Consider the following 72,089-nt stretch of genomic DNA (forward strand, 5'->3'; position numbering starts at 1 on the left):
TCAACCAATCAATCGACCAATGAGATTTGATTTGCTGATTAGGTCTTTGCTTGCTCTATTTAAGTCCAATCTAGAGTCTACTTCGTATTTTCTGCCTCCAAACTCTTTGGAACGAACCAGAGCCCTCTGCAAGTCATCTCCCTTGCATCCTTGGTGATTTTCTTGATGGATCTTCGTCAAATCTCGTTCATTTACACAAAAAGGTATGTGATCATCCTCTTCTATGTTTCATCTTTGATTCTCCATTACTTTTCTTTCCTTATCTGATTGAGGACAGTAGAGATGATGTTGTATCTCTGTTGCAACTATCTCTTTACTCATTCCCTCTCTTTTCCTAAGGATCTAAAGCTTGGTGGATGGTCTTCATCAAGATCATCACTCGCTTTTGAAGGAAAACATGCATTCATTCTCTTTCCTTATTTAGATTGATGTTCTTCAGTCTTAGATCTATTTTTCTTGAGGATCTATGCATGCTTTTCATGATTTCTTTATCGGATTAGTGATCCATCATCCTATTGTTTCTTGTCCATGATTTTGATATGAATTCTTCAAGAACCATGATTGATCTAATTATGGTAACTTTTTGTTTCCTAATTTGTAACTTGAAGACCTGATATGATTAGTGTTTTGAAGTCCTCTATAAACTAGCATAATATCCTTGTAGTTTCCCCCTTGTTTGGTACCCTTTTGAACCACCAAATTCAGTTTTATATTCTAAAATCTCTGATTTTGAAGGCCATTGTCTTTGTTGGTTGGCTCATTGGTCGACTGAGGCAGTAGACCAATCAATCGACCAATGAGGTCAGCAACCTCATATTTGGCTGTTTTGGATGAATTGATATCCTTCCTTCTAGGTATCTTTCCTAATATGTTATATATATATATATATATACCAAAATAAGGGGGTGGTAATCCAGAAAGTTTTAAGTTCGCTGGATCGAATTATGCAATTCTATATGCAAATATGACCTATACTCTAAGAGTATTTTAACCAGTGTATCTGAAATAAACAGACGCAGAACACAAGGCCTACAGGGCTCCTGCATACTTACATCATACCAACCGAGACTTATGGCCAAGCCCGCTCTAGAAGTTGCATTGCGAAGCAGGGATGCTTTCTGCATTTCCTTTTGGGCCAAGGAATGCATTTCTGTTTACTCTCAACTGGATTTCAACTCTTTTTGAGTTCTAAATGCTTGGATGCAAACTAGAATGGTATGCAAGGTCAAGTGAAAATTTCAAATTTTCAAGGAGTAACCCAACCAAATTAATGGTCTTTGTCTCTTTAGGCCAAGAGAGGCTTACATCAACAGACTCATCTGGCACCTCTGCAGCCTTACCGGCACAACGGGACTTACACTCACTGCCCTTCACGGCTCTGCTGAGGCCTTTACCCAGTCCTTGACTGTCACAGCCTGTTCCTCTGGCTTTATCAGATAGGGTCCTTTAACTCTACTCATTCTTTAAGATTTAAACAGACTTTCAGACCGTCAGGCACCTCACCGACTATTTCACGGGGTTATAAACAGTCATCTGAACTTCTGAATAATTCTTAGGATTATTTAACATCAGTTTTTGTAACAGTTTTCACCAATTCTAGACAGCGCTGGAGTTGGGTCTCTTTCAACCTGTACTCATCGAGCATACATCTAGTTTCGGTTATCCACTGAAACTACTCATCTGGGATTATTGATGCAGATGATCCTACATGAATGCAGTGGTGGTCGTCACCAAGAACAGAGGCACTACTGTAGGCATGTTCCACGGTTATCCACCTCGAATATGCATGCAAATGACATGAAATACATAATTACTCAACTACTACAAGCCCATATCTTAAAAGAAATAAAGAAAAGAACTTATAGAAGAACACGCAGTCTTCCTACGCTTGGATCTTCTTAAGACGAGTGCAATGTTGGAATAATGTATTTCATAAACATTCACTATCTATTATAAGCTTACAACAGTACTATTAAACATACTTCTCTCAAACTTCTCCTTCTACATTACTTCAACATTGAAGTATCTTTATATAGACATCGGAGTTCAAAGTTTATAAAACATAACTTAATAAAAGATAGAACGGAATTCAAAAACTATTAAACATAGTTTGACAAAAGATAAAAAGAATCTTCTTTTACTGTTTACATAGTGCTTGATGACGTCAGCATTGCGTCAGTAGCATCTTTGCATAGTAACAGCATCTTTTGTGGCGTCAGCATGACGTCAGCAGCTGTGTAGGCAGTATTTTCAGACAATTACTATTCCTACTTCGAAATCTTCATTTGTGAGGCTAATGACTTCAGCAATAGTCTCATTGTATCTAAGGGGTTCTTCGTCCATCATCTCCATGATTTTGGACCTGCATCTTCTTTTAGCCTTTGTAGTAACTTTCTCATCATGCTTCTTTTCATATCTTTTCAGAAAACAAACAGCTTTCTTTTTCTTAAATCTTTGTCCAAGTATCTGTCCATATCTGTTTACCCATCTTGGAATCGGACGATCTCCAAATTCGGCAATGATTATTCTTCTGTATCTTCTATTGTGTTCACTTCTTCTGGAAGGCCTTCTAAGAGCCATCTGATCTTGTGGAGCTGGATGAACTGGGTCCACCATCTTCCGCTGATAGTAGCCTTTTAACCTGCACCAGTATTTCATCAATGGATTTGACATATTGCTGGATGGGAGGCTCTAGAGCTTCTACAATCTGTTTATCTGTAGTGAGATTATCTTTGGGAACTTCATTTGTCTTTTTCTTGTGTTTATTGACAAATGAGGTCCTAATCTCTGACTCATTCATGCCTAAGAGGTCTTAGGCACGAAGTAAATGAGCTATTAACTCTGTCTTTTCACTGTCAAACTTGCGGTTTGCAAGCCTTAAGCTGTTAACTTCTTCAACAAGACGGAGTGAGCTTGTCCTGTATATCTCACACTGTTCTGTTAAATCTTTCATTTCCATCTTTGTGATGGAACACTCATCACATGCCATGAGTGCGCCTTTAAAATCTTTTTGGTCAACTTTCTCAATCTTGGGATCTTTGTAGAAGTTGATACCAAGGGTTTTCCTGGCATCCTTCAGAGCTTCAGAAAGATCAACATAACCTTTGTAGAGAGGCTTGTCAAAATTTCTGATACAAACAGAGACATCTGACCATTGTGTGTAAATTCCGGGAAGCTTTCCCTCAAACGCAACGTAATATCTGTAGCTGGATTTTGACTTGGAGTAGGCCATATTCATCTGATAATTTAAGCAATTCATGACTGAACTGAAGTAGTCACGTTTGCTCTTATCTGCTGGTTCTTAGACACTCTGATGGTGAGAAATCCAAAGATTATCTAAAATTGTTCTATCTTCTTCTTCAACTTCAAGTAAAACCTTGAATTGAAATCTTTCATCCATGGTGCAGAGATATCTCTGCCCATACATAATCTTCTTTGGTACGTGCTTCTTTTTCAAGATAGCACTTCCCATCTGAGGAACTTTATCTTTGCTGCTCCGGGTATTAACCACAGAAGCTATAATCTCTTCGATAGAAGTATCTTTTGACTGGGAACCAGTCGTATCTTCAGAATTTTTGGGCTGGGAATCAGCCATATCTATTTCCTGCAAATTATTTTGCAAATAAGGATCTGGATAATCCATCTGCAAGGAAATTATCTTTTCCATTAATATGTTCAAAGGTTATATTAAAACCTTTGTTTATAATGGTATCTCTAAAAATCAACCATCTTCTTTGGGAAATCTTTTTCTCATTTAAATTTTTATAGAATCTGACTATGGCTTGACAGTCAGTTCTCACAAATATCTTTTTGTTTTGAAGGAAAAGTTCAAAGGCTTCTAAACCTTTGATAACAGACTCTACTTCAAAATCTATTGCTGCTAGATTTTTATTCTGGTGTAAGCCAGAAGCATATCTCAGGACTTCTTCGCTGGATTTAGGCGAATACTCATTTGGTCTTATTTTGAGTATTGCTCCCCATCCTTCTTGTGAACCATCTGTTTCAACAATATGGTAATAACTATCTTTGGGATATCTTACAGGTTCAACCTTAGAGACCAATTGTTTTATTCTTTGAACTAGCTTAATGTCTTGTTGGTTAAATCTTTTCTCAGCCTTAGGGGAAGTCTTGGCATAAAGAGGGCCTAAGATTTTCCCTAAATCTTTTATGAAATTCCTAGCTTGGTTGACCAAACCAACAAAGGATTTAATCTGTGTAGGTCCTTCAAGGATATCTGGGAATTGCAAAATTTTTCTTGAAATGTGATCTTGTAATGAGATCAAATCTTTTCCTAAGACAAGTCCTAAGAAATTAATCTGTTCTTTGGCTATTTCAAATTTCTTTTTGGAAATGACTAAACCATGCTTAGCAAATAGCTTAAAAGCAATGAGTAAATGCTCAACATGCTCTTTTTCATTTCTATTGAAAATTAGGATATCATCTATATAAACTGCAATAAAATCTCTATATTCTAGGAATATCTGGTCCATCCTGCGTTGGAACACAGAAGGGGAATTCTTTAATCCAAAGGGCATTACATTCCATTCGTAATGTCCTCTGCTTGTTGTGAAAGCAGTCCATGGAATAGAATCTTTATGGACCTTTATTTGGTGAAATCCAGACTTGAGGTCAAACTTACTAAATATCGTTGCTTTGTCAATTAGTGTGACAAGGAAATCTCTACTGGGGATGTTATATGCATCATCCTCAGTATTATCATTTAATCTTTTGTAGTTTATCACCATTCTACTTTTTCCTCTCTTCTTTTCTGATTCTTTGACTACTATAAAAGCAGCTGATATGTGGGGACTATTTGAATCCCGTATTAATCTAAGTTCTTTGAGCTCTTTAAGATGCATATCAAACTCTTCGTCATCTTTGGGATTATACTTCGGGTTTCCTGTAATAATCCTCATATCTTGGTTTTTTATCTTCAGCTCAATTATTGGCTTATCTATATGCCAAAATTCTAGGGGATTCTTATCTTGTATGATCTTTGACTTTTCTAACTTTTCCAAGACTTTCCGTATAGTGAGGTCATGGAAGTTATGTTCAAATCTTCTAAAATCTAAATAACCTGTTCTATCTCATAACAAGAACTAAACTCATATTCTTCTTCTAATAATTCTTGTTCTATTCTGAACTCAAGGTTGTCATCTTCTTCAATATCTAAAGCAATTTTGCAAGATCCTGAAATTTTGCATTTGCAATCTGGGGTGTAAGGGTAAGGGTAAGGGTGGTTATTATTCCTATCCTTATCTACCACGGTTCGCTTGCTACTCTGATGATCTGAATAAGGAAGAGTTGGGATCATAATACTCTGCCTATTAATCTGAACATAGTGCTTATTGATTTGTAAAGCACCATTAAAACTTCAGATAAAGTTAAGTCCAATGAGTAAATTATCCCATGGGGGTGGGTCTTGGATATACTTTACCCATCTGAAACCACTGACTTTGTCCACAATTAGTTTTAAAACTAATTGGAGGATTTTCAGCATCTTATCTATGGTGTGGGGTATTCCATCTATTCCTCTACTAATAGTAGGGGGTATGTCTATTAAAAACTTTGGGTTATTGAACCATTTGGGGTTCATTGTACTAATTGTACAACTTGTATCTATTATTCCAATTAAAGAAACGATCTTATCGCCAACTTTGACTTGACATTCCACTTCTATGGATTTCAAATCATCTTTTGTTTGGCAAAGGGGAATCTGGATCTCATTTGGGATCTGGGTTGAGGTGCTTGGTTGGTGTGTGGAACCAAAACCTCCTTTTCTTATGATCTCAGGGCCAATACCATAATTTGGGATAATTATGATCTGGGCAATCTTTTCTCCTTCAGAGATAACTATCTCTTTTTCATTATGATTCATCATACAAATCTTTATGGGATCTATATAATCAACATCTAATACTCCTCCAAGGATTTGTACGCCTTGTGAAGCATAACAAGATCTATCTTTGATTATCATTCCGAACTTATTACTAATGGTATAAGTAACAAGTGTATCTATGATAGTTAACTTCTGGGGTTCTAGGATACAATCATATGGGATAAATATGTCATATCCTAAGCTATATTTTGTGGATTTTCGAGGATGCAAAGCTACCTCTGAAAACCATTTAATATCTGGGTTTGGATCACTATCTATCTTAGCATTGAGAAGTGCCAGTTCATCTTGTAATAATTCTATCTTAGTAGAATCTCTTTTTTCTTGCAATTCTGGGATAGTAATTTTACTTTCCCTTTCTTCAACGAGAATTACTGATTTATCTAGACAAAATGCACATCTTTCATCAAGGCAATTTCTGCACTGGTATCTTAAATCTAATCCAGGGTATTTTCTACAACCTGAACAAGCTATATGGAATCTTCCACCTTTGTGTTTCCAAAGATGCTTATCTTTCTCGCACTGGGTTTTAACCATTCTAATATACAAATCTGTAGGGTTAACCAACTGGTTAATCAAATCTGGGTATGGTTCAGTATCTTCTTCTTGGGTATCTGGTATTTCTACTGATATAACACTATAAACTGATTCTTAGTCTGACATCTCTTGGTCAACTGCAATCAAGCATTCATTGGTGTTTTGTACCAGCATTGCCCTTTTGCTATCTGTATTGATCAACCTTGGACATTCTTTTACCAGATGACTGGTATCTCCACAATTGTAACATGCCAATCTAGTCTTATAATTCCTATTAGGATTATATCTTCTAGCATGTTTCTGAGGATCTAGGAAAGGCTTTATCCTAGTGGATCTCCTTAAAAACCAGTGTATCTGAAATAAACAGACGCAGAACACAAGGCCTACAAGGCTCTGATACCATTATAAGGGGGGGGGGTAATCCAGAAGATTTTAAGTTCGCTGGATCGAACTATGAAACCCTATATACAAATATGACCTATACTCTCAGAGTATTTTAACCAGTGTATCTGAAATAAACAGACGCAGAACACAAGGCCTACAGGGCTCCTGCATACTTACATCATACCAACCGAGACTTATGGCCAAGCCCGCACTGGAAGTTGCATTGCGAAGCAGGGATGCTTTCTGCATTTCCTTTTGGGCCAAGGAATGCATTTCTGTTTACTCTCAACTGGATTTCAACTCTTTTTGAGTTCTAAATGCTTGGATGCAAACTAGAATGGTATGCAAGGTCAAGTGAAAATTTCATATTTTCAAGGAGTAACCCAACCAAATTAATGGTCTTTGTCTCTTTAGGCCAAGAGAGGCTTACATCAACAGACTCATCTGGCACCTCTGCAAACTCGCCGGCACAACGAGACTTACACTCACTGCCCTTCACGGCTCTGATGAGGCCTTTACCCAGTCCTTGACTGTCATAGCCTGTTCCTCTGGCTTCATCAGATAGGGTCCTTTAACTCTACTCATTCTTTAAGATTTAAACAGACTTTCAGACCGTTAGGCACCACACCGACTATTTCACGGGGTTATAAACAGTCATCTGAACTTCTGAATAATTCTTAGGATTATTTAACATCAGTTTTCGTAACAGTTTTTCACCAATTCTAGACAAAGAGCACTGGAGTTGGGTCTCTTTCAACCTGTACTCATCGAGCATACATCTAGTTTCGGTTATCCACTGAAACTACTCATCTGGGATTATTGATGTAGATGATCCTACATGAATGCAGTGGTGGTCGTCACCAAGAACAAAGGCACTACTGTAGGCATGTACCACGGTTATCCACCTCGAATATGCATGCAAATGACATGAAATACATAATTACTCAACTACTACAAGCCCATATCTTAAAAGAAATAAAGAAAAGAACTTACAGAAGAACACGAAGTCATCCTACGCTTGGATCTTCTTAAGACGAGTGCAATGTTGGAATAATGTACTTCATAAACATTCACTATCTATTACAAGCTTAAAACAGTACTATTAAGCATACTTCTCTCAAACTTCTCCTTCTCCTTTACTTCAACATTGAAGTTCTTTATATAGACATCGGACTTCAAAGTTTATAAAACATAACTTAATAAAAGATAGAACGGAATTCAAAAACTATTAAACATAGTTTGACAAAAGATAAAAAGAATCTTCTTTTACTGTTTACATAGTGCTTGATGACGTCAGCATTGCGTCAGTAGCATCTTTGCATAGTAACAGCATCTTTTGTGGCGTCAGCATGACGTCAGCAGCTGTGTAGGCAGTATTTTCAGACAATTACTATTCCTACTTCGAAATCTTCATTTGTGAGGCTAATGACTTCAGCAATAGTCTCATTGTATCTAAGGGGTTCTTCGTCCATCATCTCCATGATTTTGGACCTGCATCTTCTTTTAGCCTTTGTAGTAACTTTCTCATCATGCCTATTTTCATAACTTTTCAGAAAACAAGCAGCTTTCCTTTTCTTAAATCTTCGTCCAAGTATCTGTCCATATCTGTTTACCCATCTTGGAATCGGACGATCTCCAAATTCGGCAATGATTATTCTTCTGTATCTTCTGTTGTGTGCACTTCTTCTGGAAGGCCTTCTAAGAGCCATCTGATCTTGTGGAGCTGGATGAACTGGGTCCACCATCTTCAGCTGATAGTAGCCTTTTAACCTGCACCAACATTTCATCAATCGATCGACATATTCGCTGGATGGGAGGCTCTAGAGCTTCTACAATCTGTTTATCTGTAATGAGATTATCTTTGGGAACTTCATTTGTCTTTTTCTTGTATTTATTGACAAATGAGGTCATAATCTCTGACTCATTCATCCCTAAGAGGTCTTTGGCACGAAGTAAATGAGCTATTAACTTTGTCTTTTCACTATCAAGCGTGCGGTTTGCAAGTCTTAAGCTGTTAACTTCTTCAACAAGACGGAGCGAGCCTGTCCTGTATATCTCACACTGTTCTGTTAAATCTTTCATTTCCATCTTTGTGATGGAACACTCATCACATGCCATGAGTGCGCCTTTAAAATCTTTTTGGTCAACTTTCTCAATCTTGGGATCTTTGTAGAAGTTGATACCAAGGGTTTTCCTGGCATCCTTCAGAGCTTCAGAAAGATCAACATAACCTTTGTATAGAGGCTTGTCAAAATTTCTAATACAAACAGAGACATCTGACCATTGTGTGTAAATTCCGGGAAGCTTTCCCTTAAACACAACGTAATATCTGTAGCTGGATTTTGACTTGGAGTAAGCCATATTCATCTGATAATTTAAGCAATTCATGACTGAACTAAAGTAGTCACGTTTGCTCTTATCTGCTGGTTCTTGGACACTCTAATGGTGAGAAATCCAAAGATTATTTAAAATTGTTCTATCTTCTTCTTCAACTTCAAGTAAAACCTTGAATTGAAATCTTTCATCCATGGTGTAGAGATATCTCTGCCCATACAAAATCTTCTTTGGTACATGCTTCTTTTTCAAGATAGCACTTCCCATCTGAGGAACTTTATCTTTGTTGCTCCGGGTATTAACCACAGAAGCTATAATCTCTTCGATAGAAGTATCTTTTGACTGGGAACCAGTCGTATCTTGAGAATCTTTGGGCTGGGAATCAGCCATATCTATTTCCTGCAAATTATTTTCCAAATAAGGATCTGGATAATCCATCTACAAGGAAATTATCTTTTCCATTAATATGTTCAAAGGTTATATTAAAACCTTTGTTTATTGGTATCTCTAAAAATCAACCATCTTCTTTGGGAAATCTTTTTCTCATTTAAATTTTTATAGAATCTGACTATTGCTTGACAGTCAGTTCTAACAAGTATCTTTTTGTTTTGAAGGAAAAGTTCAAAGGCTTCTAAACCTTTGATAACAGACTCTATTTCAAAATCTATTGCTGCTAGATTTTTATTCTGGTGTAAGCCAGAAGCATATCTGCAGACTTCTTCGCTGGATTTAGGCGAATACTCATTTGGTCTTATTTTGAGTATTGCTCCCCATCCTTCTTGTGAACCATCTGTTTCAACAATATGGTAATAACTATCTTTGGGATATCTTACAGTTTCAACCTTAGAGACCAATTGTTTTATTTTGAACTCAAAGTTGTCATCTTCTTCAATATCTAAAGCAATTTTGCAAGATTATAGGATACAATCATATAGTTAACTTCTGGGGTTCTAGTCAAAGGTATTACCAAGAAAAGAAAAATTGGTATTTAAGGAGATCCACTAGGAGAAAGCCTTCCCTAGATCCTCAGAAACATGCTAGAAGATATAATCCTAATAGGAATTATAAGACTAGATTGGCATGTTACAATTGTGGAGATACCAGTCATCTAGTAAAAGAATGTCCAAGGTTGATCAATACAGATAGCAAAAGGGCAATGCTGGTACAAAACACCAATGAATGCTTGATTGCAGTTGACCAAGAGATGTCAGACCAAGAATCAGTTTATAGTGTTATATCAGTAGAAATACCAGATACCCAAGAAGAAGATACTGAACCATACCCAGATTTGATTAACCAGTTGGTTAACCCTACAGATTTGTATATTAGAATGGTTAAAACCCAGTGCGAGAAAGATAAGCATCTTTGGAAACACAAAGGTGGAAGATTCCATATAGCTTGTTCAGGTTGTAGAAAATACCCTGGATTAGATTTAAGATACCGGTGCGAGAAATTGCCTTGATGAAAGATGTGCATTTTGTCTAGATAAATCAGTAATTCTCGTTGAAGAAAGGGAAAGTAAAATTACTATCCCAGAATTGCAAGAAAAAAGAGATTCTACTAAGATAGAATTATTACAAGATGAATTGGCACTTCTCAATGCTAAGATAGATAGTGATCCAAACCCAGATATTAAATGGTTTTCAGAGGTAGCTTTGCATCCTCGAAAATTCACAAAATATAGCTTAGGATATGACATATTTATCCCATATGATTGTATCCTAGAACCCCAGAAGTTAACTATCATAGATACACTTGTTACTTATACCATTAGTAATAAGTTCGGAATGATAATCAAAGATAGATCTTGTTATGCTTCACAAGGCGTACAAATCGTTGGAGGAGTATTAGATGCTGATTATACAGATCCCATAAAGATTTGTATGATGAATCATAATGAAAAAGAGATAATTATCTTTGAAGGAGAAAAGATTGCCTAGATCATAATTATCCCAAATTATGGTATTGGCCCTGAGATCATAAGAAAAGGAGGTTTTGGTTCCACAAACCAACCAAGCACCTCAACCCAGATTCCAAATGAGATCCAGATTCCCCTTTGCCAAACAAAAGATGATTTGAAATCCATAGAAGTGGAATGTCAAGTCAAAGTTGGCGATAAGATCGTTTCTTTAATTGGAATAATAGATACAGGTTGTACAATTAGTACAATGAACCCCAAATGGTTCAATAACCCAAAGTTTTTAATAGACATACCCCCTACTATTAGTAGAGGAATAGATGGAATACCCCACACCATAGATAAGATGCTGAAAAATCCTCTAATTAGTTTTAAAACTAATTGTGGACAAAGTCAGTGGTTTTAGATGGGTAAAGTATGTCCAAGACCCACCCCATGGGATAATTTACTCATTGGACTTAACTTTATCTTAAGTTTTAATGGTGCTTTACAAATCAATAAGCACTATGTTCAGATTAATAGGCAGAGTATTATGATCCCAACTCTTCCTTATTCAGATCATCAGAGTAGCAAGCGAACCGTGGTGGATAAGGATAGGAATAATAACCACCCTTACCCTTACCCTTACACCCCAGATTGCAAATGCAAAATTCCAAGATCTAGCAAAATTGCTTTAGATATTGAAGAAGATGACAACTTTGAGTTCAGAATAAAACAATTGGTCTCTAAGGTTGAACCTGTAAGATATCCCAAAGATAGTTATTACCATATTGTTGAAACAGATGGTTCACAAGAAGGATGGGGAGCAATACTCAAAATAAGACCAAATGAGTATTCGCCTAAATCCAGCGAAGAAGTCTACAGATATGCTTCTGGCTTACACCAGAATAAAAATCTAGTAGCAATAGATTTTGAAGTAGAGTCTGTTATCAAAGGTTTAGAAGCCTTTGAACTTTGCCTTCAAAACAAAAAGATACTTGTTACAACTGACTGTCAAGCCATAGTCAGGTTCTATAAAAATTTAAATGAGAAAAAGATTTTCCAAAGAAGATGGTTGATTTTTAGAGATACCATTATAAACAAAGGTTTTAATATAACCTTTGAACATATTAATGGAAAAGATAATTTCCTTGCATATGGATTATCCAGATCCTTATTTGGAAAATAATTTGCAGGAAATAGATATGGCTGATTCCCAGCCCAAAGATTCTGAAGATACGACTGGTTCCCAGTCAAAAGATACTTCTATCGAAGAGATTATAGCTTCTGTGGTTAATACCCGGAGCAGCAAAGATAAAGTTCCTCAGATGGGAAGTGCTATCTTGGAAAAGAAGCATGTACCAAAGAAGATTATCTATGGGCAAAGATATCTCTACACCATAGAAGAAAGATTTCAATTCAAGGTTTTACTTGAAGTTGAAGAAGAAGATAGAACAATTTTAGATAATCTTTGGATTTCTCACCATCAGAGTGTCCAAGAACCAGCAGATAAGAGCAAACGTGACTACTTCAGTTCAGTCATGAATTGCTTAAATTATCAGATGAATATGGCTTACTCCAAGTCAAAATCTAGCTACAGATATTACGTTGTGTTTAAGGGAAAGCTTCCCGGAATTTACACACAATGGTCAGATGTCTCTGTTTGTATCAGAAATTTTGACAAGCCTCTATACAAAGGTTATGTTGATCTTTCTGTAGCTCTGAAGGATGCCAGGAAAACCCTTGGTATCAACTTCTACAAAGATCCCAAGATTGAGAAAGTTGACCAAAAAGATTTTAAAGGCGCACTCATGGCATATGATGAGTGTTCCATCACAAAGATGGAAATGAAAGATTTAACAGAATAGTGTGAGATATACAGGACAGGCTCGGTCCGTCTTGTTGAAGAAGTTAATAGCTTAAGACTTGAAAACCGCAAGCTTGACAGTGAAAAGACAGAGTTAATAGCTCATTTACTTCGTGCCAAAGACCTCTTAGGCATGAATGAGTCAGAGATTATGACCTCATTTGTCAATAAACACAAGAAAAAGACAAATGAAGTTCCCAAAGATAATCTCACTACAGATAAACAGATTGTAGAAGCTCTAGAGCCTCCCATCCAGCAATATGTCAGATCCATTGATGAAATGCTGGTGCAGGTTAAAAGGCTACTATCATCGGAAGATGGTGGACCCAGTTCATCCAGCTCCACAAGATCAGATGGCTCTTAAAAGGCCTTCCAGAAGAAGTGAACACAACAGAAGATACAGAAGAATAATCATTGCTGAATTTGGAGATCGTCCGATTCCAAGATGGGTAAATAGGTATGGACAGATACTTGGACGAAGATTTAAAAAAAAGAAAGCTGCTTGTTTTCTAAAAAGATATGAAAAGAAGCATGATGAGAAAGTTACTACAAAGGCTAAAAGAAGATGCAGGTCCAAAATCATGGAGATGATGGACGAAGAACCCCTGAGATACAATGAGACTATTGCTGAAGTCATTAACCTCACAAATAAAGATTTCGAAGTAGGAACAGTAATTGTCTGAAAATACTGCCTACAGAGCTGCTGACGTCATGCTGACGCCACAAAAGATGCTGTTACTATGCAAAGATGCTACTGACACAATGCTGACGTCATCAAGCACTATGTAAATAGTAAAAGAAGATTCTTTTTATCTTTTGTCAAACTATGTTTAATAGTGTTTGAATTCCGTTCTATCTTTTATTAAGTTATGTTTTATAAACTTTGAAGTCCGATGTCTATATAAAGAACTTCAATGCTGAAGTAAAGAGGAGGAGAAGTTTGAGAGAAGTATGTTTAATAGTATTGTTGTAAGCTTGTAATAGATAGTGAATGTTTATGAAGTACATTATTCCAACATTGCACTCGTCTTAAGAAGATCCAAGCGTAGGAAGACTGCGTGTTCTTCTGTAAGTCTTTTCTTTATTTCTTTTAAGATATGGGCTTGTAGTAGTGGAGTAATTATGTATTTCATGTCATTTGCATGCATATTCGAGGTGGATAACCGTGGAACATGCCTACAGTAGTGCCTCTGTTCTTGGTGACGACCACCACTGCATTCATGTCGGATCATTTGCGTCAATAATCCCAGATGAGTAGTTTCAGTGGATAACCGAAACTAAATGTATGCTCGATGAGTACAGGTTGAAAGAGACCCAACTCCAGCGCTGTCTAGAATTGGTGAAAAACTGTTACGAAAACTGATGTTAAATAATCCTAAGAATTATTCAGAAGTTCAGATGACTGTTTATAACCCTGTGAAATAGTCGGTGAGGTGCCTGACGGTCTGAAAGTCTGTTTAAATCTTAAAGAATGAGTAGAGTTAAAGGACCCTATCTGATGAAGCCAGAGGAACAGGCTATGACAGTCAAGGACTGGGTAAAGGCCTCAGCAGAGCCGTGAAGGGCAGTGAGTGTAAGTCCTGTTGTGCCGGCGAGGTTGCAGAGGTGCCAGATGAGTCTGTTGATGTAAGCCTCTCTTGGCCTAAAGAGACAAAGACCATTAATTTGGTTGGGTTACTCCTCGAAAATTTGAAATTTTCACTTGACCTTGCATACCATTCTAGTTTGCATCCAAGCATTTAGAACTCAAAAAGAGTTGAAATCCGGTTGAGAGTAAACAGAAATGCATTCCTTGGCCCAAAAGGAAATGCAGAAAGCATCCCTGCTGCGCAGTGCAACTTCCAGAGCGAGCTTGGCCATAAGTCTCGGTTGGTATGATGTAAGTATGCAGGAGCCCAGTAGGCCTTGTGTTCTGCGTCTGTTTATTTCAGATACACTGGTTAAAATACTCTGAGAGTATAGGTCATATTTGCATATAGGGTTGCATAGTTCGATCCAGCGAACTTAAAATCTTCTGGATTACCCCCCCCCCTTATAATGGTAGATATATATATGTATATATATATATATTTGTTTAGGACTTTCTTTCCAAGTTTAGACAAGCTCTTACTTGATTTCCCAAGATCCTCTGCGAGTTATATAAGGTAAGGATGGTTATTTCCTTAATTACATAGATTGCATGAATCTAGTTTCTATATTTGAATCTTTGGTTTATTTCCTTAATTAGATTCTTATACTAATATACTACTAATGCAACTACCTTGATTACAGTAGCATTACTTGTTTATGTTAATTGATTCATGTATGATTTACTTACCAATTATTTGCAAGTAGGATGTTGTTATTGATTTCTTTCCATATAAGAAGTTACCATTTATGTGATGTTATGGATTTATGTTTGTGAATGATTGAGTATGGTTTGGAAAGGAGAGGTGTCCTTTTGACACTTCTGTCCTTGGACAACTATGGGAATATTATGGGATGTTTCCAGAGATGCCCTTTGGACACCTTCCTAAACTGTTGGATGACATATTTAGTGTTTGGCTAGGATGTCCTGTTATGTCAGACCCTAATCGGAGGGGTATTGAGACCGAACGACCTATGGTAGCAATGGGGATTCATGGGAGCTCAAGATCGGTAACCAACCCGTGAGAGGATAGGAATCACATTGTGGGGGCCATTTGTTGGTAGGGTTGCATATGGATAGACTTGGGCTCACGGGCGCTCAAGACCGGTAACCAACCCGTGAGGGGACGTGAGAGCTTCCCGTTTACCATATGTGGATGACCAATAGGGTTGATGAGTCCGTAGTCAGGGACTATGAGGACTCTAGTGTGAAGGATACCGGAAAGGATCACCAGGGGCGAGGAATGGACGTATCTGGATCTGACTTGATGTAACTAAGTAGGAGACTTGCATTTGGCTAGGCTTTGACCCTGACATGCGCCAGTACTTAGACCAATGGTGATGTGAGAGAGTGATGACTTAACCCCCAGCCATGGAATGTCCAGAGGGATGCCGGACCCACTACCAAAAGGCGTTGTGTGATGAGACCTTCCTAAAGAAGTACGGTGCTATAACTTAAAGCATGTCTGCCAATAGAGACCATCATACATAGATTTATAATCACAATGCATCATGTGTTTCATATCATATAGCATCTTACGTCGCTTTGAATTCCTTCTATTTATGTTGTTATGGATTAACTACCTTACTGAGTTTCTTTGAAGCTCACTCCTTTTGTACAATATCTTTGTTAGATTACTCTACAGGTATTGATGACTATGAAGGTCAATATGAGGAAGCGCAAACTGAAGAGGCATACTTCACGCAAGGTACTGGCAACCATGAAGATTATGTTGAGGATTCCTCAAGTGGTCTTACTTGTTACCAGGATTAGCCCTAATGTGGAGTGGGAGCGTCTGAGCGTCATTGATGAAGTCTATGTTTATGAAGACATTCTTTATAAAATAGAATAGACTTTGGCTTAGTTTGTTATATCTTTCTTTCTTATCTTAGAACCAGTTGTAATATTTCTTCGACTTGTGATCTACTTTTCTGCTGGTTGTAGAGTGAGATTCCGCCTCAATTTACTTATTGATTTAGACATTTTGATTGTCTTTCGTACTCTGATGATATGTGATTTATTCCTTCCTTATTTGGATCTTTTGTTTATCTTTTGCACATTGATTATTTATGTTCATGATTATGTTATTGTCTATGTGGGAGGTTGATTACCTCGATACTTGATCTTCGGGGCTTTGGATCACACACTCGGGTATGCCAGGTAGGGTACCGACTGGGTGGATGTGATAGTAGGGAAACGATTTAGATACCTCTGGGGTAAGTAGATCACCGGTTTATATAGATTTTACCTCTAATTCTCGACCGTTGAGTGAATTCTTGATCTCTCTAGGTGACCGTCTGATCATAGGGTTTTACCCTATATATTCGGGGATGCTGGTAGTTACCGATCTTAGCACGATTCCCTCTCCGCCTTGACGATAGTTGCTTCCTTCAAGTTAGCTTTGCCTACTGCCAAATTCAGGAGGTCGTTCGTGACTGGTAACACAAGTGTGGTGCCCTCTCGATCGTTTTAGATTAGGTTAAGGTAGGTTCCGATCGTGGTCCAACCAGAACGAAAAGTGTGAACCCGGTTCGAGGGGTTCGGTGCAATTTTCCTCGTATCATTTGTCCCGCAGACCGAGCGTTCGAGCAACACCGTGGAATGCTTGGTCTTGCTTTGCATTCTTCTCGAACATGAGCGAAGACAAGAAGTCTTTTCATGTTAAGATATCCTCACATTTAATGCTTTTGACGTTTATTTTTAGCAAGGTGCCGTCAAACCGTTCTAACACCTCGCTCCCAATGTATAGTGATCCATGTGTCGATCGGGGAGGCATGAACATTACGTCTTGTCGTTCGAATCGTCATGTCTCAGGCTTTTACCATCATTGCTTAGATTATCAAATCGTCGTTGATTAAAGACCGTTGATGATCTTTCATTTGGGTCGTTTGTTCATTTTTCTTAAACCAACGCACGATCTTGCCCGTCAGTCAAATTCAATCTAGTGCGTTCATTTGAATTTTGAATCTATAAAAGGCTCTTCTTGCCAAATTTTCTCTTTTCACTTCTCTGCTCTCCTACTTCGGAAAACACTATTGCATTCAAGTTCTTCAGCTTGTGCTCTTACAAGTTTCCAGTTTCGGCCTATGCGATTCAAGCTTCGTCCTTTTAGTTTTCTCAAGATCACAAGTAAGTTTTTCTTTCCTTACTTTAGTTACATCTTTCTGTTTTCTCTATTGCATTCGTACAGTCTATTCTCCTCTACTACTTTGTCCATCCCTTTTTCTCTAAAAATGGGTAGTGGTAAGACTTTAGAGGAGGGCAATTCTATCAATCGCTTGATTGAGGGTGAGGAGTCTGCCAAACAAAGGACTCCTACGGCTTCTGTTGAACTCTCTGGTGATCGGGACTAGAAGGTGACTGAACATTGGTTGCCATATGCCCCTACTAGCCCTAGAGATCCACCTGGTAATGCCCCTATCATCAAAAAGACTTCCTCAAAGAAGAGGAAAGCTCCTAAGAAACCGACGGCGGCGAGTTCCCGACCGTCAAAAAGACCTTCCATTAGTCCCTGAGACATCATTTCGAGGTTCGTCCCAGCAGACCTCAAAAGTCTTTATTCCGATTATTCAATTCTGTGTTCTTGCGTTCTTCATGCCCCAAACTCGAATGAAAGGGTCAACTCCAATCCTCCAGGGGAGTTCTCTCTTTACCTTGATTCTTTCAAGAGTGGGGTTTGACTTCCTTTCTATTCTCCCGTAATTGCCGAAATTCTTGACCATTGGGATATTTGCCCTGGTATGCTCCTCCCGAACAACTGGAGGCATAAAATTGGTTACTTGGGGCTCTGCCATGAACTCGGGTTAACCCCCTCTTTAGGTGTTTTTTGTCATTTTTATACCCTGAGTAAGTCGAATCCTTCCGGGTGGGTATTCTTTTCCAAGCGCCTGAAGACCGACTTAAATTGGCAAGGGAGAATCCTTGCCGAGGGTACCTGCTATCACATCCACCTAGCTGGTACCCTACCTGGCATACCCAGGTATGTGATCCACAGCCCCGAAGATCAAGTATCGAGCAACCATGCCTCCCACATATGCGATAACACAATCATGAACCATAATATAATTAAAGTCATAGCATATAAACATTGAAATCACAATAAGGATAAGAAACAATATAATCAGAGTGTGGAGATAAAAGATACCAATGTGTATAATCAAAAAGGAAGAGAGTGAGCGGAAATCACTCCCTCATTAGTAGCGGAAAGTTGATCAAATCATAGTTAAGGGTTACAAATCCAAGTCTCGAAAATAAAAATAAAGAGATGAATATCTAAACAATTTTTTCCTTAGTCTTATAAAAAATGTCTTCATAAGTATAAACATAAGAGACTAAGCACGACCGCTCCCACACCAGAGTTGAACTAATCCTGGAACGAAGCGTAATCACCCTCAGGATCTTCACAGTAATCCTCGTGGTAGCCAGTACCCAGAGGGTAGTATGCCTCATCGGGGTTCGTCTCGGAGTAGGTGCCATCAAATCCTTCAGTATCTGTGGAATAATCTAACAAAACATTTGCACATAAAGGAATGAGTTCGAAAGAACCCAGCAAGGCAGTTATTCCATAATAATGCGGATACATAATACAAAGCATAACATGATGCAAGATGATATGAAACAGATGATGCAAATATGATTCTAACTCTATATATTCTAGTCTCTATGGTAGACATGCTTTAGGTCATAGCACCATACTTTTTTGGGTAGGTCTCAAATCACTCTTCCCTCAACCATTTTGATATCTTGGGTTCTCCGATGGTAATTGGGTCCTGCATCCCTCAGGACAATCCATGGCTGGGGTTTAAGTCACCGGTCTCTCACATCACCATTGGTATAAGTATTGGCGCATGTCACGATAAAGCCTAGCCCAATGCAAGTCATCTACTCAGTTGTATCATGTCAGATCCGGATACTTCCCCTATGGCTACAACCAACTCGGTTCGGTATCCTTCACACTAGAGTCATGTATCCTATCACTACAACCAACTCGGACTACGGACTCATCAACCCTATTGGTCATCCACAAATAGTAGACGGGAAGCTCTCACATCCTCTCACGGGTTGGTTACCGGTCTTGAGCGCTCGTGAGCCCAAGTCTAGCTATTTGCAACCCTACCAATAAATGACCTCAACGAGTATCCGTAATGTGATCTATGTCCTCTCACGGGTTGGTTACCGGTCTTGAGCGCCCATAAACCACATTACTACCACGGGTCGTTCGGTCTCAATACCCTTCCGATTCGGGTTTGATACAACAAGGAAATCCTAGCCAACACCTCTAGACAAGTCCTATACATGACATCCAATAATCCGGGAAAGCATCGATGGGCATCTTCCGAGAACATCCCATACTATTCCCTCCAATGTCCAAGGACAGAAATGTCAATAGGACATTCCCCAATCCCAAATCGTACTTATCCAATCACATTCTCAGTTTCCCCATATCATACATAAATAATACTTCATCATATTGAAAGGTAAATCATAACATCAATGATCAATCATACATGTAATTGATAAGAATGAACAGTCATGACAATCAATGAGTATATAAACATGATACTACTGTCTGAAGTACAAACAACAGTCATATGATGTTCAAATACAACAAAGAAGCTAAGCCTACTAAGTTGCCAATATCAATGTAAGATTCACATAGTCTATGCATTTATGGTGATAACCGTCCTTACCTTGAGTCGAGATGAAGATAATCCAATGATCACAAGAGAATGATCCAAAGATAGAACTTAGACCCTAGACAAACATAGATGAAAGATTAGAAAATAAATCGGGAAAATCGGAGGTTGAACGGGTCAAAACGGGCAATTACACAATGCAGCCATCAATTGGTTGACTGGCTTGGTCGACTGACCCAGTCAACCCAGCAGTCGACCAAGTGAACAGTGCGGGGCTGAATAGTGGATTTTGATCCGAAACCTAATTTCCGGAGCTCGAAGCACTCCGAAATTTGGAGGGATTGTTAGTAACAGTATAAGAACACTATCTAGTAAGTAATTAACATAAATCAATGGTCTAATTAGGAATTCCCAAATTGAAACCCTAGGTTCTATATGCAAGAATCATAGGCATCAATAAAATTATATGCAAATGCAAGGAACATTAGGGAATCAGCTAGGGGAAATGATATGCAATAGATTAGGATCATATACTAGTAAGAAATCAGACTTAGTATACGTCACAAATCAATTTAGGACAAGAAAACAAGTTGCTATGAAGAGAATCATGGAAATGCATAACTAAGAATCAAAATGAGAGCATAGCATAGGTTGAAATGGAAGGGGCTTATGCATTAGCAAGGAAAGAACACATGAAGTGGTGGTTGCAAGGTTGCAGCACCAACTTCATGGTTTCAACAGCAAGTAAGAGAAGGGATTAGAGTAGAATAGAGAGTGAGAGAGAGAACACATACCTTGGAGATGATTTTGGGGATGAGAGGCAATGATTGGCAATGATTGATGCAAGATTCCTTCACCACTACCAAGGGAATGTCTTGGGAAGCTCTCTCCACATTCTCAGGAGTCTAAATGAGTGGAATAGGGTTCAAGTGACAAGCTTCACTTAAGTAGAGAGTGGAATATCCAAAAAGCATCAAATTCTCGGATTTGTAATCTCTTTGGTCGACTGGCTTGGTTGATTGGCCCAGTCGACCAATCAGTCGACCACGCTAGTACAGCAAGCTTGATACAGGGAAATGAAAGGCCAGAACAACTCAAATTCAAGTGGGTTTTGTCCTACAAGTCAATCAACAAGTCTAGATTAGAGAATTACCTTCGAATCGAGTCCGGAAGTGCATCAAGTACTTCAACTAAACTTCCCCTCTTCTAGGTGCAGCTTCTCACCGAACACTGATAGTGCATCCAAGTAAGGGGCACCATCGTGAATGTCCATGGGCTCGGAATCAAACACCAAGTCTTCAACTAATAGGGCCCACAAATCTCTTCTTCTTCCACTCCGGGTCTTCGGACCTACAAACATGAAGGATTCCGGGTCAGGGTCAAGGTTAGGATAGGGCTGGATTTCACACCTGCCCTTCAAATAATAAAGGATGGTAGGAAAAGTGTGTTTTCTGTAGGGTTCCCGAATCCAATCTAAATTTCCCGATGAGATGGAGCACCCCGGACTCCTTCACTTAGATCAATTGTCCTTCTTTCCTTTTCGACCGCGAAAGCGGTTCGGACCATCAAAGCCATTTCTTGGTGTTCGAAAATCCATGGGTATGCCATGGAGTACGAAGCAATTCTCCACTACTGGGGCTTGAGCCATGGTGAGCGCCTAAAGCTTTAATTTTCCTTATTGCGTATTTCTTTATTGTACTTGTGATAACTCTGGTCTTCTATTGATCTTACAGTGCCTCCTAAGTTCAACCGCAATGCTGTTAGATCATTGGCCCAACAAAGTTTTGTTGTTGCTAAAGAGAGAGTTCCCTGAAAAAGAAAAAATAGGGATGCTCCCGAGAGTGTCCCTTCCCCGAAGGGAGCTTCATCGGCTGCTGCCCCAAAATGGGGTAACTCCTTCCCCAAAGGGGCTTCTGAGGACCAGGTTGGACCATGCTGCCAAAGGAAAGGAGACGGTGAAGGTCGAGGAGTCCACCTGTGATGATGCTGCTCTCGTTAAGAGGAGATCGGAGGTGACCGATGATGCTGCTTCTAAGAGAAGCAAGGTTGAGGGGGGCATTTACACCCTTGATTTCTTCAGATGGTCCCCCATTCGAAAGATTAGAGGCTTTGATGTTCGGGCAGACTCACGTCCTTATATATACGTTGGTATTCTTGTTCCATAACGTATCGTTCAAGCATTTTTGCGGTTAATTTCGATCCTTTGATTTGCTGAGAGATTTACTTGAGTAATCTTCGTTGGGAAGCGCAAACGTCACTTAGTCTTAATTGCTTCGATTGACAGTTCACTACCCAAGTCAGCCATCTTCATAACCGGCGCCGAAAAAGCCATGTGGACGGATGTGATAAGCTTGAACAATTTCTTTTCAAAATTTGAAAGGTTGCTCAATGACCATCGTTCATGTCACATCCTCCCAGCCGGTACTCTAACTGGCATACCCGAGAGTGTGATCCACAGCCCCGAAGATCAAGTAATGAGGAAATCATCCTCCCACATATACAGTTACATAATCATAAACAGGAAATAATCAGGGTTTAAATAGTATAACAAAAGATTAAAGCCAAGAAATGAATAATAAATATAATCAGAGTGCAAAATGATACCAGATGTAATCACATCAAAAGAAGTAGAGTGAGGCGGAAACTCACTCCACAAAATACAGCGGAACGCAGAATGTAAGTCTAAAAGAAATAATATCTAAAACAATGGAACTAAAATAAAATTCTAACATCAGGGTTTTCTATTCTATAAATAACGTCTTCAAAATAGTGGACTTCATCAATACATTTGAGACGTTCCACGTATACGTTGTCTTTAATTGTCACATCCTCCCAGCCGGTACCCTAACTGGCATACCCGAGAGTGTGATCCACCCCCGAAGATCAAGAATCGAGGAAATCATCCTCCCACATATACAATAACATAATCATAAACAGGAAATAAATCAAGTTTTACTATTATAAACAAGGTTCAAAACAAAAATGAATAATCAGTATAATCAGAGTGCGGAAAGATACCAGATATCCAATGATATCAAAAAGGAGTAAAGTGATGCGGAAACTCACTTCACCAAAAATAGCGGAATGTAGTATGAAAATCAAAAGGAATTACAACTGAAACAAATGTACTAAGAAATAAACTAAGATCAAGCGTCTTCAAGTTTATAGATAACGTCTTCATAAGTATGGACTTCGTCAATCCAATGAATCCGTTCTAACTCTATGCTGTTTTCAAAAGTAGTACGCAGCTTGATCCGCCAGGGGATCATCAGAGTAATCTTGATCGTCGCCAGCACCTTGCATGTAATACGCTTCATCGGCTTGGGTTTCACTGTACTGCTCGTCATAATAATCTGTACCTGCAGGATAATCTAAACAAAGAATATACAAAAAAGGAATGAGTTTCAAAGAAACTCAATAAGGTAGTTAATCCATAACATCATAGATAACATGTGGCAAAACATAACATGATGCAATGCAGTATGAAACAGATAAAGTATGAATGCATCTAACTCTATGTATGTTGGTCTCTATGGCAGACATGCTTTAAGTCATAGCACCGTACATCTTGAGGAAAGTCCACTCACACCCTCAACCATATAAGATATCTTGGGTTCCCTCAACCATTTAAGGTATCTTGGGCAGCCGGTTGGTAATGGGTCCTGCATCCCTCTCGGACAAACCATGGTAGGGGTTAAGTCAACACACTCTCTCACAACCATTTGGCATAAGTACTGGCGCATGTCAGGGAAAAGCCTAGCCCAATGCAAGTCATCTACTTAGTTACATCAAGTCAGTTCCAGATACTTCCATTCCTCCCCTCTCGGGATCCTTTCCGGTATCCTTCACACTAGAGTCACGGATATTACTCATCGGACTCATCAACCCTATTGGTTATCCACATATGGTAAACGGGAAGCTCTCAAGTCCCCTCACGGATATAACTCACCGGTCTCGAGCGCCCATGAGCCCAAGTCTAGCCATATGCAACCCTCCAATAAATGGTCCCCACAATGTGATTCCCGTCCTCTCACGGATAAAACTCACCGGTCTTGAGCACCCGTGAATCCCCATTGCTACCACGGGTCGTTCGGTCTCAATACCCTTCCGAATCGGGTCTGATATAACAGGGGTATATCCTAGCCAAACACTGCTAGACATCCCTAGGTATGACAACCATTGATTCGGGAAAGTGTCGATGGGCAACCCCAGAAACATCCCATACTATTTCCGATAATGTCCAAGGACAGAAGTGTCAAAAGGACACCTCCCAATCCCAAACCAAACTTAATCAAACACATTCTCAGATCAGCCATGACATACACAACTAGTAGTTCATCATATAAAAGAGAATGTAAAAGCAACATCAGATTAAGCAGTAATAAGTAATTCATAAAACATAAATAATGAAAAAGATGATATAAACAAGTGCTACTATTCCCACAGTAGGAGATCATAATTAAAATACAATAACAGTAGGTAATCTCATAGTTTCATAAAGTAGAAACCAGAGAACAAGTAATCTATGCAGTTAAGGAATTAACTGTCCTTACATTCTAACTTGGATGGGATCTTAAAGAATCAAGTATGATCTTGACTAAACCTGAGAAGACAGTCCTAAACAAGTGCACACAACATGTTAGGAAAGATGCATAAAGGAAAAGATCATAAATCAATTGAAACAGACCAAAATTGAGGTTGTTGTACTAATTGGTCGATTGATTGGTCTGCTGGACCAGTCGAACAATGAGTCGACCAATGCAGACAGTGGCCTGCAAGAATCCGAATTTTGAGAATCCAGAGCCGAATTCGATGGTTCAGAAGGGTACAAATCAGAGGGGAATTATCATGGTAGTATTCTAGGGTATAGAGGACTACCTAGAAATCATGAGGTTAACCTAATTAGGTTGAACATAGGTTAGGAGGGAAAAATAGAAAAATTAAAGATAATGAACTAGGATATGAAAGAATTCAGATCTAGTAAAGAAAACATAATAATTGGGTTAACATGATCAACAAGAGGGTTCCTAAGCTTGATCCAAGAAAATTAGGGTTTCACCCTTTTGGCTCCCTGGACAAAGGTTGAGAGCTCCGGATGAACAAAGACAAATCAAAACAGGAAAATATAGATGATTAAGTTTTAGGTTAACACAATATCACCCAAAAAGGATTTCCCTTTCACAAGGTAGGTTACCAAAAGTTCTCCAGAAAATCACACAGGTTAGGGTTTCAAAGGATTAGGGTTAGGTTTTCAAGAATTCTACAGGCAGGGTTTAAGATCATGATGATGATCATGAGTCTTAAAGAATATGGTGAGATCAAAAAATTGATGATTACAAGAGTGCTTCATCATCTTTCTGATGTCAATGAAGAACAGAATAAAAGAAAGAAAATCAGAGATAGAAGAGAGAGTGAGTGAAATCATACCTCTGCCGTAGGAAGATGAAGAATTCTTCAAGTCTTTGCGAGAAATCACCAAAGAATGCAAGGGAATGGGTTAGATTAGGGTTCTAACTCATTCCAGAGGCTTAGGAGGCAGAGGAGGCAAAGTATTCCCGAGATTAGACTTAAATAGAAGAGACAGGATTCAAATTTCAAAAACAGAATCGATTGGTCAATTGATTGGTCGATTGGTCCAATCGACCAATGAGTTGACCAATCAAGACAACAACTTCAAAACAGGGAATTGAAGGCTCAGATCAAGTCCAAACATCAAAGGGTTTTGCACACACCTAGAGTGACATACCTAGGAGTTAGAAATGCCTTCGAATCAATACAGAGACCACTCCAAGACCATCAACTAATCAAATCTTCATCCGGGTGCAGTTTCCACCATTGGGACACTAGTATCAACACTCATGGATTCCAATCCATCCATCAAGTCTTCAACAGAAATGGCCCAAAGATGACTTCTTGCCTTACTTCGGGTCACTGGACCTACAAATAACAAAGTTTCCGGATTAGGGTCAGGGCTGGGTTTCACATTCTCCCCCCCTTAAAGAAATTTCGTCCCCGAAATTGAAAGCGTACCTGTGCTTCCAAAGAGGTGAGGAAACTTCTCCTTCATATCTTCTTCCTTCTCCCAAGAAGCTTCTTCAGGGGTATGGTCCTTCCAACGAATCTTTACCAAAGGGATGGTGCGATTCCGCAATTGCTTGTCCTTCTTATCCAAAATTTCAGCTGGCTCTTCATCATAGGTAAGATCAACACTAAGTCCTTCAAGTGCTTGCTGTAAGACATGTTCCGGATTTTCAACATATTTTCGGAGCATCGAAATGTGGAACACATTATGCACAGCAGCAATAGCCGGAGGTAATGCCAATCGATAAGCAACGGGTCCAACCTTTTCCAAAATCTCAAAAGGTCCAATGAAACGAGGGCTAAGCTTCCCTTTAACATTAAATCTCATCACACCCTTCATTGGTGAAACCTTCAAGATAACTTTCTCTCCAACTTGAAATTCCAGATCAGTCCTTCTCTTGTCAGCATAGGATTTCTGTCTTGACTGGGCAGACTTAATCCTTTCTCTTATCATATCCACAATTGCGCTCGTAGCTTCAATCCTTTCAGGACCTAAAACTTTTCTTTCACCCGTCTCAGTCCAATACAATGGTGTTCTACAAGTGCAACCATACAAAGCCTTAAACGGAGCCATGCCTATTGTTGCTTGATAACTGTTATTATAGGCAAACTCAACCAAAGCGAAGTGTTCATCCCAATTTCCACCCATATCCACCACGCAGGATCTGAGCATGTCTTCCAAAGTCTGAATTGTCCGCTCAGATTGTCCATCTGACTGTGGATGATGAGCTGTACTCAAGTTCAATTGGGTTCCCAAGGTCTTCTGTAGACTGTTCCAAAACCTTAAGGTGAACCTAGGATCACGATCGGACACAATACTCATCGGCACACCATGGAGACGAACCACATTATCCACATAAAGTCTAGCTAGCTTATTCAAAGTATGAGTGATCTTCATAGGAATAAAATGGGCTGATTTGGTCAACCTATCAACAATCACCCACACAGTGTCATTGCCTTTACTTGTTCGAGGCAAGCTAGTCACGAAGTCCATAGAGATATCTTCCCACTTCCAATTAGGAACAGGAAGGGACTGAAGCAATCCAGATGGAGGTTGATGAACGGCTTTCACACGCTGGCAAGTCTCACACTTGGCAACAAAGTCCTCAACATCGGCCTTCAAACCAATCCACCAAAAATGTTCCTTCAAGTCCTTGTACATCTTGGTGCTTCCAGGGTGTACTGTAAAGATTGATTGGCGTGCTTCCTTCAATATTTCCTTCTTAAGATTTTCATTTGCTGGCACACACAATCTACCTCTAAAAAATAAAGCACCATCCAAAGATATACCAAAGTTGGGATCCGACTCAGGATTCGAAGAAATCTTCTCAACCTTGTCCTTAAGTTCTAGATCAGAACTTTGCAAAGCAACAATCTTATCTCTAAGACCAGACCTTGCCGTCATAGCAGAAAGAACAACAGCAGAATTCTCAGGAACAACTTCCAAATCAAAACTCTCAATAGAAGACAACAAGGGTAGACTCAAAGCATTCAAATCCAAAACCTTCTTCTGAATCTTCCTACTAAGAGCATCAGCAACAACGTTTGCCTTACCAGGGTGATACTGAATATCACAATCATAATCAGAGACTAGTTCCAACCATCTTCTTTGCCTCATGTTTAACTCTTTCTGGGTAAAGATGTATTTCAAACTCTTATGATCCGTGAATATGGCAATTTTCTCACCATAGAGGTAATGTCTCCAAATCTTCAAAGCAAAAACAACAGCGGCAAGCTCTAAATCATGAGTGGGGTAATTCTTCTCATAATCCTTCAATTGTCGAGAGGCATAGGCTACAACCTTACCGTGCTACATCAGTACACAACCCAAACCAATCTTTGACGCATTAGTATAGACTGTCATACCGCTAGAACTATCAAGTATAGTCAAAACCGGGGCACTTGTCAGTCTATCCTTCAATTCTTGGAAGTTCTTCTCACAAGCGTCAAACCAAACAAACTTCTCTTCCTTCCGGGTTAACTTAGTCATAGGAGCAGCTAACCGAGAAAAGTTCTCAATAAACCTTCTGTAGTAACCTGCCAGACCAAGGAAACTTCTTATTTCCATTACAATCTTCAGTCTTTCCCAATCGGCAACTGCTTGGACTTTCTTAGGATCAACACGAATACCTTCAGTAGAAAACACATGGCCGAGGAATACTACACTCTTGAGCCAGAAATCACACTTGCTAAACTTAGCATAAAATTTCTTTTCTCGTAGTCTTTGCAAAGTGAAATCTAGATGCCTTTCATGCTCTTCTTCACTTTTCGAATAAATTAGAATATCATCAATGAAGACAATCACAAACTTATCGAGCACATCATGAAAGACTCGGTTCATGAGGTCCATGAACATAGCAGGAGCATTAGTCAATCCAAAAGGCATGACTCGGAATTCATAATGGCCGTACCTTGTTCGGAAAGCTATCTTGAAGACATCACTTGACTTCACTTTCAACTGGTGATATCCAGACCTTAAGTCAATCTTTGAGAACACAGCTGCACCCTTCAATTGATCAAAGAAATCGTCAATTCGGGGCAGCGGATATCTATTCTTGATAGTCAACTTATTCAACTCACGGTAATCAATGCACAGACGCATACTACCATCTTTCTTCTTGACGAACAAGACCGGAGCTCCCCAAGGTGACACACTAGGTTGTATGAAACCTCTTTCAATGAGCTCATTTAACTGGTTTTGCAACTCTTTTAACTCAGTAGGAGCCATCCTATACGGAGCCTTAGATATCAGAGCGGCACCAGGGACGAGATCAATAGAAAACTCAACATCCCTATCTGGAGGCACTCCCGATAGATCATCAGGGAAGACATCAACAAAGTCACAGACAACCTTGACTTCGTCAACTCTTTTCTCCACTTTTCTCTTACCTTCAGTAGAAGCATCATCTACTATGGTGTAGATTTGCATCAGTGCGGACAATATCTTTTTACAAACTCTTCTTTTCTCACCTTGAAATTCAAAAACTGAACCTACGCAAGTATGGAATTGAATCTTTCTCGAGGAGCAAAGAAATACAGCTTTGTGGGCTGTTAACCAGTCAATTCCCAAAATAACATCGAAGTCTTTCATATCAAGAAGTACCAAATTAGCTTCCAAGTTCATCTTACCAACCAACACAGGACATTTAACTAATCCTTTATCTAGTTTCACAATAGGACCAGTAGGTGTACTAATCAATAAACAACTAGACAATTTCTCAGGGATTAGGTCAATCTTCTTAATGAATGCAGATGATATGAACGAATGAGATGCACCCGTATCAAATAAAACAAATGCAGGAAAAGAAGCGACTGACAATGTACCTGTGATCACATCATGGCTTCCATCTTGCTCAGTACTAGATATACTGAACACTCTACCAGAGGGAGGAGCAGGAGCACTCTTCACCACTGGGGTAGGCTGCTGGACAAGCTTCTTCGGATAATCGCGAGCAAAATGACCGGACTTCTTACAGTAGAAGCAAATAGGATTGCTCGGTCCTACCGGAGCAGCTGCAACAGGAGGCTTCTGAACAAAAGGCTTAGGATTCGCATTCACTGGCCTAGCACTTGCATTCACTGGTGGTCGATTCCCGCCATACTGAAACTGACCAGGCTGTCGAAAACCAGGGCTTTGACCTATACTCCTAGGCTGAAAAGCAGGAGTGGGATAGGGTGTAGGTCTCACAAAGCGCCGATCATTACGATCCACCAAACCAGGGTTTCTAGACTGCCAAGGCCTTTGCACGCGAGCATTCTCCTTTTCATTTTCTTCCAACTTCTTCGAGTTTTGCACCACTTGGGCATAGCTCACTATAGGCTGGACAATGAGATAGCCTTTAATGGCAGGGCGCAATCCCTTAAAGAACTTCTTTGCATTAGCAATATCAGGCTTCAGAGAATCAAGAGCAAAGAATTGAAGTTCCTCAAACTTTTGTTGGTACTCTAACACAGACAAGGATCCTTGTGCGAGACCCATGAACTCAGCTTCCTTCGCATCCTTTACCGCCTCAGGGAAATAATTCATGCAAAAAGCCTCTTTGAATAAATCCCAAGTTACAACACCTGCATGCAAACCATCCAAAACAGGCCGAGTGGAAGTCCACCAAGCATCGGCTTCATGCTGCAACTTCTGCTCAGCAAACAAAATCTTTTGAGCTTCGGAGCATTGCAGATGACGAAAAGTCTTTTCCAACTCATGAATCCACTTGTTAGGGAACAAGAGATCCTTGGTAACACTAGTAAAGTTGGGCACCTACATCTTCAGAAAACTCTCCATCAGGCGAGTATGAGGAGTTTCAGCACCACCCGCATTCGGAACTGCGGCATGAGGATTCACCTTAACACCAGCACGAGTCTCATTATGCAGTGTCATGAAACCCGTCAACATCTAATTAAACTGAGCTGCTTGCTGTTGCATCATATTGCCCATGATGTTGGCAATATCATGAAAGCTTCAGACATTTGGGGCACCTGGTATGTCCTGGGTACCTTGGTCACCAGTCTGCTAATCATGACCACCTTCAGGTATCTCACCACGACCACTTCCATGACCACTGGATTCGCCACGCCCACTTCTCAGAGTAACCATTCTGCAAGAACCGGAAACGTCAAAATACCAAATTTTGAAGTTTCAATGAAATCAACATGTCCAAATGATTTGAAAATTTTAAATCATGCTCAAATACATCCATTTAGTCATCCAACAACAATTCATAGGACAAAAATCACATTTTCCAACATTTCAACCAAAATTGGAGCTACTGGGTCCATTGGTCGGTTGATTGGTCGATTGACCCAATCGACCAATGAGTCGACCAATGCTCACAGAATACGAAAATTCGCATTATAAGCCTCATTTTTACATTCAAACTTCATTTTAACTTCTTCCACAAGTGAGTGAGCTCTAGGGAAACATCTTCTAAGGTTCTTCCAAGCATCTTTGGGTGATTCAAGTGCTTTAACAACAACACCACAACTCACATTCATCAAACACAAGGTAAGACTAACATTTTCTCTTTTGCTTCCATCTTCTCATGCTTGCATTTAAATCAAATCTATGTTTTACTTGTATCCATTGTTAGAAATCATGTTTAGGAATACTTAGAAACATATTCCCTAGGTTTTAAACACAATGCCATGCATAGACAACAAGTTCTAACACATTGTTGCCCATCTCGCAACGTTTTCGTACCGAAATCATTAACTTTAGAAAATTTCGATTTCTCACAAACCACTTGGAGTTTTCGTACGAAATCAAATGCTACATGCTCAAGATGATACTGTAGATATGTCCATATAGTTTGATTTAACCAATTTCAACTTTTCAAAAATACCATTTTGACCTAGAATGCAAAATCCCCAAATTCCTTCTTGCTGAATTTTTCTCTTTAGATCAATTTTTCGATCGAATTTTATCAAATGAATTTCATAGACATGCAATTCCAAGTATTATGCATATGCTAGTATCTTCAAATCAAATTTCCCCCAAATTTGAAATTTTCCGAAAAATTACGAAAATACCCTTTTGGCTTAAATCTTGAAATAGTACTTAACCAACAATGTCATTGTATCTTCTACAGATATTCACTATGCCGAGAGGAGTACGCGGATGAGGTAGAGGTCGTATAGTAGGGGCACTCAGGGGTAGAGGTCAGGTTCCTTCAGAGCCTAGACAGTATGTCCGGAGACCAAAGCGCTTCGACACTCCACAGGCCGAGTTCCTGTATGAGGCCTACTTCAGCTACTGCCAGATCGAGCTAGGACGTCTATTACACCTTCGCCAGCTCCAAGTCTTTAGGATACAGCAGAGGCTTGACACCTTGCAGTGTACTCATCTCTTCACAGAGGATCTGCCTGTATATCCTGAGCTTGTGAGGTTGTTCTTCAGCAACCTTACTTACACCGAGGAGGCTAGAGGTCCAGGGCATCCACTTAGACTTGTCCTCAGGAGCAGGGTCCTTCAGACTCAGATTCACTTTTCCACCAGATCGTTAGCCAAGATCTTGCGGGTCCCTCACTACCCAGATCAGTGTGTATGGATACCTACAGGAGCAAATATAGATAGCTACTTGATGCCATACGAGTTGCGCAAGATATGCAACACACTGTGGGACAGCCACCAGTGCTTCACTCCTAGGAACAGCGGACAGATGACAGATTCTGCACGAGTTATCGGTCGCATCGTCGGTCGAAACATCATGCCAAAGGTTGGACATCACCATAGGATTACAGTGATGGAGGCCATAGTCATCTACCGGATTTACATGGGCTTCGAGATTGACCTTTCCTACATCATACAGCAGGTCATGCTGGATCTGATTCTGCGGCCTAGCATGCGGAATCTTTGCTATGGGAGGTTATTGACTTTGATTTTCAGGCATTTCGGGGTCAGTTTCGAGGATACACCAGTGGACACTGGTCCACGAGGATACGTCATGGGGACTAGGATGGTAAGTCAGATGGGACTGACACAGACAGTGAGATCTCCTGGTCCAGAGGGTGAGGAGGATGATGAGACAGAGGATGAGCAGGAGTCAGAGGATGGTGGAGAGGATATCGGTCCTGACAGTGATGATGATCAGGCCGGAGATGATACTGAGATGCACGAGACTGTGCAGGAGCATCACTATTTCCCTTCCCCGCACTTCGAGGCAGGTGGTCCTTCTCATGCGGTTCCAGAGACTTCGGATCTTAGTGCACAGATGAGATCGATGACTTCCATGCTGGAGAGGATGGAGGTCAGACAGGAGCAGCTATATGAGAGGATGGAGTCACGACAGGATAGGATAGAGTATCAGCTGACTCAGCTTTCAAAGGAGTTCCGAGCTTACAGAGATCAGAGGAGATCACCTAGATAGATTGTACTAGGATTTTCTTTTATGCTTTTTAGATGTAGTAGTTGTAAAACTTTTCTTAAAGTTAATGAAGTTCTCTTTGTTTCACTATATTATTGTGTATTATGCACTTTTCTTTTATTGCATTAAGTGACAAGTGCATTATTCAGAAGTATCCAGTTATGCTTCATTAATAGTTTCTAGTCCAAGTGTTTTATTATTCACTTCTAAGAGTAGATGAGTCACTTCTGGATCTATGACTCGAGAATGTTACATTATCTTTTTCGTGGTTAGGATTTCCTTGAACTTTGGGCTCTGATACCATTCTGTCACATTCTCCCAGCCGGTACCCTAACTGGCATACCCGAGAGTGTGATCCACAGCCCCGAAGATCAAGTATCGAGGAAATCATCCTCCCACATATACAATAACATAATCATAAACAGGAAATAAATCAAGTTTTAATATTATAAACAAGGTTCAAAACAAAAATGAATAATCAGTATAATCAGAGTGCGGAAAGATACCAGATATCCAATGATATCAAAAAGGAGTAAAGTGATGCGGAAACTCACTTCACCAAAAATAGCGGAACGTAGTATGAAAATCAAAAGGAATTACAACTGAAACAAATGTACTAAGAAATAAACTAAGATCAAGCGTTTTCAAGTTTATAGATAACGTCTTCATAAGTATGGACTTCGTCAATCCAATGAATCCGTTCTAACTCTATGCTGTTTTCAAAAGTAGTACGCAGCTTGATCCGCCGGGGGATCATCAGAGTAATCTTGATCGTCGCCAGCACCTTGCGTGTAATACGCTTCATCGGCTTGCGTTTCACTGTACTGCTCGTCATAACAATCTGTACCTGCAGGATAATCTAAACAAAGAATATACAAAAGGTAGTTAATCCATAACATCATAGATAACATGTGGCAAAACATAACATGATGCAATGCAGTATGAAACAGATAAAGTATGAATGCATCTAACTCTATGTATGCTGGTCTCTATGGCAGACATGCTTTAAGTCATAGCACCGTACATCTTGAGGAAGTCCGCTCACACCCTCAACCATATAAGATATCTTGGGTTCCCTCAACCATTTAAGGTATCTTGGGCAGCCGGTTGGTAATGGGTCCTGCATCCCTCTCGGACAAACCATGGTAGGGGTTAAGTCAACACACTCTCTCACAACCATTTTGCATAAGTACTGGCGCATGTCAGGGAAAAGCCTAGCCCAATGCAAGTCATCTACTTAGTTACATCAAGTCAGTTCCAGATACTTCCATTCCTCCCCTCTCGGGATCCTTTCTGCTATCCTTCACACTAGAGTCACGGATATTACTCACCGGACTCATCAACCCTATTGGTTATCCACATATGCTAAACGGGAAGCTCTCATGTCCCCTCACGGATATAACTCACCGGTCTCGAGTGCCCATGAGCCCAAGTCTAGCCATATGCAACCCTCCAATAAATGGTCCCCACAATGTGATTCCCATCCTCTCACGGACATAACTCACCGGTCTTGAGCGCCGGTGAATCCCCATTGCTACCACGGGTCGTTCGGTCTCATTACCCTTCCAAATCGGGTCTGATATAACAAGGGTGTATCCTAGCCAAACACTGCTAGACATCCCTAGGTATGACAACCATTGATTAGGGAAAGTGTCGATGGGCAACCCCGGAAACATTCCATACTATTTCCGATAATGTCCAAGGACAGAAGTGTCAAAAGGACACCCCCCCCAATCCCAAACCAAACTTAATCAAACACATTCTCAGATCAGTCATGACATACACAACCAGTAGTTCATCATATAAAAGAGAATGTAAAAGCAACATCAGATTAAGCAGTAATAAGTAATTCATATAACATAAATAATGAAAAAGATGATATAAACAAGTGCTATTGTTCCCACAGTAGGAGATCAAAATTGAAATACAATAACAGTAGGTAATCTCATAGTTTCATAAAGTAGAAATCAGAGAACAAGTAATCTATGCAGTTAAGGAATTAACTGTCCTTACCTTCTAACTTGGATGGGATCTTAAAGAATCAAGTATGATCTTGACTAAACCTGAGAAGACAGTCCTAAACAAGTGCACACAACATGTTAGGAAAGATGCATAAAGGAAAAGATCATAAATCAATCGAAACAGACCAAGATTGAGGTTGCTGTACACATTGGTCGATTGATTGGTCTGCTGGACCAGTCGACCAATGAGTCCACCAATGCTGACAGTGGCCTGCAAGAATCCGAATTTTGAGAATCCAGAGCCGAATTCAATTGTTCAAAAGGGTACAAATCAGAGGGGAATAATCATGGTAGTATTCTAGGGTATAGAGGACATCAATCATAGATCAAAACAAGTTCTCGAGTTACAACCTAAAAATCATGAGGTTAACCTAATTAGGTTGAACATAGGTTAGGAGGGAAAAATAGAAAAATTAAAGATAATGAACTAGGATATGAAAGAATTCAGATCTAGTAAAGAAAACATAATAATTGGGTTAACATGATCAACAAGGGGGTTCCTGGGTTTGATCCAAGAAAATTAGGGTCACCCTTTTGGCTCCCTGGACAAAGGTTGAGAGCTCCGGATGAACAAAGACAAATCAAAACAGGAAAATATAGATGATTAAGTTTTAGGGTAACACAATGTCACCCAAAAAGGATTTCCCTTTCACAAGGTAGGTTACCGAAAGTTCTCCAGACAATCACACAGGTTAGGGTTTCAAAGGATTAGGGTTAGGTTTTCAAGAATTCAACAGGCAGGGTTAAAGATCATGATGATGATCATGAGTCTTAAAGAATATGGTGAGATCAGAGAATTGATGATTACAAGAGTGCTTCATACCTTTGCCGTAGGAAGATGAAGAATTCTTCAAGTCTTTGCGAGAAATCACCAAAGAATGCAAGGGAATAGGTTAGATTAGGGTTCTAACTCGTTCCAGAGGCTTAGGAGGCAGAGGAGGTGGAGTATTCCCGAGATTAGACTTAAATTGAAGAGACAAGATTCAAATTTTAAAAACAGAATCAATTGATTGGTCGATTGGTCCAATCGACCAATGAGTCGACCAATCAAGACTGCAACTTCAAAACAGGGAATTGAAGGCTCAGATCAAGTCCAAACATCAAGGGGTTTTGCACACACCTAGAGTGACATACCTAGGAGTTAGAAATGCCTTCGAATCAATACAGAGACCACTCCAAGACCATCAACTAATCCAATCTTCATCCGGGTGCAGTTTCCACCATTGGGACACTAGCATCAACACTCATGGATTCCAATCCAGCCATCAAGTCTTCAACAGAAATGGCCCAAAGATGACTTCTTGCCTTAGTTCGGGTCACTGAACCTACAAATAACAAAGTTTCCGGATTAGGGTCAGGGCTGGGTTTCACATTAATCGTAGTACGCATCTTGATCAACTGAGGGATCATCAAAGTAATCTTGATGGTTGCCAACACCTTGCATGTAGTACTCTTCATCGGCTTGCGCTTCATCAAACTGTTCGCCATAGGATTCAGTACCTGCAGAATAGTCTAACAATGTACAAAAGGAATGAGTTTCGAAGAAACTCAGTAAGGCAAGTTAATCCATAACAACATAAACAACATGTGGCAAAACATAACAAGATGCAATGCAATATGAAATAGATAATGTATGAATGCATCTAACTCTATGTATGCTCGTCTCTATGGCATAAATGCTTTAAGTAATAGCACCATACTTCTTTGGGTAGGTTCGCTCACACCCTCAACCATTTAAGATATCTTGGGTTCCCTCAACCATTTAAGATATCTTGGGCAGCCGGTTGGTAATGGGTCCTGCATCCCTCTCGGACAATCCATGGTAGGGGGTTAAGTCAACACACTCTCTCACAACCATTTGGCATAAGTACCGGCGCATGTCAGGGAAAAGCCTAACCCAATGCAAGTCATCTAGTCAGTTACATCAAGTCAAGTCCAGATACTTCCATTCCTCCCCTCTCGGGATCCTTTCCGGTATCCTTTCCACTAGAGTCAACGTATCCGACTCTCTCAAATACGGACTCATCAACCCTATTGGTTATCCACATATGGTAAACGGGAAGCTCTCATGTCCTCTCACGGATATAACTCACCGGTCTCGAGCGCCCATGAGCCCAAGTCTAGCCATATGCAACCCTCCAATAAATGGCCCCCACAATGTGATTCCCGTCGTCTCACGGATATAACTCACCGGTCTTGAGCGCCCGTGAATCCCCATTGCTACCACGAGTCGTTCGGTCTCAATACCCTTCTGAATCGGGTCTGATATAACAAGGGTATAACCTAGCCAAACACTGCTAGACATCCCTAGGTATGACAACCAATGATTCGGGAAAGCGTCGATGGGCAACCTCGGAAACATCCCATACTATTTCCGATAATGTCCAAGGACAGAAGTGTCAAAAGGACACCCCCCAATCCCAAACCAAACTTAATCAAACACATTCTCAGATCAGTCATGGCATACACAACCAGTAGTTCATTATATAAAAGGGAATGTAAAAGTAAAATCAAATTAAACAGTAATAAGTAATTCATATAACATGAATAATAAAAAAAATGATATAAACAAGTGCTACTATGAACAAGTAATCTATGCAGTTAAGGAATAACTGTCCTTACCTTCTAATTCGCAAAGGAACTTAGAGAATCAAGTAAGACCTTGACTAAACCTGAGAAAAGAGTCTTAAACAAGTGTATACTATGAGTTAGGAAAGATACATGGAAGGAAAGATTACAATTCAATCAAAATAGACCAAGAATGGGGTTGCTGTACCCATTGGTCGACTGATTGGTCTACTGCCCCATCGACCAATGAGTCGACCAACAGAGACAGTAGCCTAAAAAAAACAGAATTTTTAGAATATGAATCCGAATTTGGTGGTTCAAAAGGGTACAAAATAAGGGGGAAACTGTAATGAAAACATCTAAGCCTATAGAGGACAACAAACCATTAATCAAATCAAGTTTCCAGGTCACAACTCAGGAATCAGAAAGTTAACCTAATTAGGTTAAACATAGATTATGACGGAAAAATATAACATGATCAAGGGTAAGGAAATAAAATTAATAGGTTACAATTCTAGTCAAGAAAATAAAGTGAGTGTCTTCTAACATGATCAAAATAGGGGTTCTTGATCTTACCCAAGAAATTAGGGTTTCACCCTTTTTGGATCCCATGAAAAAGGTTGAGATCACAGGAAGGAGGGAATCGATGATAGGCCAATTACAATAAAAAGAATTAAAGAATATTGAATTTAGATCAACCTCTACATTACCCATGAGGTTTCCCTCACATGGGGGTTTACCAAAAGGTTCTCCTAATGATCACACAAGGTTAGGGTTTCCAGGATTCAATTGGCAAGGGTTGAGACCATGATGATGATCATGGATCTCAAGGAACATGATGAGATCATGGAATAGATGGTTGCAAGAATGCAGCATCATCTTCCTAATCTCAATCAAGAACAGATTCAAGAAAAGAAAAATCAAAAATAGAGAGGAAAGAGATCATACACATACCTTTGATGCAGGAGGATGAGGATTGCTTGAGTTCTTGCGAGATATCAACCAAGGATGCAAGGGAAGCTATTAGATTAGGGTTCTAACTCATTCCAGAGGCTTAGGAGGCAGATGAGGCGGAGTATTCCCGAGATTAGATTTAAATAGAGTAGCCACGATTCAAATTTAAAAAACAGAATCAATTGGTCAATTGATTGGTCGACTGGTCCAGTCGACCAATGAGTCGACCAATCAGAACAGCAACTTCAAAATAGGGAATTGAAGGCTCAGATCAAGTCCAAACATCAAGGGGTTTTGCACACACCTAAAGTGACATACCTAGTAGGTAGAAATGCCTTCGAACCAATATAGAGAGCACTCCAAGTCCATCAACTAATCCAATCGTCATCAGTGTGCAGTTTCCATAGCAGGGGCACTGACATCCTTACTGAAGGATTCCACTCCAGCCATCAAGTCTTCAACTGAAATGGCCCAAAGTTGACTTCTTGCCTTACTTCGGGTTGCTGGACCTACAAACAACAGGGTTTCCGGGTCAGGGTTAGGGCTGGGTTTCACATTCTCCCCCCCTTAAAGAAATTTCGTCCTCGAAATTGAAAGCGTACCTGTGCTTCCAAAGAGGTGAGGAGACTTCTCCTTCATATCTTCTTCCTTCTCCCAAGAAGCTTCTTCAGGGGTATGATTCTTCCAACGAATCTTTACCAAAGGGATGGTGCGATTCCGCAATTGCTTATCCTTCTTATCCAAAATTTTGGCTGGCTCTTCATCATAGGTGAGATCAGCACTAAGTCCTTCAGGTGCTTGCTGTAGAATGTGTTCCAGATTCTCTATATATTTTTCCGGAGCATCGAAACATGAAACACATTGTGCACAGCAGCAATAGACGGAGGTAATGCCAATCGATACGCAACAGTTCCAACCTTCTCCAAAATCTCAAAAGGTCCAATGAAATGAGGGCTAAGCTTTCCTTTAACGTTAAATCTCATCACGCCCTTCATTGGTGAAACCTTCAAGAAAACTTTCTCTCCAACTTGAAATTCAAGATCAATCCTTCTCTTATCAGCATAAGATTTCTGCCTAGACTGGGCAGACTTAATCCTTTCTTTTATCATATCGACCATTGCACTTGTAGCTTCAATCATCTCAGGACCTAAAACTTTTCTTTCACCAGTCTCAGTCCAGTACAATGGTGTCCTGTAAGTACTACCATACAAAGCCTTAAATGGAGCCATGCCTATCGTCGCTTGATAATTGTTGTTATAGGCAAACTCAACCAAAGCTAAGTGTTCATCCCAATTTCCACCCATATCCACCACACAAGATCTGAGCATATCTTCTAAAGTCTGAATTGTCCGCTCAGATTGTCCATCAGACTGGGGATGATGAGCTATACTCAAATTCAATTTGGATCCCAAAGCCTTCTGCAAACTGTTCCAAAACCTTGAGGTGAACCTAGGATCACGATCAGAAACAATACTCATTGGCACACCATGTAGACGCACCACATTATCCACATAAAGCCTGGCTAGCTTATCCAGAGTATGAGTGATCTTCATAGGAATGAAATGGGCTGATTTGGTCAACCTATCAACAATCACCCACACAGTATCATTGCCTTTACTTGTCCGAGGCAAGCTAGTCACGAAGTCTATAGAGATATCTTCCCACTTCCAACTAGGAACAGAAAGGGGCTGAAGTAATTCAGAAGGAGGTTGATGAATAGCCTTCACACGCTTGCAAGTATCACACTTGGCAACAAAATCATCAACATCGGTCTTCAAACCAATCCACCAAAAATGTTCCTTCAAGTCCTTGTACATCTTGGTGCTTCCAGGGTGTACTGTAAAGATCGATTGGTGTGCTTCCTTCAATATTTCCTTCTTAACTTCATCATTTGCTAGCACACACAATCTACTGCTAAAAAATAAAGCACCATCCATGGATATACCAAAGTCGAGGTCCGACTCAGGATTCGAAGAAATCTTCTCAAACTTATCCTTAAGTTCCTGATCAGAACACTGCAGAGCAACAATCTTATCTCTAAGACCAGATCTTGCTGTCATGGCAGAAAGAACAAAATCAGAATTCTCTGGGACAACTTCCAAATCAAAACTCTTAATAGAAGACAACAAAGTTAGACTCAAAGCATTCAAATCCAAAGTTTTCTTCTGAACCTTCCTACTAAGAGCATCCGCAACAACATTTGCCTTCCCAGGGTGATACTGAATATCACAGAGCATCCGCAACAACATTTGCCTTCCCAGGGTGATACTGAATATCACAATCATAATCCGAAACCAATTCCAACCATCTTCTTTGCCTCATGTTCAACTCCTTTTGGGTAAAGAAGTACTTCAAACTCTTATGATCTGTGAAAATGGCAATCTTCTCACCGTCGAGGTAATGTCTTCAAATCTTCAAAGCAAAAACCACCGCGGCAAGTTCTAAATCGTGAGTGGGATAATTCCACTCATAATCTTTCAATTGCCGAGAAGCATAGGCTACAACCTTACCATGCTGAATCAATACGCAGCCCAAACCGATCATTGACGCATCAGTGTAGACTGTTAGACCACTGGAACTATCAGGTATAGTCAAAACCGGGGCACTTGTCAATCTATCCTTCAACTCTTGGAAGTTCTTCTCACAAGCGTCAGACCAGACAAATTTCTCTTCTTTCCTAGTTAGCTTAGTCATAGGAGCAGCCAACCGGGAAAAGTTCTCAATAAACCTTCTGTAGTAACCTGCCAATCCAAGGAAACTTCTTATTTCCGTAACCGTCTTCAGTTTTTCCCAATCAGCCACTGCTTGGACTTTCTCAGGATCAACACGAATACCTTCAGCTGAAACCACATGGCCGAGGAATACTACACTCTTGAGCCAGAAATCACACTTGCTAAACTTAGCATAAAGCTTCTTTTCTCGCAGTCTTTGCAATGTGAAATCTAGATGCCTTGCATGCTCTTCTTCATTCTTCGAATAAATCAGGATATTGTTGATGAAGACAATCACAAACTTATCGAGCACATCATGAAAGACTCTGTTCATGAGGTCCATGAACACAGCAGGAGCATTAGTCAATCCGAAAGGCATGACTCGGAACTCATAGTGGCCGTACCTTGTTCGAAAAGCTGTCTTGAAAATATCACTAGGCTTCACTTTCAACTGGTGATATCTGAATCTCAAATCAATCTTCGAGAACACGGTTGCACCCTTCAACTGATCAAAGAGATCATCAATTTTGGGCAGCGGGTATCTATTCTTGATAGTCAGCTTATTCAACTCACGGTAGTCAATGCACAGACGCATACTACCATCCTTCTTCTTGACAAACAAACAGGAGCTCCCCAAGGTGACACACTAGGTTGTACGAAACCTCTTTCAATGAGCTCATTCAACTGGTTTTGCAACTCCTTTAGTTCAATAGGAGCCATCCTATACGGAGCCTTAGATACCGGAGCGGCACCAGGGATAAGATCAATAGAAAACTCAACATCCCTATCTGGAGGCACTCCCGATAGATCATCAGGAAAGACATCAACAAAGTCACAGACAATTTTGACTTCGTCAATACTTTTCTCCACTTTACTCTTGCCTTCAGATGAAGCATCATCTACTAGAGCATAGATTTGCATTAGAGAGGACAATATCTTCCTACAAACTCTTCTTTTCTCACCTTGGTATTCAAAAACCGGACTTCCACAAACATGGAACTGGATCTTCCTTGAGGAACAAAGAAACACGGCTTTGTGGGTTGTCAACCAGTCAATTCCCAAAATGACATCAAAGTCCTTCATCTCAAGAAGTATCAAATTGGCTTCCAAGTTCTTCTCACTAAACAACACAGGACATTTAACTAATCCTTTATCTAGTTTCACAACAGGACCAGTATGTGTACTAATCAATAAACAACTAGACAATTTCCCAGGGATTAGATCAGTCTTCTTGATAAATGCAGATGATCTGAACGAATGAGATGCACTCGTATCAAATAAAACAAATGCAGGAATAGAAGCGACTAACAATGTACCTGTAATCACTTCATGGTTCGCATCTTGCTCAGTACTGGAGATACTGAACACTCTACCAGAGGGAGGAGCAGAAGCACTCTTCACCACTGGGGCAAGCTGCTGGATAGGCTTCTTCGGACATTCACGAGCAAAATGACCAGTTTGCTTACAGTAATAGCAAACAGGGTTGCTAGGTCCTACTGAAGTAGCCGCAGCAGGGGGCTTCTGAACCAACGGCCTTGGATTCGCATTCACTGGCCTAGCACTTGCATTCACCGGTTGTCGATTCCCGCCATACTGCTTAAACTGGCCGGGCTGCTGAAAACCAGGGTTCTGACCTACACTCCTAAGCTGAAAAGCAGGAGTGGGATATGGTGTAGGTCTCACAAAACGCCGATCATTACGATCCACCAATCCAGGGTTCCTAGACTGCCAGGGCCTTTACACACGAGCATTCTCCTTCTCAGTTTCTTCCAACTTCTTCAAGTTCTGCACCACTTGAGCATAGCTCACTATAGGCTGGACAGTGAGGTAAGCTTTAATGGATGGGCGCAGTCCTTTAAAGAATTTCTTCGCTTTGGCAAGATCAAGCTTCAGAGAATCAGGAGCAAAGAAATGAAGCTCCTCGAATTTTTGTTGGTACTCCAACACAGACAAAGATCCTTGCGCAAGAACCATAAACTCAGCTTCCTTCGAATCTTTCACTGCCTCAGGGAAGTAGTTCATGCAGAAAGCTTCCTTGAACAACTCCCAAGTTACTACACCCGCATGCAAACCTTCCAAAACAGGCCGAGTAGAGGTCCACCAAGTGTCAGCTTCCTGTTGCAACTTCTGCTCAGCAAACAAAATCTTCTGAGCTTCCGTACATTGTAAATGACGAAAAGTCTTCTCCAACTCACGAAGCCACTTGTTAGGAAACAAGAGGTCCTTGGTAACACCAGTAAAGCTGGGCGCTTGCATCTTCAGGAAACTTTCCATCAGGCGAGTATGAAGAGTTCCAGCTAATCCTCCCGCATTCGGGACAACAATATGAGGATTTCCATTAACACCTGCACGAGTCTCATTATGCAGAGTCATGAAACCGGTCATCATTTGGTTGAACTGGGCTGCTTGCTGCTGCATCATGTTACCCATGATATTGGCAATATCACAAAAATTTCCAACATTCGGGGCACCAGGTATGTCATGGGTACCCTGATCACCGTTATTAGTACGCTGATCATGACCATCTTTAGGTATCTCACCACGATCACTTCCATGACCACTGGATTCACCACGTCCACTTCTCAAAGTAACCATTCTACAAAAACTGAGAATGTCAAAATACCAAATTTCAAGGTTTCAACATAATCCACAAGTCCAAATGATTTGAAAACTTAAATCATGCTTAAATACATCAATTTAGTCATCCAACAACAAATCATAGGGCAAAAATCACATTTTCCAAAAATCCAACACCAATGAGTTCACTAGGTCCATTGGTCGATTGATTGGTTGACTACCCAGTCGACCAATAAGTCGACCAATCAAGACAGAATACGAAAATTCTCATTATAAGCCACATTTTCACATTCCAACTTCATTTTAACTTCATCCAAAGGTGAGAGAGCTTAGGGAAAAGATTCCAAAGGTTCTTCCAATTGTTCTAGGAGTGATTTAGTGCTTCAACAACAACACCACAACCTACATTCATCTCACACAAGGTAAAACTCTCATTTTCTCTTTCACTTTCATCTTCATGCTTGCATTTCAATCAAATCTATGTTTTGCTTGTATCCATTGTTAGAATTCATGTTTAGGAATACTTAGAAACATATTCCCTAGGTTTTAAACACTATTACATGCATAGACAACAAGTTCTAACATCCTCTTGCACTTCTCACAAGGTTTTCGCACCGAAATCGTTATCTTTAGAAAAATTTCGATTCCTCACAAACCGTTTGGAATTTTCGCATGAAATCAATTGCTACATGCTCAAAATGATAATGTGAATATGTCCATATAGTTTTATTTAACCAATTTCAACTTTTTCAAAAATCCAATTTTGACCTAGAATGGAAAAATCCCCAATTTCTTCTTGCTGAATTTTCCACTTTAGACTGAGATTTCGATCAATTTTCTTCAAATAAACTTTATAGTCATGAAATCCAAGTATTGTGTACATGCTAGTATCTTCAAATCAAAATTTTCCCAAATTTGAAAATTTCCAAAAATTACGAAAGTACCCTTCTAACTTAAAATTTTGAAATAGCATTAACAACAATGTCTTTGCTTCTTCCACAGACATTCACCATGCCAAGGGGTGTATGAGGACGAGGACGAGGTCGTATGGTAGGGGCACTCAAAGGCAGAGGTCAGGTTCCTTCAGAGCCTAGACAGGAGGTTCGGAGACCAGATAGATTTGACACTCCCCAGGCCGAGTTCTTATACGAGACCTACTTCAGTTATTGTAACATCAAGCTAGGACGTCTACTACACCTATGGCATCTCAGGGTCTTCAGGATTCAGCAGAGGTTCGACACTTTGCAGTGGACACATCTTTTTACAGAGGATCTGCCGATATACCCAAAGCTAGTGAGGTTGTTCTTCAGCAACCTAACTTATACTGAGGAGGCTAGAGGTCCAGGACATCCACTTTGGGTTGTCCTTAGGAGCAGGGTCCTTCAGACTCAGATCCGCTTCTCTACGAGATCACTGGCTAAGATCTTGCAGGTCCCTCACTACCCAGAGTAGTGCATATGGATACCTGCAGGGGCAGACATAGATAGCTACTTGTTCCCATACGAGCTGCGCAAGATATGCTCTACACTGTGGGATAGTCGCCGATGTTTCACTCCGTGGAACAGCGGACGGATGACAGATTCAGCACGGATCATCGGTCGCATCGTTGGCCGAAACATCATGCCGAAGGCTGGGCATCACCATCGAGTCACAGTGTTGGAAGCCTTAGTCATCTACCGCATCTACATGGGCTTCAAGATCGACCTTTCCTACATCATACAGCAGGTCATGTTGGATCTGGTTCTGCGGCCTAGCATGCTGAACCTTTGCTATGGGAGGCTACTGACCTTGATCTTCAGGCATTTTGGGGTGAGTTTCGAGGATACACCAGTCAACACTGGTTCACGAAGATAGATTATCAGGACTCGGACCATTCGTCAGATGAGACTGCAACAGACTATGAGATCTCCTGGTCCAGAGGGTGAGGAGGATGATGAGACAGAGGATGAGGAGCAGGAGTTAGAGGATAGAGAGGAGGATATCGGTCCTGATGGTGATGATCAGGCCGGAGATGATACAGAGATGCACGAGGCTATGCCGGAGCATCAAGAGTTTCCTTCCTCACACTTTGAGACAGGTGGCCCTTCTCATGCAGTTCCAAAGACTACAGATCTCAGTGCGTAGATGAGATTGATGACTTCCATGCTGGAGAGGATGGGAGTTAGACAGGAGCAGATGTATGAGAGGATGGAGTCACGACAGGATAGGATTGAGCATCAGGTGACTCAGCTATCAGAGGACTTCAGAGCTTACAGAGATCAGAGGAGATCACCTAGATAGATTGTACTTAGGATTTTCCTTTTATGCTTTTCAAATGTAATCGTTGTAAAACTCTAAATATTAATGAAGTTCACTTTGTTTCACTTTTATTATTGTGTATTATGCACTTTTCTTGCACTGCATTAAGTGACAATTATTTAAGTATAATTATTGTGCATTATTCAGAAGTATTCAGTTATGCTTCATTACACAGTTTCTAGTACAAGTATTCTATTATTCACTTCTAAGAGTACATGAGTCACTTCTGGATCTATGACTCAGGAATGTTCTGTTACTATTTTTTGTGGTTAGGATTTCCTCGAACTTTGGGCTCTGATACCATTCTGTCACATCCTCCCAGCTGGTACCCTAACTGGCATACCCGAGAGTGTGATCCACAGCCCCGAAGATCAAGTAATGAGGAAATCATCCTCCCACATATACAGTTACATAATCATAAAAAGGAAATAATCAGGGTTTAAATAGTATAACAAAAGATTAAAGCCAAGAAATGAATAATCAATATAATCAGAGTGCAAAATGATACCAGATGTAATCACATCAAAAGAAGTAGAGTGAGGCGGAAACTCACTCCACAAAATACAGCGGAACGCAGAATGTAAGTCTAAAAGAAATAATATCTAAAACAATGGAACTAAGATAAAATTCTAACATCAGGGTTTTCTATTCTATAAATAACGTCTTCAAAATAGTGGACTTCATCAATCAATTCGAGACGTTCCACGTATATGTTGTCTTTAATCGTAGTACACATCTTGATCAACTGAGGAATCATCAAAGTAATCTTGATGGTTGCCAACACCTTGCGTGTAGTACGCTTCATTGGCTTGCGCTTCATCGAACTGTTTGCCATAGGATTTAGTACCTACAGAATAGTCTAACAATGTACAAAAGGAATGAGTTTCGAAGAAACTCAGTAAGGCAAGTTATCCATAACAACATAAACAACATGTTGCAAAACATAACAAGATGCAATGCAATATGAAACAGATAATGTATTGTGTCACATCCACCCAGCCGGTACCCTACCTGGCATACCCGAGTGTGTGATCCACAGTCCACAAGATCCAGTAGTTAGTGAAATCATCCTCCCACATTCACAACAATATAATCAAGAACAAGACTAAATCAATGTTAATAATATTATTCAAATGAATCATAGATAAGTAACGAGATAATCATCAAAGTGCGGAAAAGATACCAATAGATATATAAATCAAAAGTAGAGTGAGGCGGAATCTCACTCCACGAGTACAGCGGAATGTAGTTCCAAAATCAAATGGGATTACAACCGATTCTAAAGACAGGAAAGAAAGATATAATCTAACTAAACTAGAGTTTTTCTACTTTATAAAGGATGTCCTCATAAACGTAGACTTCATCGATGATGCTCAGACGCTCCCACTCCACAGTAGGGCTAATCCTGGTAATAAGAGAGACCACTCGAGGAATCCTCACAGTAATCTTCGTAATCGCCAACACTTGGCGTATGGTATGCTTCTTCATCCTGCGCTTCCTCATATTGCGCTTCATAGCCATCAAAACCTGTAGAATAGTCTAACAAAAGATATTGTACAAAAGGAGTGAGTTTCAAAAGAAACTCAGCAAGGCAAGTTATTCCATAATAGCATAAATAACATAGTATCACAACAAAGCAATAAGTGATATGATATGAGACAACAATGCATGTATGAGTCTAACTCTATGTATGCTGGTCTCTATAGGTAGACATGCTTTTAGTCATAGCACCATACTTCTTTGGGTAGGTCTCATCACACAACGCCGGTTGGTAGTGGGTCCTTCATCCATCTTGGACAATCCATGGTTAGGGGTTAAGTCACCTCTCTCTCACATCACCGTTTGGTCTAAGTATTGGCGCATGTCAAGGTAAAGCCTAGCCCAATGCAAGTCTTCTACTTAGTTACATAAACTCAGATCCAGATACGTCCATTCCTCGCCCTTGGCGATCCTTTCTGATATCCTTCACACTAGAGTCAGCATATCCGACTCTCTCAAATACGGACTCATCAACCCTATAGGTCATCCACATATAGTAAACGGGAAGCTCTCATGTCCTCTCACGGGTTGGTTACCGGTCTTGAACGCCCATGAGCCCAAGTCTATCCATATGCAACTCTACCCACAAATGGTCGCCACAATGTGATTCATGTCCCCTCACGGATATAACTCACCGGTCTTGAGCACCCATGAATCCCCATTGCTACCACGGGTCGTTCGGTCTCAATACCCTTCCGATTCAGGTCTGATATAACAAGGGTATAACTTAGCCAAACACTGCTAGACAAGTCCTAGGTATGAAAACCAATAATCCGGGAAAGCATCAAAGGGCAACATTGGATGTCACATCCTTCCAGCCGGTACCCTAACTGGCATACCCGAGAGTGTGATCCACAGCCTCGAAGATCAAGTATCGAGGAAATCATCCTCCCACATATACAATAACATAATCATAAACAGGAAATAAATCAAGTTTTAATATTATAAACAAGGTTCAAAACAAAAATGAATAATCAGTATAATCGAAGTGCGGAAAAGATACCAGATATCCAATGATATCAAAGAGGAGTAAAGTGAGGCGGAAACTCACTTCACCAAAATAGCGGAACGTAGTATGAAAGTCAAAAGGAATTACAACTGAAACAAATGTACTAATAAATAACTAAGATCAAGCGTCTTCAAGTTTATAGATAACGTCTTCATAAGTATGGACTTCGTCAATCCAATGAATCCGTTCTAACTCTATGTTGTTTTCAAAAGTAGTACGCAGCTTGATCCGCCGGGGGATCATCAGAGTAATCTTGATCGTTGCCAGCACCTTGCGTGTAATACGCTTCATTGGCTTGCGCTTCACTGTACTGCTCGTCATAATAATCTGTACCTATAGGATAATCTAAACAAAGAATGTACAAAAAGGAATGAGTTTCGAAGAAACTCAGTAAGGTAGTTAATCCATAACATCATAGATAACATGTAGCAAACCACAACAAGATGCAATGCAATATGAAACAGATAAAGTGTGAATGCATCTAACTCTATGTATGCTGGTCTCTATGGCAGACATGCTTTAAGTCATAGCACCATACTTCTTAAGGAAAGTCCGCTCACACCCTCAACCATATAAGATATCTTGGGTTCCCTCAACCATTTAAGGTATCTTGGGCAGCCGGTTGGTAATGGGTCCTGCATCCCTCTCGGACAAACCATGGTAGGGGTTAAGTCAACACACTCTCTCACAACCATTTGGCATAAGTACCGGCGCATGTCAGGGAAAAGCCTAGCCCAATGCAAGTCATCTACTCAGTTACATCAAGTCAGTTCCATATACTTCCATTCCTCCCCTCTCGGGATCCTTTCCGGTATCCTTCACACTAGAGTCACGGATATTACTCACCGGACTCATCAACCCTATTGGTAATCCACATATGGTAAACGGGAAGCTCTCATGTCCCCTCACGGATATAACTCACCGGTCTCGAGCGCCCATGAGCCCAAGTCTAGCCATATGCAACCCTCCAATAAATGGTCCCCACAATGTGATTCCCGTCCTCTCACGGATATAACTCACCGATCTTGAGCTCCCGTGAATCCCCATTGCTACAACGGGTCGTTCGGTCTCAATACCCTTCCGAATCGGGTCTGATATAACAGGGGTATATCCTAGCCAAACCCTGCTAGACATCCCTAGGTATGACAACCATTGATTCGGGAAAGCGTCGATGGGCAACCCCAGAAACATCCCATACTATTTCCGATAATGTCCAAGGACAGAAGTGTCAAAAGGACACCCCCCCAATCCCAAACCAAACTTAATCAAACACATTCTCAGATCAGTCATGACATACACAACCAGTAGTTCATCATATAAAAGAGAATGTAAAAGCAAAATCAAATTAAGCAGTAATAAGTAATTCATATAACATGAATAATGAAAAGATGATATAAACAAGTGCTACTGTTCCCACAGTAGGAGATCAGAATTAAAATACAATAACAGTAGGTAATCTCATAGTTTCTTAAAGTAGAAACCAGAGAACAAGCAATCTATGTAGTTAAGGAATTAACTGTCCTTACCTTCTAACTTGGATTGGATCTTAAAGAATCAAGTATGATCTTGACTAAACCTGAGAAGACAGTCCTAAACAAGTGCACACAACATGTTAGGAAAGATGCATAAAGGAAATGATCATAAATCAATCGAAACAGACCAAGATTGAGGTTGCTGTACTCATTGGTCGATTGATTGGTCTGCTGGACCAGTCGACCAATGAGTCGACCAATGCAGACAGTGGCCTGCAAGAATCCGAATTTTGAGAATCCAGAGCCGAATTCGATGGTTCAAAAGGGTACAAATCAGAGGGAATTATCATGGTAGTATTCTAGGGTACAGAGGATATCAAATCATAAATCAAATCAAGTTCCCAAATTATAACTTAGGAACACAAAGGTTAACCTACTAGGTTAAACATAGATTATGAGAGAAAAATATTATAATCAAAGATTCAAGAATTAGGATATGAGGATTACAGATATAGTAAAGAAAACACATTGATTGGGTTACCATGATTAAACTAGAGGTTCTTGATCTTACCCAAGAAATTAGGGTTTTACCCTTTTTGGTTCCCTCGGAAAATAATTGTGAGATCTGGATGAAGGGAGATAAATTGTTAGCCAAGAATAACAAGAAGGGTCATTCAATGATGAAGTTTAGGTTAACACAATATTACTCAAGAAGATTTTCCTTCACAAGGGAGGTTACCAAAAGCTCTCCAGACAATCTCACAGGTTAGGGTTTCAAAAATTTCACTGGCTGAGGTTAAGATCATGATGATGATCATGGATCTTAAAGATCACGATGAGATCATGGAATAGATGGTTGCAAGAGTGCATCATCTTCTTCCTGATCTCAACGAAGAACAGAATTAAAGAAAGAAAATCAGAGGTAGAAGAAAGAGTGAGTGAAATCATACCTTTGCCGTAGGAAGATGAAGAATTCTTCAAGTCTTTGCGAGAAATCACCAAAGAATGCAAGGGAATAGGTTAGATTAGGGTTCTAACTCGTTCCAGAGGCTTAGGAGGCAGAGGAGGTGGAGTATTCCCGAGATTAGACTTAAATTGAAGAGACAAGATTCAAATTTTAAAAACAGAATCAATTGATTGGTCGATTGGTCCAATCGACCAATGAGTCGACCAATCAAGACAGCAACTTCAAAACAGGGAATTGAAGGCTCAGATCAAGTCCAAACATCAAGGGGTTTTGCACACACCTAGAGTGACATACCTAGGAGTTAGAAATGCCTTCGAATCAATACAGAGACCACTCCAAGACCATCAACTAATCCAATCTTCATCCGGGTGCAGTTTCCACCATTGGGACACTAGCATCAACACTCATGGATTCCAATCCAGCCATCAAGTCTTCAACAGAAATGGCCCAAAGATGACTTCTTGCCTTACTTCGGGTCACTGGACCTACAAATAACAAAGTTTCCGGATTAGGGTCAGGGCTGGGTTTCACATTGGAAATATCCCATACTACTCCCAATGAGGTCCAAGGACAGAAATGTCAAAAGAACATTCCCCAATCCCAAATCATACCTAAGCAATCACAATCATAATTCAGTCATATCATCCACGACAAATATCTCATCATGTGAAAGAGTATAATAAGACAAGATTAAATAAATAAGGAAACATACATGAGAAAGTATTCATACATAATCAAGTACATAAAGTAAATAAGGAAATAAGATTCTAATGTACTTGCAGCATTCATATCATAATAGAAACTAACATAACAGTTGCAAATCTAATTAGTTCCCAAATTGCTTTCGGTTGCGTTAGCGAAAGCGAAAGCAAGTTGGTGTTTTTGTGTTTGCTTGATGTTTAAGGTTTGTTTTTGCATGGAAACTAAGGGATTATGTTACTAAGCATGCATGAACATGTTTCTAACCTAGAACAACAAGTTAAACATGGTATTTCAAGAAATCTAAGTGAAGAAACCAACTTGAGAAGATGATGAATAGTGATTACCTTGCTTTGATGTGCAATGTGTGTTGTCTTGATGTTGTTGAAGCTTGTAAACACTTGGAATCTCTTTGGAAACACTTGCAAGAATGTTCTCCAGAGCCCTCCCATAAGAGAATTGAGTTAGAAGTGAAGTTTGAAGTGAAAAATGAAGTATTAAAGCCATTTTCGTATGCTGTGTTAGCTTGGTTGACTGCTTGGTCAACTAACCAGTCAGTCGACCAGCTGAACACTGAATGTGAAATGTTGGTTTTTGGTGGAAATTTTGGATTTTTGACCAATGTTTGATTGTTTGCTTACTTTATTAATGGTCCTATGTATGCTTTAAGCATTCTAATCATATGGTCAAAGTGGTTATTGATGGATCTTCGATTTTCGATATTGTTATCTTTGGTTGTGCATAATGGTCCTTTTGAGAAATCACCTTGTCGGTTCCAGTAGCACTGGTAACGGAGAAGTGCTTGCTGGGGGTTCTGACCAGCAAACCCAAGAGGATAGCCATACCACTAATGGGGTTCCTAATGCCCCTAAGATTGGAAGTTTCAAGGATATTGCTAGCATCATGACTAATATGATGCAGTAGCAGGCAGCCCAATTAATTAGATGATGATGGGCTTCATGGCTCTTCATGAAGACAATTGTAATATCCAGCCCTATTCTAACCTTGACCCTGACCCGGATCCACTGTTGTATTCAGGTCCAAAGACCCGAAGCGGTGGAAGAAGAGATTTATGGACCATTCTGATTAATGATCATGATTCGGAGACTGAGCCCATGGACATTGACAATGATACCCCTTGCTTAAATGCATTGTCAGTGTTTAAGGAAAGTCTATGCATCGGAGAAGATTAATATAGTTGATGTACCAAATGACCTCCTGTGCACAATCCGAAGGTATTCCCCGAAACTAGACTCCTTGATTGAATTGTGGAATAAAACCTCACTCAATTTGACCTTGTATAACCTTTCAAATCCCTACTTGAAGTTGCTGTTCTAAACCTTAGTTTTCTGCTGGAAATATTTTGGTCGATCCTTTTGGTCGATACCATCGACCAAGGACCATCAACCAAAATATCCCAGTCTACCAAGTTAATGATTCCATGGAATATTCCTTTTCTATTTATTATAACCTCGAGGCTTGAGCCCTTTTGCAATCATTTTCTCACCTGGAAACGTGGGGGAAGCTTCCCAAAGCAGCTCCTTGGCCAGTGTGAAGGGCACCTCATCAAAAACTCTTTGTTTATCATTGATTCTTGTCTTCATCTTCCACACTAAGGTATGAATCATCATTCCACTCTCTACCCTACCATTTTCTACTCTTTTCTATTGCCACCTTGCTGATGAGACATTGGGAATGGTGCTGCAACCTTGCAACCACCACTCCAAGTGTCTACTCATGTTCAATCCATGATTTCCTTAACAATTCATTGATGCTATGCTTCTACCTCATGCCTAGCATATGTATTCTATGATTTATCTATTAGCATCATGCCATTTTGTCACGCCCTCCCAGCCGGTACCCTATCTGGCATACCCGAGAGTGTGATCCACAGCCCGAAGATCAGGTATCGAGTGATCAACCTCCCACATAAACAATAACATAATCATGAACAATCATAATAAAAGTGCGGAAGATAAATCATAGATCCAATAAAGAAAGAATGAATCATAAATGAATCAGAATAATAGATATAATCAGAGTATCAAACAGATAAGTAAAGTGAGGCAAAAATCCCACTTTACAACCAGAGGAAAAGTAGCTCTAAAGAGAATAAACTAAATAAAATCTAATCCCAGTAGCTAGTACATTGGGTAACTAAATTGTTCTCCACTTTATAGACAACATCCTTGTAAGTGTAAATCTCATAAATGGCACAAGGACGCTTCCACTCAATGGTCGGACTAAGCATCGTACGGAGCATAACCACTCGCGGAATCTTCAGAGTAATTGTGGTAACCGCAATCACCTTCCCGGAGATATGCCTCTTCGCCTTGCGCTTCTTCATAGGGACCGTCATAGTACTCAGACACTGCAGGATAGTCTAACAACATTGTACAATAAAGGAATGAGTTTCAAAGAAACTCGGTAAGGCGATTAAAAATCCATAATAACATAAATGGCAGGATTCAGAACAAACATAAATGCAATATGATATGAGACAAGCAATGAATGAATGAATCTAACTCTATGTATGCTGGTCTCTATTGGCAGACATGCTTTAAGTCATAGCACCGTACTTCTTTAGGAAGGTCCACTCACATCCTCAACCATTTAAGATATCTTGGATTCGCTCACGGATCATTTCACCGGTCTTGAGCAGCCGATTGGTAATGGGTCCTTCATCCCTCGGGACAAACCATGGCAGGGGGTTAAGTCAACACACTCTCTCACAACCATTTGGTATAATCTTGGCGCATGTCGGGGTAAAACCTAGCCAAATGCAAGTCTTCTACTTAGTTACATCAAGTCGGATCCGGATACTTCCATTCCTCGTCCCCGACGATCCTTTCCGGTATCCTTCACACTAGAGTGCTCATAGTCCCTGACTACGGACTCATCAACCCTATTGATCATCCACATATGGTAAACGGGAAGCTCTCACGTCCTCTCACGGGTTGGTTACCGGTCTTAAGCGCCCGTGAGCCCAAGTCTAACCATATGCAACCCTACCAATAAATGGCCCCCACAATGTGATTCCTGTCCTCTCACGGGTTGGTTACCGGTCTTGAGCGCCCATGAATCCCCATTGCTACCACGGGTCGTTCGGTCTCAATACCCCTCCGATTAGGGTCGACATAACAGGACATCCTAGCCAAACACTACTAGACAATCCTAGATATGTCATCCAACAGTTTAGGAAGGTGTCCAGAGGGCATCTCCGGAAACATCCCATAATATTCCCGTAGTAGTCCAAGAACAGAAGTGTCAAAAGGACACCTCTCCTTTCCAAACCATACTTAAGCATACACATGCATCAATTCATATCATCACATATATGGTAACTTCATATATGGAAAGAAATCAATAATTACAATCACTTTTATAACATTGGTAAGTAAATCATACATGAATCAATTTAATATGAATAAGTAATGCTACTGTAATCAAAGTTATGCAACAGTAGTATATCATTGTAAGAATCTAATTTAGGAATCATATCTATGATATTCAAATATAGAAACTAGATTCATGCTATCTATGTAATTAAGGAAATAACCATCCTTACCTTTTATAACTCGCAAAGGAATCCTAAGAAGTCAAGTAAGATCTCGGCAAACTTGAGAAGAAGGTCCTAAACAAGTATATACAACATATTAGGAAAGATCCCTAACGGAAAAGATACCAAAACATCCAACATAGACCAATTCGGAGTTGTTGTACTCATTGGTCGAGTGGATTGGTCGACTGGTCCAGTCAACCAATCAGTCGACCAATGCAGACAGTAGCCTATAAAATCAGAGTTTTAAGATATGAAATCCGAATTTGGTGGTTCAAAAGGGTACTAATCAAGGGGTAGACTACATCAGTAGTATTCTAACATATAGCGGACCTCAAAACACCAATCAAATCAAGATATCAAGATCCAAATTAGGAAACAAAAAGTTACCATAATTAAATCAACCATGGATCTTGATGAATTTGAAATAGAAAACAAAGACAAGAACAATAGGAGGATGGATCATTGCTTCAGGTAAAGGTATCATGAAAACATACTTAGATCTTCAAGGAACAAGGCTTAGAAGCATAAATCTAAATAAGGAAATAAAACCTACCATATATGTAACTACCATGCATCATGAAGAACAGATAGTAAGGTAGAAGAGAACACTAGAGATCTATAGATTATGGATCATGGAAGGAAAACACAGTAATTAACTACTAACATGATCAACATAGAAGATCCAAAGAGATCAGAATTCAGATTAGAAGTTTAACAAAGATTAGATCATGGTTTGATCATGATTCCTTCAAAAGCTTGCAATGATCATGGTTAAGATCATTGTTCTAGCCTCAAATCCTTAGGATGATCATAAGAACATGTTCAGAGATGTTTGCAACAGAGAATGCAGCATCTCTTCTACTGTCTCAACTCAAAAAGGAAAGAAAAACAAAGATGGAGGAGAAGAAGAGAGAGTAGACATACCTTTTGATGCAAAAAGAAGAGTTTCGACGAAGATCCGTCAAGAAAACACCAAGGATGCAAGAGAGATGACTTGCAGAGGTCTTTGGTTCGTTCAGGAGAGTTTGGAGGCAGCAAATACGAAGTGGACTCGAGATTGGACTTAAATAGAGCAAGAACAACCTAATTGCCAAAGACAAGCACTCATTGGTCGAGTGGATTGGTCGATCGGCCGATCGACCAATCAGTCGACCAATGTCGATCAAGCAAGACCAAAAAGAGGAATTGAAGGTCCAGATCAAATCCAATCCTAAAGGGGTTTTGCACACAAGTCAAGTGACTTACCTAATAGGTAGAAATGCCTTCAAACCAAGATAGAGAGCACTCCAAGTCCATCAACTAATCAGATCTTCATCAGGATTCAGTTTCCAAAAATAGAACCTCATCATCAACTTTCATGGATTCAAAGCCAGACACCAAGTCCTCCACTGGGATGGCCCAAAGCTGACTTCTTACTTTACTTCGGGTCATCGGACCTGCAAATAACAAAGTTTCCGGGTCAAGGTTAGGGCTGGGTTTTACACATTTGGTACCAAACTGAGTTATAGGATGTATTATGTTCATTTTTAACATTGTCATATGATTTTAATGGAATTTCTATTAGTTCCTCTAACTATTACCTTCCATTCCTCATCAATGCAATCAATTCCAACTCATGCCATGATGTTTATCACTTTAACTTGATAGCTCAAATTGGGGCTTTTTGTTTAGACCATTGGATTGGGTAAATTTCTTGATTTATAGTGTCCTACTACTATTGTTAAGTATGCCTCCAAGTTTCAGATTGATCCGAACACCAGAAGACTCATTTCGGATGAAAACCCCCAAAATCCACATTTCTGTCTCGATGGAAATTTTGGTCGATCCTTTTGGTTGATACCATCGACCAAAGACCATTGACCAAAATGTTGGCAGACAGCAACCTTGGCCAATTTTGATCCAATTAACATCCGATCTTCCCGACTTCTTTTCTAACTTATTATTGATGTTTGTTTAGGGCCTTAACAATTCTATTGGACTATTCTTGGTATTCTCAATTCATCATCAATTCATCCAAGGTAAGGATGGTTATCTCTATAAACATATAAGTCATCAAATATTGAATTGTGTTTTATTTAAAGAATGAAATCTCTTAATTTTCTTTCAATCATTATAAGACCGTTACATATGTGTTAGAACAGTAGCATTTAAATCTTTATACTCTTGTTGTGTTACTTTATCATTTTGATTTGCTTATGTTTATAATGATTCGTTTCAATATCATGATTTGATTATTATTATGGATATGCATTGGATGCATGAGAAATGATGAGATTGGATATGTGATTGCTTACGTATGACTTGGGATTGGGGGGTGTCCTACTGACACTTCTGTCCTTGGGCATCGGAGGGAATAGTATGGGATGTTCTCCGATGGTGCCTATCGACACTCTCTCGGGTTATTGGATGACATACATAGGACTATCTAGTTGGGTGGCTAGGTTTATCCTTGTCGTGTCAAACCCAAATCAGAAGGGTATTGAGACCGAACAACCCGTGGTAGTGTATGGTTGGATGGGCGCTCTAGGCCGGTAACCAATCCGGTAGGGGACATAAACCATGCTACGGATACCTGAAAGGGGCCATTTATTGGTAGAGTTGCATATGGATAGACTTGGGCTCACGGGCGCTCAAGACCGGTAACCAATCCGTGAGACGACGTGAGAGCTTCCCGTTTACTATATGTGGATGACCAATAGGGTTGATGAGTCCGAAATACAGGATTTCGCTGACTCTAGTGTGAAGGATATCGGAAAGGATCGCCGGGGGCGAGGAATGGACGTATCTGAATCTGACTTGACCGAATGAGTAGATGACTTGCATTGGGCTAGGCTTTACTGTGACATGCGCTAGTACTTGACCAAATGGTGATGTGAGAGAGCGATGACCGATCCCCTTACCACGGCTTTTTGATGACTTTACCGATCTTCCCCGGGCATTCCCGAGATATGGAAATGGGAGAGTGACTGACGACCCAGAGAAGTACGGTGCTATGACTTAAAGCATGTCTACCCTAGAGACTAGCATTCATAGAGTTAGACTCATATTTGCATCATATGTTCCATATCGCATTGCATTATTATATGTTCTGAACGTGTATGATTTCTAATTATGGAATAACTTCCTTGCTGAGTTCTTCGAACTCATTCCTTTTTGTGCAAATGTTTTAGATTATATTCCAGGTACCAAAGACTACGATGGCACCTCCTTTGAGACGGACTATGATTCCACACACTACCCTCCGGGTAGTGGCGTCGGTGAGGATCTGTATATTGGAGCCGAGGAGGATTACTATCCGCACCAGGGTTAGCCTCACAATTGTGCGGGAGCAGCAGCGTTGGGTTTACTTCATTACTGTTGAGGAGACTACCATTAGTATAGAAAAAACATTAGCATAGTGCCCCATTCCCCTGGTGTATTGATGGAACCTTTGGTCTTGTAACTAACTTATCTTTGAGATTATCCTTTGACACTTGGACATGTAATTGACGTTATCACACTTCTTTTCCGCTCCTCGTGAGAGAGTGGTTATCATACCTTCTCTCACCCTTATGATTATGCTTATACTTTAATGTTATTGTCTTCTGCACTCTGATTTATCTAATCTTATCTTTTTCATGATACTTAGTATTAACTGTTTTTTTTTTTTTTTTACCATTGATTATTACTGTTCATGATTAAGTTACCGTGTATGTGGGAGGCATGGACCTTAGATCATTGATCCTTGGACTGTGGATCACATCCCGGGTATTCCAAATGGGGTACCGGCTGGGTGGATGTGACAACAATCATGGCCGGGCAAGGGAACCCAGGTGTTGCAGCCCCGTATGTGGAGAGGTTCATTGGAACCCCGCATACTAGGTTGATGGAGAGTTTTTCTAAAACTGCAGTACCGTCATTCACCGGTGAAACAAAGGATGCTCTATTCCCTAACAAATGGCTGAGGGAATTAGAGAAGGCCTTCCGGCACTTGCAGTGTTCAGATGCCCATAAAGTTCTTTTCGCCAAGCAGAAGCTTCAACATAAAGTGGATGCATGGTGGACTTCGTCTCGCCCTATTCTTGAAGATCTCCATGTAGGTGTTGTTTCGTGGGAAGTGTTTAAGGAAGCTTTCTGTAAGAATTACTTTCCTTAGGCGGTAAAGGATGCCAAGGAAGCAGAGTTTATGGCATTGGTTCAAGGTTCTTTGTCTGTGCTGGACTACCAACAGAAATTTGAAGAGCTTTTCTTTTACGCCCCTGATTCGATCAAGCCTGACAATGCAAAGGTGAAGAAGTTTTTCAAAGGACTGCGGCCGTCAATAAAGGCATATCTCACCATTCTCCCTCTCGAGAGCTATGCCTAGGTAGTACAGAATTCTAAGAAGTTGGAAGAGACAAAAAGAGAAAATGTTCATGTCCAGAGGCCTTGGCAGCCAAGGAACCCTGGTTATGTTGACCGCACTGATCGTCGATTTATGTGACCTACACCATATCCCACTCCTACCTTTCAGCCAAGGAGTGTTGGACGAAGTTCAAGTGTTAGTCATGCGGGCCAGCATAGTCAGTATGGCGGAGTTAGACCTGCGGGAGTTGTTTATCCTTCTCGGCCTGGGATTGTTAATCCTAAACTTGCATTTCAGAGACCTCCTGCTGTAGCGACTCCAGTTGGACAAAAGGACTCTACTTGTTTCTTGTGCAAGCAGACTGGTCATTATGCTCATTTTTGTCCGAAGAAGCCTGCTCAGCCTTATGCCCCAGTTGTGAAAAGTGCTCCTGTCCCTGTCCCTCCCTCTCGCAGAGTGTTCAGCATGTCTGGTGTTGAACAGGATCCTTGTCATGAAGTTGTCATAGGTACATTGTTAGTTGCTTCATTTCCAGCATTTGTTTTGTTTCATATGGGTGCATCTCATTCGTTCATCTCATCTACATTTGCTTTGAAGACTAACCTAACACCCAGGTGTTTATCTAGTTGTTTGTTGATTAGTACCCCTGTTGGGTCTGTTGTAAAGCTAGATAGAGTGTTAGAAGAATGTCCTGTGTTGGTTTGTGGAAAGAATTTGAAGGCTAACTTAGTGTTGTTTGATAAGAAAGATTTTGATGTAATCTTGGAATTGACTAGCTAACATTTCACAATGCTGTGATCTTGTGTTCTTCAAAGAGAATTCAGTTTCAAGTTAGTGAGAATTCAGTTTTTGAGTTCCAAGGTGAGAAGGGAAGGATTAGTAAGAAGACTTTGACCGCGTTGATGCAAGTCTGTGCATTAGTGGAAAGTGCTTCACTCGGAAGCAAGGTCAAGGAAGGGAAGTAGCTTGAAGAAGTCAAGGTTGCTTGTGATTTTGCTGATGTGTTTCCAAATGATCTGTCAGGACTGCCCCATGATAGAGAAGTTCAGTTTTCCATAGACTTAACTCTTGGAGCTGCTCCGGTATCTAAAGCTCCATATAGAATGGCACCTACCGAATTAGAAGAGTTGCAAACACAACTGAATGAGCTCTTAGTGAGAGGTTTTGTATAGCCTAGTGTATCACCTTGGGGAGCTCCAGTCTTGTTTGTGAAGAAGAAGGACGGTAGCATGCGTCTATGCATTGATTACTGGGAGTTGAACAAGTTGACCATCAAGAATAGATATTCACTGCCCCGGATTGATGATCTTTTCGATTAGTTGAAAGGTGTAGCCGTGTTCTCGAAGATTGATTTGAGATCTGGATATCATCAGTTGAAAGTGAAGTCAAGTGATATCTTCAAGACAATGTTTAGAACAAGATATGGACATTATGAGTTTAGAGTTATGCCTTTTGGTTTTACTAATGCCCCTACCGTGTTCATGGATCTCATGAACTGAGTATTTCATGATGTGCTTGATAAGTTTGTGATCGTCTTCATTGATGACATCTTGATCTATTCGAAGAGTGAAGAAGAGCATGTGAAACGCCTAAATTTCACATTGCAAAGGTTGAGAGAAAAGAAACTCTATGCTAAGTTTAGCAAGTGTGACTTTTGGGCTCTCAAGGGTAGTATTTCTCAGCCATGTTGTTTCAGCCGAAGGTATTCGTGTTGATTCTGAAAAGGTGCAAGCTGTTGCCGAATGGGAAAGACCGAAGACTGTGACTGAGATAAGAAGTTTCCTTGGATTGGCAGGTTACTACAAAAGGTTTATTGAGAACTTTTCTAGGTTGGTTGCTCCTATTGTCACATCCTCCCAGCCGATACCCTAACTAGCATACCCGAGAGTGTGATCCACAGCCCCGAAGATCAGGTATCGAGTAATCAACCTCCCACATAAACAATAACATAATCATGAACAATAATAATCGATGTGCATCAGATAAACCAAAGATCCAAATAAGGAAAGAATACACCATGTATATGATCAAAGTACGAAAGATAATCAGAATGTCTAAATCAATAAGTAAAGTGAGGCGGAATCCCACTCTACAACCAGTGGAAAAGTAGTTCTAAAAGAAAAGGAACAAGACAAAATCTAATCCCAATAGCAGGTACAATAGGTAACTAAATTGTTCTCAATCTTATAGACAACGTCTCTATAAGTATAAATCTCAAAAATGGCACAAGGGCGCTTCCACTCTATGGTCGGACTAAGCATCGTACGGAGCATAACCACCTGCGGAATCTTTAGTGTAATTGTCATAACCGCAATCACCTTCCTGGAGATATGCCTCTTCTCCTTGCGCTTCTTCATACGAGCAGTCATGATACTCAGAACCTGTAGAGTAATCTAACAAAACATTGTACAAAAGGAATGAGTTTCAAAGAAACTCAGTAAGGCAGTTAAACCGTAATAACATAAATGGCAGGATTTCAAAACCAACATAAATGCAATATGGTATGAAACAAACAATGAATGTATGAATCTAACTCTATGTATGCTGGTCTCTATTGGCAGACATGCTTTAAGTCATAGCACCATACTTCTTTGGGAAAGTCTCATCACACAACGCCTTTTGGTAGTGGGTCCAGCATCCCTCGGGACATTCCATGGTTGGGGGTTAAGTCACCGCTCTCTCACATCACCATTGGTCTAAGTACTGGCGCATGTCAGGGTCAAGCCTAGCCAAATGCAAGTCTCCTACTCAGTTACATCAAGTCAGATCCAGATACGTCCATTCCTCGCCCCTGGCGATCCTTTTCGGTATCCTTCACACTAGAGTCCCCATAGTCCCTGACTACGGACTCATCAACCCTATAGGTCATCCACATATGGTAAACGGGAAGCTCTCACGTCCTCTCATGGGTTGGTTACCAGTCTTGAGCGCCCGTGAGCCCAAGACTATCCATATGCAATCCTACCTATAAATGGCCCCCACAATGTGATTCCTGTCCTCTCACGGGTTGGTTACCGGTCTTGAGCGCCCATGAATCCCCATTGCTACCACGGGTCGTTCGGTCTCAATACCCTCCGATTAGGGTCTGACATAACGGGACATCCTAACCAAACACTACTAGACAATCCTAAATATGTCATCCAACAGTTTAGGAAGGTGTCCAAAGGGCATCTCCGGAAACATCCCATAATATTCCCGTAGTAGTCCAAGGACAGAAGTGTCAAGAAGACACCTCCCCTTTCCAAACCATACTTAAGCATACACAAGCATCAATCCATAACATCACATATGTGGTAACTTCATATATGGAAAGAAATCAACAATAACATTCAACTTGTATAAAACTGGTAAGTAAATCATACATCAGTCTATTTAATATAAACAAGTAATGCTACTGATATTAAGACAGTACAACAGTAGTATAACATTATAAGAATCTAATTAAGGAAATAAACTAACAAGATTCAAATATAGAAACTAAGATATACAATTTATGTTGTTAAGGAAGTAACCATCCTTACCTTTTATAACTTGTAAAGGAATCTTAAGAATTCAAGTAAGACCTTGACAAACTTGAGAAGAAAGTCCTAGACAAGTGTATACAACATATTAGGAAAGATCCCTAAGAGAAAAGATATCAAAACATCCAAAACAGACCAAATCTAGAGTTGTTGTACTCATTGGTCGATTGGATTGGTCTACTGTCTCAGTCGACCAATCAGTAACCAACAGAGGCAGTGGCCTACAAAATCAAAGTTTTAAGAATAAAGAACCGAATTTGGTGGTTCAAAAGGGTACTAAACAAGGGGTAAACTACATTGGTAGTATCCTAACATAAAGAGGACTTCAAAACACTAATCGAATCAAGTTTTAGAGTTACAAATTAGGAAATAAAAGTTACCATAATTAGATTAATCATGGTTCTTGAAGAATTAAAAATACAAATCATAGACAAGAACAATAGGAGGATGAATCATTGATTTTGATAAAGATATCATAGAAGGCATACATAGATCTTCAAGAAATAGATCTAAGAACATGAATCTAAATAAGGAAACAAAACTTACCATAGATGTATCAGTCATGATACTTGAAGAAAGCATGGTATTATAGAGGAGAAACAACTAGAGATTGATAGATCATGGATCATGTAAGGAAAACACAGTGATTGTCTGCTAATATGATCATTAAAATAGATCTAAGAAGATCAGAATTTAAATCAAAGACAAACGAAGACAAGATCATGATTTAGATCATGATTCCTTCAAAAGCTTGCAATGATCATGATTACAGACATTGCTTTAGCCATTAATCCTTAGGAAAATCATGAGAGATAAGTTCAGAGATGTTTGCAACAGAGTATGCAGCATCTCCTCTACTGTCTCAACTCAAAAAGGAAAGAAAACAAGGACGAAGAAGAAGAAGAGAGTGTAAACATACCTTTTTGTATAAGAACACAAGTTTTGACGAAGATCCATCAAGATAAACACCAAGAGCGCAAGGGAGATGACTTGCAGAGGTCTTTGGTTCGTTCCAAAGAGTTTGGAGGTAGAAAATACGAAGTAGACTCGAGATTGGACTTAAATAGAGCAAGCAAGACCTAATTACCAAAGACAGAACCCATTGGTCGATTGGATTGGTTGACTGGTCCAGTCGACCAATGAGTCGACCAATTAGTTCAGCAAGTTCAAAACAGGGAATTGAAGGCTCAGATCAAATCCAAACATAAAGGGGTTTTGCACACACACCAAGTGACTTACCTAATAGGTAGAAATGCCTTCAAACCATGATAGAGAACACTCCAAGTCCATCAACTAATCCGATCTTCATCAAGATTCAGTTTCCATAAATAGAACATTGACATCAACACTCATGGATTCAAAGCCAGACACCAAGTCCTCCACTGGGATGGCCCAAAGCTGACTTCTTGCCTTACCTCGAGTTGTCAGTCCTACAAACAACAGGGTTTTTCTGAGTCAAGGTTAGGGCTGGGTTTCACACCTATGACTAAGCTAACTAGAAAGGAAGAGAAGTTTGTGCGGACCGAAGCTTGTGAGAAGAATTTTGAAGAGCTGAAAGTTAGATTGACAAGTGCTCCAATTTTGACTATACCTGATAGCTCCGGTGGTTTGACAGTCTACACTGATGCCTCCAAGATTGGTTTGGGTTGCATGTTGATGCAACATGGTAAGGTAGTGGCATATGCCTCTCGGCAATTGAAGAATTATGAGTGGAACTACCCCACTCATGATTTAGAGCTTGCCGCCGTTGTCTTTGCATTGAAGATTTAGAGACATTACCTGTATGGTGAGAAGATCGCTATCTTCATAGATCATAAGAATTTGAAGTACTTCTTCACCCAGAAGGAGTTGAACATGAGACAAAGGAGATGGTTAGAATTGGTCTCTGATTATGACTGTGACATCCAGTATCACCCAGGTAAAGCTAATGTTGTTGCTCATGCTCTTAGCAGAAAAAGTCAGAAGAAAGTATTGGACTTAAATGCTTTGAGTCAACCTTTGTTGTCTTCAATTGCAGGTTTTGGTTTGGAAGTCGTTTATGAAGGTTTGGATTTTGTTCTCTCTACTATAACAGCAAGATCCACCCTTAGAGACAGAATTGTTGCTTTGCAAGGTTCTGATCAAGAGTTGAAAGAGAAGATTGCCTTGAATCCCGAAATGGACCCTGATTTTAGTATGTCTATGGATGGTACTTTGTTGTTTAGAGGTAGACTTTGTGTGCCGGCTATTGAAGAAATCAAGAAGGAAATATTGAAAGAAGCACACCAGTCAATCTTTACAGTACACCCTGGAAGTACCAAGATGTACAAGGACTTAAGGGAACATTTTTGGGGAATTGGTTTGAAAGCTGATGTTGAAGATTTTGTTGCCAAGTGTGAGACTTGCCAACGTGTGAAAGCCGTTCGTCAACCTCCATCTGGATTGCTTCAGCCCCTTCCTATTCCTAGTTGGAAGTGGGAAGATATCTCTATGGACTTCGTGACTAGCTTGCCTCGGACAAGTAAAGGTAACGACACTGTGTGGGTGATTGTTTATAGGTTGACCAAATCAGCCCATTTTATCCCTATGAAGATCACTTATACTTTGGAAAAGCTAGCTAGGCTTTATGTAGACAATGTGTCACATCCTCCCAGCCGGTACCCTAACTGGCATACCCGAGAGTGTGATCCACAGCCCTGAAGATCAAGTAATGAGGAAATCATCCTCCCACATATACAGTTACATAATCATAAACAGGAAATAATCAGGGTTTAAAATATTATAAACAAAAGATTAAAGTCAAGAAATGAATAATCAATATAATCAGAGTGCAAAATGATACCAGATGTAATCACATCAAAAGAAGTAGAGTGAGGCGGAAACTCACTCCACAAAATACAGCGGAACACAAAATGTAAGTCTAAAAGAAATAATATCTAAAACAATGGAACTAAGATAAAATTCTAACATCAAGGTTTTCTATTCTATAAATAACATCTTCATCAATACATTTGAGATGTTCCACGTATACGTTGTCTTTAATCGTAGTACGCATCTTGATCAACTGAGGGATCATCAAAGTAATCTTGATGGTTGCCAACACCTTGCGTGTAGTACGCTTCATCAGCTTGCGCTTCATCGAACTGTTTGCCACAGGATTCAGACCTGCTGAATAGTCTAACAATGTACAAAAGGAATGAGTTTCGAAGAAACTCAGTAAGGCAAGTTAATCCATAACAACATAAATAACATGGAAGCAAACCATAACAAGATGCAATGCAATATGAAACAAGTAATGTATGTATGCATCTAAACTCTATGTATGCTGGTCTCTATGGCGAACATGCTTTAAGTCATAGCACCGTACTTCTTTGGGTAGGTCACGCATACGGCTCCTGTTGGTAGTGGGTCCGAGCATCCCTCTCGGACAAACCATGGTAGGGGGTTAAGTCAACACACTCTCTCACAACCATTTGGCATAAGTATCGGCGCATGTCAGGGAAAATCCTAGCCCAATGCAAGTCATCTAGTCAGTTACATCAAGTCAAGTCCAGATACTTCCATTCCTCCCCTCTCGGGATCCTTTCCGGTATCCTTTCCACAAGAGTCAGCATATCTGACTCTCTCAAATACGGACTCATCAACCCTATTGGTCATCCACATATGGTAAACGGGAAGCTCTCATGTCCTCTCACGGATATAACTCACCGGTCTCGAGCGCCCATGAGCTCAAGTCCAGCCATATGCAACACTCCAATAAATGGCCCCCACAATGTGATTCCCGTCCTCTCACGGATATAACTCACCGGTCTTGAGTGCCCGTGAATCCCCATTGCTGCCACGGGTCGTTCGGTCTCAATACCCTTCCGAATCGGGTCTGATATAACAGGGTAAAACCTAGCCAAACACTGGTAGACGTCCCTAGGTATGACAACCAATGATCCGGGAAAGCGTCGATGGGCAACCCCAGAAACATCCCATACTATTTCCGATAATGTCCAAGGACAGAAGTGTCAAAAGGATACCTCCCAAACCAAACTTAATCAAACACATTCTCAGATCAGTCATGACATACACAACCAGTAGTTCATCATATAAAAGAGAATGTAAAAGCAAAATCAGATTAAGCAGTAATAAGTAATTCATATAACATGAATAATGAAAAAAGATGATATAAACAAGTGCTACTGTTCTCACAGTAGGAGATCAGAATTAAAGTACAACAACAGTAGGTAATCTCATAGTTTCACAAAGTAGAAACCAGAGAACAAGTAATCTATGTAGTTAAGGAAATAACTGTCCTTACCTTCTAATTCGCAAAGGAACTTAGAGAATCAAGTAAGACCTTGACTAAACCTGAGAAAAGAGTCTTAAACAAGTGTATACTATGAGTTAGGAAAGATACATGGAAGGAAAGATTACAATTCAATCAAAATAGACCAAGAATGGGGTTACTGTACCCATTGGTCGACTGATTGGTCTACTGCCCCAGTCGACCAATAAGTCGACCAACAGAGACAGTAGCCTAAAAAAACAGAATTTTTAGAATATGAATCCGAATTTGGTGGTTCAAAAGGATACAAAATAAGGGGGAAACTTTAATGAAAACATCTAAGTCTATAGAGGACAACAAACCATTAATCAAATCAAGTTTCCAGGTCACAACTCAGGAATCAGAAAGTTAACCTAATAAGGTTAAACATAGATTATGACGGAAAATATAACATGATCAAGGGTAAGGAAATAAAATTAATAGGTTACAATTCTAGTAAAGAAAATAAAGTGAGAGTCTTCTAACATGATCAAAATAGGGGTTCTTGATCTTACCCAAGAAATTAGGGTTTCACCCTTTTTGGTTCCCATGAAAAAGGTTGAGATCACAGGAGGGAGGGAATTGATGATAGGCCAATTACAACAAGAAGAATTAAAGAATATTGAATTTAGATCAACCTCCACATTACCCATGAGGTTTCCCTCACATGGGGGTTTACCAAAAGGTTCCCCTGATGACCACACAAGGTTAGGGTTTCAAGGGTTAGGGTTTCCAGGATTCAATTGGCAAGGGTTGAGATCATGATGATGATCATGGATCTCAAGGAACATGATGAGATCATGGAATAGATGGTTGCAAGAATGCAGCATCATCTTCCTGATCTCAATCAAGAACAGATTCAAGAAAAGAAAAATCAGAAATAGAGAGGAAAGAGATCATACACATACATTTGATGCCGGAGGATGAGGATTGCTTGAGTTCTTGCGAGATATCAACCAAGGATGCAAGGGAAGCGATTAGATTAGGGTTCTAACTCGTTCCAGAGGCTTAGGAGGCAGATGAGGCGGAGTATTCCCGAGATTAGATTTAAATAGAGTAGCCATGATTCAAATTTCAAAAATAGAATCAATTGGTCGATTGATTGATCGACTGGTCCAGTCGACCAATGAGTCGACCAATCAGAACAGCAACTTCAAAACAGGGAATTGAAGGCTCAGATCAAGTCCAAACATCAAGGGGTTTTGCACACACCTAAAGTGACATACCTAGTAGGTAGAAATGCCTTCGAACCAATACAGAGAGCACTCCAAGTCCATCAACTAATCCAATCTTCATCAGTGTGCAGTTTCCATAGCAGGGGCACTGACATCCATACTCAAGGATTCCACTCCAGCCATCAAGTCTTCAACTGAAATGGCCCAAAGTTGACTTCTTGCCTTACTTCGGGTTGCTAGACCTACAAACAACAGGGTTTCCAAGTCAGGGTTAGGGCTGGGTTTCACACAATGTGGTGGTTCGTCACAGAGTGCCTGTGAGTATTGTTTCTGATCGTGATCCAAGGTTCACCTCAAGGTTTTTGAATGGTTTGCAAAAGGCCTTGGGAACCCAATTGAATCTGAGTACAGCTCATCATCCACAGTCTGATGGACAATCTGAGCGGACAATTAAATTCTTGGAAGATATGCTTAGATCTTGTATAGTGGATATGGGTGGCAATTGGGATGAACACCTAGCTTTGGTTGAGTTTGCCTATAACAACAGTTATCAAGCAACAATAGGCATGGCTCCATTCAAGGCTTTGTATGGTAACACGTAGAACGCCCTTGTTGTAAAATTCGGCCCAAACCTAGCCAGGACACCCTATTTGTTTTGGGTGAAGAAAGACTCGTTTGATGTTAGACATTAAAGTTGGACCTTGATTTCAGTGTTATTATCTTTGAAAGCCTTAGGAAGTCATGCCAGACCTTTCCCTTAGGGTAGATTTGTAATGTCCGGCCTTATCCAAACCTTGACCCGGCCTGGAATCTGTTATGTTTGTAGGTCTGAAGACTTGAAGTGGGGGGGGGGGAAAGAGACTCGTGGAGCCTATTGGTTGATGATTTGGTGTCTGAGCTCAAGCCCATGGACATTGACGATGATGCCCCTCACTTGAGAGCATTGTCAGTGTTAGTTTTGAATCTGTGCACCGAAGAAGGGTGAATTAGTTGAAATACATAATGAACTCATGTGCTCAATATGAAGGTATTTCTGAAAACTAGACTTCTTTATTGACTTGTAGAAGAAAATCTCACTCAATTTGACCCCGTATAGCCCTCTGAATATCTGTCCGAAGTTGCTGAACTATTTCTGGATTTTCTGCTGAAACCTGTTTTGGTCAATCCTCTTTGGTCGATGCCATCAACCAAAGTGCATCGACCAAAGTTGCCCAAATTCAGGAAAAAAATGCTTTTTGGAAATTCCTTCCTCTATTTTAGTGAAACCTCGAACCTAGAACCATATTTTACTCATTTCAACACCTGAGAACATGGGAAGGCTCCTCTTAGTCTCCTCCTTGGCTTGGGTGATAATCTTCTACAAGAATCATTGTCTCTCTTCTCCAACTATCATCTTCTAAGGTATGATTTTCTTTCTTGCTCTCTATCCTACCCACTTCTCTTCTTTTTACTGATAAGACCATGGCGAAGGTGCAACCTTGCAAACACCTTGCCATGAATGCCTCTTCCCATTTATACTTGCTTTTCCTTCATTCTTGCTATGCCTCACTTGCATCTTGATCCTTGCATATGCGTTACCATGATTCTTTGCTTAACAACTTGATTTCTTATACTAGACTGAAATGTGGAGTATGATTAGCCTGACTTCTGGCTTGCAATTGATTGTAATCTTGTTCCTAACCCATTCCCCAACTTATTCTCTAGCTTCCCTTTCAATTTCATCAATTTCTCATGAATGCTAGGATTCTTGTCTTTAGAACATAGGACCTCAATTTGGGGGTTTTCATTTGGACCATTGGATTGTGATAATACTTTCTAGGTAGTGTTCTTACATTGTTATTAATCATCCCTCCAAGTTTCGGATCGATCCGAACCCGGGAAGACCAATTTAGACCAAAATCCCAAAACCTAGAAATGCAACCCCGAAGACAACTTTGGTCGATCCTCTTTGGTCAATGCCATCGACCAAGACCATTGACCAAACATGTTGCTGACAGCAACTTTGCTTCGTTTTGACCCGTTCGACCTCCAATTTTCCCGATTTCTTTTCTAATCTTTCATTTATGTTTGTTTAGGGTCTTAATACCATCTTTGGAACATTCTTTTGAGATTATTGGATTATCATCATTGCGACTTAAGGTAAGGATGGTTACCTCCATAAACACATAGGCTATGAACTTATGTTTTGGTGCTTATACGTAGTGAACATAGTCTCTTAATTGCTTTTGATTATTATAGGACTGCTATACATGTTTTAGAACAGTAGTATTGTGATTTCATATACTCTTGTCATAATGATTTATTATTCTTGCTACTTGTATTCATGATGGATCATTTCGATATTATGATTTAACTTTTATCATGATGATGTATCAAATGTATGAGATATGATGGACTTGAGTATGTGATTGCCTACATATAACTTGGGATTGGGGAGTGTCCGATTGACGCTTCTGTCCTTGGGCATCGGAGGGAATAGTATGGGATGTTCTCCAAAGGTGCCTATCGACACTTTCCAGGGTTATTGGATGACATACATAGGATTGCCTAGTTGTGTGGCTAGGATTGTCCTTGTCATGTCAGACCCGAATCGGAAGGGCATTGAGACCGAACGACCCGTGGTAGTGTATGGTTTGATGGGCGCTCAAGATCGGTAACCAACCCGAGGGAGGACATAAACCATGCTACGGCTACCCGAAAGGTTTATTGGTAGGGTTGCAAATAGCTAGACTTGGGCTAACGGGCACTCAAGACCGGTACCCAACCCGTGAGAGGACATGAGAGCTTCCCGTTTACTATTTGTAGATGACCAATAGGGTTGATGAGTCCGTAATTCGGGATTACGCTGACTCTAGTGTGAAGGATATCGGAAAGGATTGCCCGGGGCGAGGAATGGACGTATCTGGATCTGAGTTGATATGACCGAGTAGATGACTTGCATTGGGCTAGGCTTTACCCTGACATGCACCAATACTTATACAAAATGGTGATGTGAGAGAGTGGTGACCGAATCCCCTACCATGGTTTGAGAGGACTTTACCCAACTACCACGGCAGACCCAAGATACAGAATGGGTTGAGGGGGAGTGACTGATGACCCAAAGAAGTATGGTGCTATGACTTAAAGCATGTCTACCTTAGAGACAAGCATTCATAGAGTTAGAATCATACTTGTATCATGTGTTTCATATCATATTGCATCATGTTATGGTTTGTATAATATGGCTTATGTTTTATGGAATAACTGCCTTGCTGAGTTCTTTTGAACTCAATCCTTTTTGCAACA

Source organism: Hakea prostrata, chromosome 1 (assembly GCF_041222555.1).
Source record: "Hakea prostrata isolate BN-2017 chromosome 1, UWA_Hpros_2, whole genome shotgun sequence".
Taxonomy (NCBI): domain Eukaryota; kingdom Viridiplantae; phylum Streptophyta; class Magnoliopsida; order Proteales; family Proteaceae; genus Hakea; species Hakea prostrata.